The 72,089-nt window shown below is 32.8% G+C and overlaps 4 protein-coding genes across 5 annotated transcripts; 2 read left to right on the top strand and 2 right to left on the bottom strand.

Moving 5' to 3' along the window:
* The first annotated feature begins 25,681 nt into the window (after positions 1-25,681).
* LOC108338564 (transcription repressor KAN1) lies at positions 25,682-31,509 on the top strand. The gene is made up of 6 exons (XM_017575513.2): positions 25,682-27,257; positions 27,539-27,615; positions 28,141-28,186; positions 28,577-28,739; positions 30,816-30,915; positions 31,009-31,509. The coding sequence occupies exons 1-6, from the start codon at positions 26,366-26,368 to the stop codon at positions 31,123-31,125; spliced, it is 1,395 nt and encodes a 464-aa protein (XP_017431002.1). The 5' UTR covers positions 25,682-26,365; the 3' UTR covers positions 31,126-31,509.
* A 5,713-nt stretch (positions 31,510-37,222) lies between these two features.
* Positions 37,223-39,728, bottom strand: LOC108337583 (uncharacterized). The gene is made up of 3 exons (XM_017574140.2): positions 39,443-39,728; positions 38,589-38,826; positions 37,223-37,621 (listed from the first exon to the last, which is right to left on the bottom strand). Exons 1-3 carry the CDS (start codon positions 39,653-39,655, stop codon positions 37,473-37,475), a joined length of 600 nt encoding a protein of 199 aa, XP_017429629.1. The 5' UTR covers positions 39,656-39,728; the 3' UTR covers positions 37,223-37,472.
* A 6,470-nt stretch (positions 39,729-46,198) lies between these two features.
* LOC128197872 (uncharacterized mitochondrial protein AtMg00810-like) lies at positions 46,199-49,382 on the top strand. The gene is made up of 3 exons (XM_052880711.1): positions 46,199-46,325; positions 48,749-48,978; positions 49,077-49,382. Exons 1-3 carry the CDS (start codon positions 46,199-46,201, stop codon positions 49,380-49,382), a joined length of 663 nt encoding a protein of 220 aa, XP_052736671.1.
* Positions 49,383-57,756: 8,374 nt separating this feature from the next.
* On the bottom strand, positions 57,757-60,681 carry LOC108336347 (zinc finger protein 4). 2 transcript variants are annotated; one of them, XM_017572767.2, is made up of 3 exons: positions 60,309-60,681; positions 60,083-60,207; positions 57,757-58,939 (listed from the first exon to the last, which is right to left on the bottom strand). In XM_017572767.2, the coding sequence occupies exon 3, from the start codon at positions 58,823-58,825 to the stop codon at positions 58,052-58,054; it is 774 nt and encodes a 257-aa protein (XP_017428256.1). In that variant the 5' UTR covers positions 58,826-58,939; positions 60,083-60,207; positions 60,309-60,681; the 3' UTR covers positions 57,757-58,051. The 2 variants fall into 2 exon arrangements, with proteins under 2 accessions (XP_017428256.1, XP_017428255.1); XM_017572766.2 differs by lacking the exon at positions 60,083-60,207.
* Between the last annotated feature and the right edge of the window lie 11,408 nt (positions 60,682-72,089).

Below are 72,089 nucleotides of genomic sequence, written 5' to 3'. Positions count from 1 at the left end.
TGTATTTAATGTGTTTTAGGAAGTTGTTTTCCGAACACATTTCATATAAGGGTGTTGCTCCTTCCATTACCACATCTTTCTCGCTCGACCTCCCCTTTATTATTTTATCCCTCAGTCAAATTTTATTTTTAGGGTTATTATTTTTTAATTTTACCCATTCACAACCTATGTCACTAATAACCTTCTAGTCCCGTACATGAGTAAAATACTTTTCTTTCATTTTAACATTATATTTCTTCCTCTCTTTCTTTCATCGTTGTGAGATACTACAAGTTGCAAAGGTTGGCGGTGGTGGAAAGAATTATCAAGCAGTCTCCCTCTCGTGGTGCAGTGTCGCTCTCGTGGTGCAGTGCGTGTCGTGCTTCCTCGTATTCGAATAAACCTTAAAATAAAACCCTAAAATAAAAAACGTAACCTTTAAATGGAGGTGACATCCGTTGAAGATGTCACCTCCGTTTAAAAGTTACATTTTTTATTTTAGGGTTTGTTTTATTAGGGGACATCCATTGAAGGATGTCACCTCCGTTGATGTATATTTCCTCATGCTGGTTGATGCTCTGGACGCTCCTCGATGTTCCTCCACACCACGACGACAATGGAAGCTTTTAAACAAAAAAAAACTAGGAAGAAAAAAGAATGGAAGTGCGGGAGGTGGAGAGGTGAAACGGAAATGGAGAAAGGGAAAGAGAGTTCCGTAGGTGGGTGTTGGGAAAGTAAAATTAAGGTTTCAAATTATTTAAAATAGGATAAAAGTAAAAATCTTTTTAACTTAAGGATATAATTGTATTTAAAATAATGTGGGGAAGTGAAGGAAGTATAGGATGGTGGTGGAGGAAGCAACACCCTTCATATACAATGATGAGATGTTTCACAAAATTCATTATGAAAAACATCATATGCGATATGGAAATCTTATTCCGAAAAACTAATTCTGAAATTCCTTTCATGCATTCCAGAAATCACTTTTTGGAAATTTCATTCCAAAAATCATGTTCTGAAAATTTCGAAAACTTTATTTTGGAAAACTTTCAAAATATGTATTTCGGAAGTCAATTTTACACAAGGCAAAATCATCATTTTGAGAATTTGAGGGGGTGCATGAAGAAGTTGCAGGGGTGGAGGATGCAAAAGCGTATGTTTTTCTTTGTATGGTTAATCTAGTTTAAAGAAACTTATACACTCACTGAAGAGTTAGTTGATTTTTATTAAGTTCTATAAGTTACCCTGTCACTGTTGTACTTGCACTATCCATCATTAAGAAAATGTGAAAGACATTAGTTTGGAAAATACCACTACGTAACAATGATGACCACATATAAAAAAAATTATTATTTTTATTTAAAAATAACAAAATACTTTACAAACGATTATTAATTTCTTTCAAGTGACACCTCTTGGTTGACAAAAAAAATTCTTATTAATAAGAAAACATACTTTAAACTTAGGAATATTTCAATAATTTTTATTTTTAGTTTAAAACAAAAAAAGTAAAAAAAAATAAAAAGTTATTCAAATATTCTTAACCTCAAAACTTAAAATTTATAATATATGAAGAAAATTTAGATTCTTTAAGTTTTAAGGTTAATAATATTTAAATAATATTTTATTTTTTTTAATTTTTAATTTTAAATTAAAAATAAAAATTATTATAATATCTCCAAGTTTAAAATATGTCCTTTTAATAAATAGAAATTTTCTTGTCAACTAAAATTTATTAAACTTGAAGAGGTTACGTAAATAAGTCAGGAAACTCCATATATATATATATATATATATATATAATTAGTTAAAATTTACTAAAATCACCAATACCGGTATTAAACATGTATTTAAATAAATGAAAAGCAAAGTGAACCAAAGTTAATAGTTTTTAAGAAAGTTACATCATAAGAAGTGTTAAAAAATGTATCACTGTCGTTATCTTAATTGTTTTATTCATAAACTCATTCAATTATATAAAAAAATTGTACCATGCTCCTTTAATTTATTTTTTTAAAAGTCCGTACAGTGTATACAAAACTGCAACAACTGATTTGTTCTAGATTACCCATGATGAGAATGTGAACCAATCGTGCGTAAGAGGGGTTTTTGAATGATGAAAATGCACAGCACACGTTGGAAGTAAACATATATAAATGGTAAATTTGCGATAAGCAAATTGATTAAATTATGAAAGTTGGAAGTAGCAGAGAAGTTGATTCCTTTTGAGGCTAGTTGGTTGCTATAATAGTAGCTAGGGTTGCAAGAAGGGCCATTTAATATTTTAAAAGAAAAATGTTTGATGAGGCAAAATGAATTGTGTTATTTATTCTTATCCCATTCTCTTTTGTTCAATAATATTGTCCCTTGTTTTACCTCATCATGTGGTAGAGATTAATCATTATTCACATTCAATTTTTCAACAACCCAATAGTAAAGACACTAGCAAAGCATGCAGGTATTTAGTCCTTAATTACTACATACCATTATCATCACCAAAATTCATTTCACTTATTAAGAACACCATGCAATGCAATATAATTAGAAAATTAATACACGACTAAACTCTTTGGTTCAAGTACTTTTGCTATTCTTCTAATTATTGCTTCCTCTAGGCCCATCTATCACATACACCACCCCATGTGTTATCTACATTATAATTATCACTCACACTTGCTTCAGAAAATGTAACAACTCTTATTATTATTTTCAGAGTTTAGGTTAAGATCATGAAAACAAAGGAGCCATCTATGATACCAAAAGTTCCAACATATGGAGTAAAATGAATTATGAAAATAATTACTAACAAAGTGAAGTACAAATTACTAATTAACATCCAAGTTAATGAGAAATATCATATGAGAAAAAATATAATTTGAAGAACAAAATGACTCCTAATAAAGATACGTACCCGACCTTTTTAAACTATGTAAAGATAATTTTAACTTGTTTGTGAACAGGAAAAAAAAGCTAAAAATTAAAAGACCTCTAGTTTAGATACTATACAAGAATTAGTCAAGTTTCGTGAATCTCTTACCTATTTCTAATAATTATTAATTAAATGGAAGTAAAGTTGTCAAGAAACATATAACTTTTTTTTAGTAAGAGGTAATAATAATTATGATCGTTATTGCATGGTTAACTAAAATTTTTACACAACTTTTAATCTTCTTATCTATTTATTATTAAATAATGTGTATATACTTGGCTATAATCTTATTCAGATTTTTTTTAATTTGATATAAGATCAATTTGCATTATATAAATAAGAGTAATTATTATCATACAAGCTTAATTGAATAATTCTTAATATAATATTAAGACAATTATATTACCTGTATAAATTGAGTTAAATTTAAATTTATATTATAAATTTAAGATATGAAACAAGCTTTTAAATGTATGTATGTTTTTTTTTAAAGTTGAATTCCATTTTGAAAGAAACAAGTTGTGTGTAATGAGAAAGCATGTCCGGTTTTAAGAAAATCACGTTTAGATAGATTATTAGAGGTTGGTTTGAAGATGTGAAACGCGATTTGAAAGATGGTTGTTTGGGTGGGAAGGAAGAGAAGAGAAAAGAAGAGAAAGAGAAAGAGAAAGAGAAAGAGAAAGGAAGGGTTGGAGAGTAGGGAAACAGAGCGCGCTTTAAATGCGGGGCAGACAACAGAGTCAGCGACTTTCGTGAAAGACACTGTCAGGGCCCTTAAGAACCCATGATGTGATACCTCACTCTTTTACACACATCCATGCATTCATTTAAATCTTCATTAATTAATGCCCTAATCTTTTTTTTTCTCCCTTATAAATGCAAAAATTGAAAGAATGAAGCTGTAGTCATCATCATGAACCGTTTAGTTACTTTTTGTTAGAGCGTGTAGGGTTTTTCGTTGTTAATTAGTGCCTAAAATTTGTCGGAATGATGTTATGATAAGTAAAAGTATATTCAGTAGCTCATAATTTATGAGAAGAAATTTGGTTCTAACATTCTATGTTCCATTTCTCGTGAAGGAAAAGATTTAGACATTCTCTTTTGACATCTGAAAATCAAAGTAGGCGAAAAGAGCTTGAAAATCTGTTAACGTGAATTGAGAAATCACATGTGCATGTTTATTGATCTACCTGCACAGAGTTCAAAGTTAATTAAGTCGGTAAAAGAGCATTAAATATGTAAAGAATGAGATTATTAATTAGGTTTTGAGAGTGTGGTTTGGATGAAAAGTGGTTGATATGTAGGTGTTGTCTGCATAGGGGAAAAGCAAATGAGAAAGTTGAGTGGCACCAATTTATCTTTTCCCTTTTATCAACAGAGGACAAAGTGTACTGCACATGTTAATCCAGTCAAGAGGAAGAAGAAGCTATATGTATCTATCTATCTATGCATGCGCTGCAATGTTGATGATATAGTCATCATAACCTCATAATTAATACTTGTTCTCTTTCTTCTCTGAACAGTTTTCTTGATTTGTCAGTATAAAAGTAAAAGTTAAAATAAAGAAACTTTTCAAAAGGGCTTTTTAGCAGTAACCTTTTTCTCTCTCACTGTCAACTGCATACTTTTTGAATGCTCATCAATCATAAAGCAATCGATTACAAAATCATTTTCTCACCTCTCACATCATGACCCTCTTTTCTGTTCTGCCAAAAAAGTACTGTTTTCTCTCTGACCCTTTGCATTTATTATTCTTCTTTCGAAGAACGGGCCATGATAGGGTTACAAGTCATCACACTCCATACATACTCATCACCACCGCCATTACCACCTATTCTGCTAAACCTTCTTTTTTCTCTCTCTCTCTCTCTCTCTCTCTCTCTCTCTCTCTTGCACACGCACAAATACATATACCATATGTCAACTTCAAAGCATACAACTTTCTTCCACGTATCACCTGTAACAATTTATGATGCCAAAGACCATGCTTTTCTCTTACCAATTACTGTCTTTCCCATTCTCTTTAACAATCTTTTAATCACTTCACAAAAGATTAAGAAAAAATTGGCCTTTTTAACCAACCTCAGTAATGCCTTTGACTTTTCAGTATGATTTTCAGATATTTATTTATACAAACACCAGTCTTGTAAATATCCGTCAAGACATTAACTTTTGATCCACAACATTACTAAAATTAAAGTTTCAGTCACCCTTTTCAGTAATTGACACGGCAAGTTTAAAGTTGATAAATATATAGAAAATTGATGAAAGTGAAAATTGAAAAAGGATATATTATATAGTGTTATTAATAGAGGAGTTTTTGATCTAGAAAAGTTGCAGAGTTGATGGAATTTTGTTTGGAGAAATAAGAGGTAGAATTATGGAGATGAAAAAGAAGGAAAGGACGAGTATATGCTATATAGGGGTTAGAATTTGGACGCGTTATGAGTGTACTGTAGAGGAGCAAAGAGGTAGTGGATGAAGTTGTGTGATTGATGGGAGAGTGGGTGGTTGAGTTGGGTATGTAAGAGGTGGACACTACAAGGTACAATCTCTGGGTGGTGCTCTTTCACCTTCAATATATTCGCTTGCAATGGGGTTTCAAATTTGGACCCCATTTCCCTTTTTCTTCAGTTCCAAACATCTCACAACAAAAGTGGACTTTGACATGTCTTTCTCATGCTTTCTTTTCTCCTTCTCTCTATATTCATAAATTATTAAATGACCCTATTGCTGTTAGATGTACAACTTGTGTAGCACCTATGCTCCTAGGGTAAGACTAAATTTGTTCAGTGTTCAATGAGGCTGTCAATGCTTTGGGAATTATATACAACAGTTACCAATTTCAAACCATGAAAGGAATCTACTTCACTGTTCTACCAGCATGTGTAACATTGCTCACTGGCATAAATTCTAGCTACCTCATCTACTTCTGATGAACAACTTAGGGAAAATCGCAGTTTATGAGCAAAAAAGGTTGTCATTAGGACTGAGGTTGGGTGGAATGATTACTTTTGTTCTCTTATTTTATTTCTTTTGTGTTACAGAAGGGATAAAGGTCCGTTTGTTGCACATTTACATCCAATGACATGACACTACTTATCACAGGTTCATGGAATATTGTTGGATTTGACCCTGATTCAAGCCTTATGAACAAACATTTTCTAGGAGACTGGTTTTTCAACCCCGACACTTAGCCACTTGAGGAAACTTACAATGCTTCCTTATACTACACGCATTCCGATTAATATTCAATTTATTAATTTAATAATGACTTCAGAGTCTTATATTAAGCATAAATGTCAGAAGATTGATTAGTATATAAAAGAAAAATAAGAGTACAATATTAAGTGTTAAGGTTTTACATTATAAGTAATGTTAGCCTTTTATATAAATAACTCGTATCTAAGAGATGATTAATTTCTCATCTCTATTTTCGAAAATAAATTCCAATCAAATGTTTTATTGCATATACCCAGTCATATGTGATACTTAACCAAAAAAAAATATTATCACTCCACGTTTATTTATTTATTTTTGACAAAAACTACAAACAAACTCATAAATTTTTGAAAAAAATTTCAAATTTTATCAGACAATACACCTCTATTAAGTTAAGGTAATTACTCTTAAACCAATTTTTCATTTTTATTCTAATTTTATTCTGTTTGTTTCTTTACAGTATCCCTGCTGGACTTTAGTAAATTCCCGTTAAAGAACTAATATAGATTTATATATATATGAAAATTTTAATTAAAAGTTACATGATTTTTACTTGACTATTTTAAACATAAGAAGAATTAACAAGGAACGACACATTATCTAAATAGAAGGGAAACCACTCAATAAAATATTTCAATTGAAAGTTAGAGTTCAAATCGTTCTTTGTATTCGTTTATCCATTTAGAAGTTTGAGATAAAATTGGATTACTCTTTTTTAAACTATGCTGTCATGTCTACTTAATTTAAACGTTTTACAAGCATGTGATTTAATGAGAAAGATATAAATGTGAAGATAAATATATTTAAATATAGGTAAGCTTATCAGTTGCTTTTCCTAATCTGTTTTTATCTTTCTATAGGGAATACGAACAAAAATAAATAAATAATTTCCTAAATTATTAGTGTGCTAAAATGAAATCGATGTTTACAAGTTATTGGCTCGAGAAGAATTGTATTTACCTATCTTAACCGATTTCATGTTTGAACTTTATGAATAAAAAGTATTTTAAAAAATGGACCTGTTTTAAATTGTCAAACTTCAAACAATGTTAATAAAAGTATGTTAAGACATCTTTTTAGTTGAAACTGAATAACTCCAAATTTTCTTCCAACATCTTTATGCCACTAATGTATTTACTCATAAATAATAAAAAACTTAAATGATATTATATTCTTAAGATGTTAAATCTACATATTATTCATAAAATATGAGAGAATTGATAAAGGAAACTACTTTAATAAGTAGATTATGTAATTACTACTAAACAACAAAGTTTGAAAGAACTAGAATTAAATAACACATTAAATCAGCTTTATTAGATGCTTCTAATTATTTAAAAAAATATTAGACATCTTTCATAATTATAATATAGTAATCACCTTCATTTTCTTCACATGTAAATACTAAGTTAGTGTCGAGTTTTCTTCGTGTGAGTGAGAGAAAGCAAGACATGCGCATGCTAAAGCATGCCTAGTAGGCCACAAATTATATAGGTTTGCTCCAAATAATATTAAGGGACAAAATTTTACAATTATCAAGATATTTGACTTTGCAAATTCATTGTTTGTACGACCATGATAATGCATACATTATCTTCATTTTCACTTTAAGAAATGTTCATTATTGAACCTTGGATCTGTGCTATTGTTCAAAATGCATACTATGCAAGAAAATAGGATTACAACATTGCAAATAAAGAACTAAAGAAACAATTTTAAAATGTAAAAATGTTTCGTATCTTTCATATTTCTTTAAACATTAATTTCGTTGTTATATATTGTCTTTCTTAGTTAGAATTAAATTCTAATTAATATATATTTTTGTTAGGAATCACAAAATAACTTTGAAGCCAAAAACATCTATACACAATAGTAGAAATGAAAACATATGATAAAATTGTGCAATTTATCTAACAAAAATGCAAAATTCTCGTACAATTTTTTGGATAAAAGATGCAAAATTTCTCATACCATTTTGTTGACAAAACGAAAAATCTTACTGTATAACAAAATTATAAATCCTTCAATAACATACTACCAAATCTCATACAAGTTTATTAAACTAAGGTGACAACCTTTAAATTAATTCACTCTTCATTCCTTTTTTTCATATTATTTGAGGAACTTTGGTAAATATTTATTTCAGAACCAAAATTTTGAAACATACACCAATAAGATATTATATATTTTATTAACATTTGATGTATTTTTTTCCAATAAATTTGCATATATATTTCACGAGAAAACTATAAGTAAGTCTCAAAGATATATATGTTTCACGTTTATACTTATGGAAGCTAATGTTATATAATAATAGTTATTTTTCTTTTGTAGAGATAGTTTTGGTTTGATGTGCATGATTTTTGGCTATTATATACAAAAGGAAAACTTTGTCTAAATTAAAACTTGAACAAAGATTTCAATTAATTTAGATAGTATTTTTTTTTTGTGGTGACTTGAAGTTTTTGAAACAATACTTGGATTGAAGTGGAATATAGATTACTTTAGTCGTGTAAGTAGATTTGGTATAGGTTAAACCAATCCAACTTTTTTTCTTCCTCTTTTAGAAAGATACATTTTGAAAAATTACTCGAATTCACTAGAGTCTAATAACTTTCTTAATTACTTTATCTTTAAAAAAAACTACAAAACAACATTACATCCAACAATTTTTCTTTGATATAGATTTTGTCTAATAAAAATTCGACTACCTAATAACTTAATTTCCTTCGGACAAAAACATATTATGAAGACATCCCAACACTTGCCTTATTTTCATTGGTAAGTGAATATTACAATTTTATTTTTTGAAGTTAAATCTTGCCAAAACGTTACTTTAATGTTAAAGGTGGTCGGAAGTGTTAGAATTAGCAAATTGGTTTCTTAATTTTAGTAAATTTTTAATTTGAATTTAAAAAACATAGGTCCAATGCATGTTCCTCTTCTCCAGAAACTTCAAATATGTCACGTGATGAAGTCAATGGTTTTCGTAATTTTCAATTTGCTAATTTAATTAGCAGAATTAAAGGCTATAAAATTATTTAGCTGTCAATTTGTGTGTAAATGGGTAATTTGGAATTTGATGTAGATTCTTATAGCTTTCCTCCAGCTTATGTAGTACATAAATTTCTAATTACAGTGGATTGTACTGAGACATAGACAGTTAATTCTGGAGAGTTAGCAATAGAGGAGATTATCTTTGTATTTGAATTGATCAGATTGAAAAGGAAAAGAAAAAAGAAAAAAATGTGTGAAAGTTTGAATTGCGTTATATGATAGATGAGTTATGTTATGAGATAGGCGTGTTTGAGTAGTTTGCTTCACTAACCAGAATGGAAGAAAAGACAGATTGGAAATATTCCCAGAAATATGCAAAAGGATTAAAAAGGAGAAGTGAAATGAATGTGCATGTAAGTTTAGGAAAAGGAATTACCATAGTTTTGGTGAAGGTGATGCTGAGCTGAGTTTTTCCACTTTCGTGAAAACGTGACATTTTTGCAACTCACGAGCACCAAAACAACAAGCACCTTCCCATTTTACCTTCTTTGCTTTTCGGAATCACCAAACAACTTTTCTTCTCACACTACTTTTCTCTTTCAAACTCAATATCACAATCATAAATTATTTTCCATTTTCTTTTTTCTATTCCACAACCACATACTAAGACCCAACGCAGAACCGCTTTAGGAAGTAAATGTTGTGTTTGCCTCAATTCATCAATTTCTTCGAAAGCTATTATTCATCTTCTCAACACAGTATAAATATTCCTATTTTCTTATCTCCACAGTGAAAGATCAATATTTTCTATTTTACTTTTTATTTTAAAGAATTATAGAGTCAAATAATTTCCGAAGTTTATGGCTGGATACGGGCCACGGGTGGGCCCAATTGAAAAGTTAATATAAATCACGTAGCGACGGAAATCGGGACAGCTGTGTGTTGGAGACCGTATACATGATACATGTGCGCGTTTAGATCTACGAGAGGCATGTTTATGTTTAAAAAAATTGATTTTTTTTTAAAATTTTACACATATTAAAGTTAAATTAAAATACGGAACCTTTATGAATTTGGTTAAAATGGAATTTCAAAATTTGCTTCATTCAAAACACAATAATTTGGTTTGGTTGGATGTTGAATACTTGAATGGAACATGTCTTTGTTGTTTATTATATATGTTAGTTTGGAATTGAAAGAGTCAAAAGGTAGGGTCCAGCAGAATCATAGGAGACTTTCATTCCCCAATATATTCTTTACTCAATAGCTTTGAGAAGGAAGGTACACACACATGACACTACACATCAAAATATTCTCAGAGTGATATCATTTACTAAAAAAATTCAATGCCCGAAATTCAAAAACAATATCAAAACTCTAATAAATAATGTAAGCTTAAAAAAATTCATTCAACAAAAACTATTTTTTTTTCATGGGACATGTCTTATTTTGTTAATGAAACCGACGTTAATATATAAAAAAAGGAGATTGGAATACATTAATAATGTTTTTGTTTTCCTGTGCAATGAGGTTTGGATTTGGACACGATGAGAACTAGTCAAATGCCCCACTACCATAAAGATAAACTAAATCATTAAGCAGTGAATGGTTTAGTATAATCCATTTTTTTAATGCATGTAAACACTCTGAGTATTACGTTAATCATTGTACATGTCAATCTTTTTCTACTCTTTCTTCTTTCCGGGAATCTAGCTTTTGATGAGTTTTAAAAAGAAATCTATCTAAATCCTTCTTTTTTCTTCCATTCCAATTCCTTGCTTATTTTTATAATATAATATAATACAACCTAAAAAGCACTAAGAAGTTTGTGTTCTTAATTATTATCTTTATCTTGGCCTCACATAATTCCTATTCTCCCGACACACATCTTTATTCCTCCCTCTCTACCAAATCACATCACAATTCTGGTTTTGATGAATATTATTTTTAGTCTTATTTTCTTTCATCACTCCAATAATTGGTGTAAAGCTCTAAATACCTCGAGCAAGGGACAAGTTGGCAGGTAGACATATAATGTCGTTGATTTGGATCTCTCCCTATTAAACACAGAGAGTTATCGGTGATTCATGTTATCTTTGTGGTTCGTTTTTGTTCCATTTAGTACCCTTTATTTCCTTTTACATAATGTTTCCATATGCACTTTCATGTGGCAGTTATTTTGCTTCTGTGGGTTGAAACAATTCACAGCAAAAGGAAGTTCTCCTTTCTCTTATTTGGACAATTGTGTTTGTCACACATTTCTTTCTTTCAACATCATGAGTGCCTGGTATGAGGGGACCGATATTAATATGGGGTTACTTCCATTTCTATTTTGTTCATGTTCCTCAGACTCTGTTTTCTCTGTGTGATCTGCGTGACAGAGAAAGTCAATATCTTGTACAATCAACATGTATGGCTTCATTCACTCAACAATACCTTTCCACCAGTACCTTCTTCATAAATGAGAAAATATGTTGTCCCTGTAGCATTGCCAATTACAAGTAACAATCACTTAGATTGTAGTGGTACTATTCAAGTTACTGCAACCAAGAGATTTAATTGCTAAAGATGTAACCAAAGTGCTTAGGATTCCATAGGATTCTAGGGGATGACAAGAATAGAGAGTGCTTATGTCGGCTTTCTTACTTCACCACACCTACTAATTAATTACTACCAAATTCATATCGTTTCATGAAAAAAAAAACTCATCAAGAAGCACAAGTAAAGTTAATTAATTTAACATACAGTGATAATTAATTAATTCTTTTTCACAAGTATCGAATAAGTTTTTCATGTCCCACTGTTCAACAGTAAAATAGAAAAAAGTCAAGATTAAAATTTTTTAGTAACTAAATAAATATTCAAGTTAGATGTCGAAAATGTCAACTTTTCAACAATAAATAGGCATAAGATATCAGAAAACTCAAATTCCAACATCAATTGACTTGTAAATTTACTTTTTCGACATTATATAGTTGCATGAATCATTACAACCTGAATAGAAAAGACCTTTGAACTTTCAAAATACAAATTATACGTTGAAAACCCCAAATTCTGACGTCAATTTACGTTCTCTTTTCGACGTTATATGTCTTGTAAATTTGGTGAATTCATTAAACTGTTTGACACGTAGGTGTAAAATTTACTCATATAAGAGATAAAGTAGAGACGTCAAATATAAGACGTTGGATTCCATGTTTTTCAATGTCATATGTCTTGCAAAAATTTTGTAAAAACAAAACCTACGCACATTGTTTCTTCGTGCTTTCACTTTTGCTTCAACCAACATCTTCGTTGACGAGTGGGAGGAAAAACAAATGTTAGTTTTGTGTCACTTACCTCTAGAAAAAGTGTTTTTGTTGCCTTGGTTGGGATATTTCATTAGTTTTGATCAATTTATATCATTTTTTCCCTTAACATTGACATCTTGTACGTGAGTTGAAAGTCCACCACTTCCAACTGAACCAACTACATCGTTCACGAGTGCAAGGAAGAACAAATGTCAACTTTGGGTTATTTACCATAAATATATGTGTTTTTGCTACATTGGTTATGATTTTGTTTGTGTTTTGATGGATTCATTTTGTGTTTTCGTGCTCCATTGAAGGTCCACCATAACAAACAACAACGTCGAGAAGGTATCCACTCTCCATTACTACCAACAACCCCATTCTATTAAGGTTAGTTTATTGGTTTTGATATACAATGCAATGTACTAGTATATTATTCGATATGTAATTTTTAGTTCCCCTTATTGTACTCTGTCTGTTATTTATTGTATGTGTCATTGATTTTTATATATTTTTTAGTGTGATTTTTGGCATTTTATTTTTTATTTACTTTTGAAAAATATTATGAATCAAAGATGGATGAATGAATATCGTATTAGTCAAGAGTATGAAAAAAGAGTTTTCAAGTTCTTACAATATGTTCAACAAGGATACACAAACTCTATGAACATGACATATTTTTGTTTGTGTTTAGTGTCTTAATCAATTATGTCAAGACTTGGGTAACATGCGTGGTCATTTATTCATCTATGATATAACGAGGAGCTAAATAATTTTGACTTGACATGGAGAAGTATTACAAAGGCATACAACGTCAAGAGGAACAAATTATATGGACGAATGGATTAATGACCTTTTAAAGGACATGGTATGTGATGTTGGTGATGAAAATTTTGTAAAAGGTCATTTATATGATTTTCTTAAAGAACAATATAGAGGAAGAGTTGCGGCCATAGGATGATAGGTTGTGGGAGAAATCTTAGCAAGGTTGCTAAGTACCAAGAGTGGTTCAAATACTGAAGGAAATCTTGGCTAAGGTTACTGAGTATCAAGAGTGGTGCGAATACTCAAAGGAAATCTCGGCTAGGATTGCTGAGTACTAGGAATGCTGCGAATACTCAAAAGAAATCTCAACTAGGGTTGCTGAGTATCAAGAGTGGTGGTAATGGCATCTCATGCGTAGGATTATACATTAACAAGTGGTCCGATAGTGGTCGATAGCGAATTGGATGATATGCCCAAAAAGTATAAATCTTGATAGGATAGACTCTAATTCATGAGTCTGATACCAAGTTAATAAGTGAAATTTAAGTCTAACTCAACCTCTCAAAATTGTCTTGTAAAGTGAGGTTTGCACCTACATATATATTCTAAATTGGCTTTATCTATAGTTAATGTGAGACCTCCAACATAAACAAAACAATCCTAAAGTTATGACAATGGTGTAAGTTACTATAAAGCTTTTGTAACGAGGGAGTTGTAAGTTGGCTTATAACTAAAGTTGGAAGGGAGGGTGGAAAAATGGTGCTGGGTTCAACTTACCACCCACTAAAACCTGAAATTATAAGGTTGATTTGGTAGGTTATGAAGTGAGGGTGCAATATGTTGTGGGTTCAACTCCCCACTAAGACAATATTAACAACTAACGTTTATTGATAAAAAAAAACTTGTGTAATTATACTTCAAAGAATCATACACATGAGCTTTTCATATCATGTCCTCAAAAGATTAGATATTCCTTCTTCAAGATTTTTTGTTCATCCTGACATAGTAGAAATGTATTTTGAACATAACAATAAATTGTCACTTGACCAAAAGAATAATAAAGGATCGATATGTTCTGTTTGTCTCTTTTTCTCTTTTACTCTTGAGTAAAAATATCAAACTTGAGTGAAAATGTATTTGAAATGAAATCTTATACATTAATTCTACTATCCCCTAAATTTTTTACTTTTAAACAAAACATTCTTAAAGTTCATGACAATTGTGTAAAGTTAATGTAACTTGTTTAATCATGGAGTTGTAGGGTGGCTTAATAGTAAAGTTGGAAGAGGGGTGGCAAAGGTTGTGGATTCAACTCCATCCACTAACACCTCAGACTTATAAGGTTGGTTTGGTGAGTTCATAAGGAAGGGTGAGAGAGGTTAAGGGTTCAACTTCCTTCACTAACAAAATACTAAAAACTTAGATTTATCGATAAAAATTTCTTACGTAATTAGACTTCAAAGAATCATACACATGAGTTCTTCATTTCATTGTCCTCAAATGATTACAAATTCCCTTTTCAAGATTTTTTATTGATCTTGACATAATAGAATTGTCTAATATTTTGCCACACAATATTCATATCGTATAACTCTTCACTATACCAAAGGTAAGCAAATATTGTGCATCTGCCTTAAATTCTGATGTATTTGATTCAAACAGTGAATGCAAAGCCAATATTATGTCTTATTCATAGGTTTTTCATTTCGGCTAGCAAATTGCAAGAATTCATTCACTCCTTTTTCATATTCTTCACTAGATTAGTATGCATGTATCCAACTTAGATTCGTAGTTATGTATCTTCAAACTCTATCATCATTTACTTTCCAATATGTGATTATCGCTTGCGTAATTGAAGGTTAGAAACAACCCATTACAAAAAAATGTTTTTTTCATAAGTCGCTAAAATATACAAACAAAGTCTATTATCCTAAATTCGATTAAATTTTGGTGCCATTTTTCTTTGGTCTTCATATTACACGAAATGAAAAATAACAAATCACCACACTCATATATACACCTCAAGAATAACACAAAATAATTTCAATCAAAATTTCATCAAATTTATGGTTAGACTTACATTATAGACATAATAACAAATTATGATGAATAATTTTATCAAATTGTCCAATCGAACAATTAAAAATTAATACAAATGATTAATCTTTAACCTTTGGACTAAATCTCAAATGTGAACAAAAGTTCTCTTACTACATTCATGAATAGGGTGTTGCTCCCTCCACCTCCACAGCCTTCTCCCTCCACCTCCCCTTTACTATTTTGCCTCTTCCTCCATCTTTTCTTTACTATTTTGCCCCTCAGTAAAATTTTATTTTTAAAATTATTGTTTTTTAATTTTACTCATTTATAACATATTTCACTGGTAACCTACGTAGTTCCTTGTATGAGTAAAATATTTTTCTGCAAAACTTGGTGATCGTGAAAAGAATTATCAAGCAATCTTCCTCTTGTTCTCGGTGCAGTACGTGGTGCAGTGCGTTTGTGGTGTAGTGTCCTTGTCGTGGTTCCTCTCCAGGTACGTAGTCATAATCCTTCCAATAATCCTAAACCCTAAACCCTTCCCATAATGCTTCCAATAATCCTTTTAATATGCAAGCCTATAATCCTTCCCATGAGCCACCAATAGTAAAATAAAAACGAAACGTAAAGGAACACTGCCTGGACGGATGACATCCGTTGAATGATGTCATCCGTCCAGGCAGAGGATATAATTGGCATTTTAGAAAATTGGGGAGGTGGAGGAAGAGACGTGTGGGGGTGGAGGGAGTAACACCCTCATGAATAAGATACTTAATCTAAATCAAATTAATACAATAAAATCAAACAATATCACCTAAATATATTCAATACATCTTACTTCTACGGCTAATCCACTAGTACAGGAAATGAATTTGGGATCGATTATTTTTGGGGTTCTACTTCGATTCTACAACCGAAGCATATCAAGGTAAGGTTAAAAAAGAGGACTTTAGGCTTCAATTCTTAACTGAAGCATATTTTTCAAAAATAGGTTTCAATTCTTTCATATTCGAAGCCTACATGTAACATAAAAAAAATAAAATTATTTAAATGCAAAAATGGGTGCATGCTTCAAACAATGGAATATATAATGAACAATTCCTGAAAAAGTGGAAGGAAAAGGTGTGAGTAATGGACCAAGACCGCAACCTTAACAAACAAACATTAAACAAACCAAAACAGATGCGAGAAAGAGGAAAATGAACCTCCAAGCAATAATAGATTGTTAATGGCGGCCAAAAACGAAAATGGAGAGAAGAGGAGAATAAGATGTTTCACGAGAAGAAGATACGATAACAAAATGATTCACAATGGAAAAGAGTTTCGTGTAGAAAAGAGACAATAATAGAGAAAAAAGTATGAACTTTTGCAATTACAATAAAATTGTTGTAGCACAATGATGTGACTGAGAAATAATTTTTATAAAAATTTAACCTAAAAAAATAGATTTTAGTTCTTTAAAGAATCAAAATATATATTAGTATATGATTCTATTATTTTATAATTAAAGCTTATAATTGTACAAATAATTTTTGAAATATCATCACGTTGAAAAACTTCGTTTTTCTTACAGTAGAGTTAAATAATTTTTTGCACTAATAATTTAAATTACATTTTAAAAATTTTCCATAATTTAATATAACCATTTTAAGCAAAGTAATGACTATAAGATGAAGTCACTTCTAAGACTAAAAAAATTGTCTCTAAATTCTAATTTTAAACATCTATAATAGCATTCACTCGTAAAAAGTTAATTGCAATATTCATATTTATTGATCACAACATCATAATTTAAATTAAAAAAATTACACTAATAAACAAATTCAATGAAAATATTCATATCGTGCTTGAAATTCAAAAAAAAAACTGCAATTTCAATTTTAATAGTATAATGAAGATATAAAACACTTAACTCAGCGAACAATTTAATCGAATACAAATTTTAATCCAATTGAAGGAAAATGTCCTTCACCACAAAACATCCATAAAATGAAAAATCGCACACCATTAAAAATGTGAAGAAGAAACATATACTCTTATGTAAGCAATTTTAAGTCAGATCCCAGAATCTCTGACATGAAAAAGTTACATTTATTTTAAAAAAAATCACTATTTATTTTAGTCAGACATAAAATGAGTGATGTAACAAATCCTTCACACTAATGAATATTTAATATATGTTTTCAATCAACCTAAATTATTTTTCATACACTTTGAATTGAAATAATTTGCTTTGTTAGATATTTTAAGGTTGAAATACACAATTTATTTATTATAATATTTTGTTGTTCAAATTTTTTGATTAAAAGTTGTTTATTACATTACAACTTTTGAATTAGTACTAAAATAAATTATTCTGTTTCTATAAAAAAACATTGTTTACTATAAATTTTATCTTTATATAAAAAAATATAGTTCGTTATGATATAACTTTTTTTACTTAAAAATTAGTAATTCAAACGTCATAATTTAATTGTATTTGATTTCAATTACGAACATTTTATGCTATTTGTAATATACTTTTTAAATTTATTTTTAATAAAATTGACATTAAAAGTCTTATTTTTTGTTTTCATTTATTTTATTTTGGCTACAAAATAAATTAATCTAAAATAGGTTTAACAACAAAAACATAATTTCCTCGTCTAAAAAAACACATGTAATGTAATTAATTTTAATATGTTACATATTTGAAAATGTATACAGTAAAAATTTAACAGTGATACACATTTGAAATATATAGATGCAAATGGAGAGTTAAAAAGAAAAGGTTTTAGAGACTAACATACCTCTCTATTTTCTTTAAAGAAAAAGTAAAAACAAATGCAATGTTAATAGTTAATATGATTGAAATATTCAGTAAAACTATTTTGAAGTGCATGTTTACATTAGAATTGATATGTTTTAAAAGTAAATGTGATAATGAATATGATAATAAGTTAAGGAGAAAAAAGTGCACAGAGATTTGTGTTATTTAGAAGATGTGGGGAAAATGTTTGATATGATGGGACCCTTATGATGAATGGTTGGTGATGATGGAAGAGAGGAATGAGCATTGTTTGCACGGTACAGCTCTGTACCAAATATTAAGTATGATAATACACGCCATTCCATATTCTCTACCATACATTCTTCTCTCAATCTGACATCTAATAAATGTCATCATGTGGGAGAGAAATATCTAACTCTATTTTCCAATCATCACTCCTTTTTTCTTCATCCCACTTTTTCTAACACTTATGCTTTCCCCTTTTTTCCATTTATTTTATTCTCCTAACTACACTTACCTACCTCCTTAATCTCTTCACCCCCCAACAATATATTACTTTCCTACATACAAACTCAAACATTATTATTAACATGTAAAACACATTTAAATCTATTTTAATTTCACTTCATTTTCTATCTTAATCTACTTAATTACTTGTTAACATATCTCTTGTATATTTGTTCAACTAGTATACATAATGCATAAATACATTAATTATATTTTATTATTATATGTGTAATTAATCACACCAATTATATATCCAAATTTATTATTGATTGAGTGACTTCATTCCCTATAATTGAGTCAAAAGCTTCTCACATTATGATATTTCACACCTTATTAACATTATACATTCTCTAAATTATAGTCAAATAAAGAAAATAAAAAAACAAAAACAGACAAAAAAAAGGAAAAGAGTCTAACACAAAACCAAAGCAACAGCAAGAAAAGAAAAGAAAAACATTTACATTATTCTTGATAACATAGTGAAAAACAAACCCTATGAAAAAAATAAAATTAATTGGAACAAGAGAAGTACATAATAATGAAATACCCTATTATAAAAGGTTTTCTATGTATAAGATAGAATGAAAACAAAATTGACTAATCAAATTAACTAAACTAACCAGATTGAAATGAACAAAAACGAACGAAATACAATAAATATACATATAGCATCTTTCGTATACGTATATCTTGCAGTTCTACCATCTTACATTTCATATATCTAGCAATTATACAGTCTTACATTTCATATATTTAACAATTCTACCGTCTTACATTTCATATATCCAAACATCAAATTCATTAAATAGATTTAACCATCAACCCCTTTACTTAGATTAACGTGATTTTGTAAGGTTAAACTTTCATTAACCCTTAAAAAATCAAGTAATAATACAAGTAATCTATCAACCATCACTCTATCAATATTTCACTTAATAAATTCCTTATCTAGTTTGTATCTCAACACTACTTAAAATACCAGCAGTCATATTTTTTTCTTTAAAGTTAGAGAGACTTTATTTTTAAGAAAATAAAATTATAAATTAAATAAAAAATATATGCTTATTCTATGTTTACACATTTTCTATAATGTGTTCATTTAAAATTTAATTTTAATTAAAAAAAGCTCAGATATTACACATTAATTAACATAGCTTAAATTTATATTTTTCTCACTCAATTAAAATTATTAATTTTTTTAAAGATATTTGAGTCAAATAATGGAAATACCCATGTGATGAAAGAAATTATAAAAATTTAATATTTACAAAGCATAGAGAATAAAAGAAAATTGAAACTTAAAAAAAAAAATCAAGTGACAAAATCCCTCAAAAACACTAATAGCTATGTCAATAATTCCATAAATTCACTATAATAACTAAAGGTAAATTTGATACTACAGTATGCTTCAAGTTTGAATTTAATTACTCGTACTTTATACAAGATTTCTAATACAAAAAATTGTTTAGGCTGTGTTCACATTTATGGATGGAACTGTTTACGCAGATTAGGACGGACGGATTTGGAATTAAAATTGTGTTCACATTAACGAATTTGAGAGGATGGAAGAGCAACAATTTGCAGGATGGAGCATTTTCTTCATCTGCGACGATGGCATGCGATTTGAGGGAGATTGGAGTGAAATTCTATTTTTACCCCTTTAAACATTTTCATCAAAAAACAATTGAAAAAACATGCAGTTTCGGGATGTGAGAACATATACTTGAGAGAGGTGTGATATTGGAGAGGGATTTGATTGTGTGAATATAGTAATAAACATATAATAATAATACTAAATAATAGTAATAATAATAAACAAATAATAATAATAATATAATTTATAATGTTGTGTTCACTTGGGGATATTTTACTAAATTATAATTGAATTAATTTTTATAAATTATTTTTAATAATTATTTTAATTTTTTTCCTCTTAATAAATATTTTTACAAATAAATATAACATAAACAAATATCATTTTATATCACCTTAATATCTAGGAGTATTTTGATAATCTTTAATTTCTACCAATTAAACAAAAATTTTAAAACTGTTACATCAATCAAATCCTACACTAATTCTCACAAATTTTACCCCTAAATCCACTTTTAATCACCTTCAAATCCACTTAAATAAAAAAAAAAATTATCCTTAAATTTTCTCAAATCCATTCAATCACTCTTCCTCAAATCATCTCCTCCAATCAACCCCAAGTGAACACACCCTTAGAATTATGTAAAAGGTGATGACAGAATTACTAAACAAATTTTAGAACACTTTTTTCTTTTTTTTTTTCTTCTTTTCTTGTATGTTATATACTGGAACTGGTCTTAGTATTATTGACCTTATATCTTCCATGTGGATCTTATCAAGAAACAGAGTAAAATATATTTTATTTTAACATTTGAATATGACATTCAATGTGTCGGCTACTTCACATTACATTACATTATGTTAACTGATTGATTTGAAATGTTTTGACTGACCTAATTTCACGAGCAAAGTTGTACTGTGACAGATAATTGACCCAAAAAACTAGTTGCAGAGTTGTGTGATTATATTTCTGAGTATTAGATGAAATTATGATATACAAGTACAAAATAAAAAACCTTTATCTAAGTTGTGCCTAATATGAGTGTCAAAACAGAAGAGCAGAGTATTTTTATGGATGTTATGACAGTCTTCTGACCAATACATTAAGAAACATTTTTTCTTTTTCTGCTACTTTTAAAAGCTGCTTTGAAAATGGCAAGAATTTTAACAAAACTATACATCTACTTTTTTAAGCCTTTCATAATGCATGTACGGATGAAAGGTTCACCCCATTCCTGTTCAAATTTCAAACATTGACCTTTTTTAAGTTCAAAATTTCAATTTTGACTATAAGAGATAAAGTGTTATGTTTATGAATTCTGATTATGACATTATACTTGTTCATAAAAAAAAAAGTTATTGCAAACTCTTGTTTGACTTAGTTACCACGGAGTTTGATATTTGATTTATGGGATAGTGTTGGCTAATTCAGAAAATAGTCAATTAGCAGTCGTAGTAATTCTTTTATCAACAAAAATAAGTATATTACATACAAACAATTAGGTTATTTCAAAAAATTGTGCATTCAAGAAAAAGAAACTTCTTTACTAGTAATTCCTTCAAGGAAGACTAAAATAGACAATGTATCAATTTGTGTCTAAATTAAATTCTAATTTTTAATTAAAAATTAATATAAAATTAATAATGATAAATAGTTAAAACTTTGGTAATTAATATTAAATATCAATTTAGATTTTAATTTTCAAACTAATTATCAATTTTTCTTTATAATAGAGACAATTTTAGATATCAATAATTTTTAGTTTATAATAAAATGATATCTAACTTTCTAGAAATTGGTTGCTTTTTAATGTTTTTTATAGTCTTTCTCATTAGGTAAAAACTAATAATCACAAAATTTCTCAATTTAATTAATATATTAGCAATAAATTTAACAAGATTAATCACTGAAGACAGTATGAATATTCAACTTCATCTCTTGTGATATTATGATAATTTGTAACATTTATTTTTTTTTAAAAAATTCATGTTAAATAAGTTTTACTAGATATTCATACTTAACGCATCAAAATTAATATTAAGTCCTACCTTACCCTATGTTAAGGTGATGCATTGGACAAACTCTACTTCACTTGAATAACCACTTTTTCTTTAAAAAAAAATACATCACTCAATAATTCTACACGGTAAACAAATACCATAATTCTACTATGATTTAACTCACCAAACCTCCAAAGACAATAAATATACCTTCCAACAATATTTTCCTTAACAAAATAACTCAATTAAGAATTAAACACGTGACCTTAGCTCAGATACATTTATTTGATCAAATATGTGCTATTATGTCAAAAACTATAACTAATAGTTAGAGCACACCTCTTTATACTAAATAATGTTATTAGATCAAATGCTTAGTATTTGACCGACTTGATCTTAGAACTTTGATTTTTTATAGTTTCAAGCAATAAGCATTTTTTTAGAGAAAAAATTATTTCGACATCTCTCTCACCTAAACTTTAAGCCATAATTTGAACAATAAACCTTATCAATTAACTCATCATAACAATATTTAAACAATAATACTTAATGTAAATAATAGTTATTCATCGATCGCTTGAGTGTTGAACATTTGATAATACTCAAGTAAAATTTGCAAAACAACGACTTATATATATTAAACAAAATTATCACGAATATCCTATAATATATTAAAACAACCAAAATATATCGTATATGCATCAACATTAATTATGGATCAATTGAAACCAAATTTCACTATTCCAAATTACAATATAACATAAATCAGTCTAAATAGTTCAAACCATAATTCCACACAATTCCAATTCAAAGTAGTCTCAACATCAATCCAGAACAACATACATATATAATTCAAAACTTAAATAAACAGTGTACTTAATTAGTTTTTTTACCTAAATTGTAATGAAATAAAAATGTCTCTAGCAACCAAACCTTTTGAATAGGCTAAAAGAACTTTCAAAACTTTATACCATCATCGTTTCCTTTGTTTATTTACCATTAGATCCCCTTTCATACTTGAATAAACAACCAAAGTCTAACTCTTTCTAAAAGAACAAGGAAAAATAAATAGAATTAGTTATGGGAAGAACGACAACTTACCTTGATCAATGTTATAATGAACCTATCCACAGTTGTCACCGGTGAATCAGCTGACTAGTTAGTTAAGAAATTTAGAGAGAAAATTTGGAATATTTAATAACTTAGAGAATGGAATTTTAGTTGAAATGGAAAATGAATCATTTAAAACCTATATATACATTTTTTCAAAACATTTTCTCTTTTATTTTTTAAAATCATATTTCTTATACAATCAAACAAGGTAGAGCGTTTAAATTTAAATAATTATATATATATATATATATATTCTTTGAAAGATTTTTTTATATTTCTTTACAGCCATATCTCGAGTATAAACGAGAAGGTCTTTCATATAATACATGAAAAAGAAAAAAGAAAAATAATAATATGTACTAAATGAATGTAGGTAGATATGGCCCTGCATAGTTAAACCCATATACAATCTAAAATAGTAAATTACTTATTTAAAAATTATTTTTTAAGACTCTTGATTTGTATATATATATATATATATATATATATATATATATATATATATATATATATATATTTTAAATTTTACTTTTGCACAAAGAGCTTAAATAATAAAAATATTTAAAAAATGAAATGAGCAATGCACTTACAAGCAGTCCTGGAAAACTCTTTCTCTAAACTAAATAACCATTTATTTTAGTTATGAGAAGCTGAAACATAATTAAATTGAAGTAAATTTTTTTAGAAAAAAAAGAAAAGAAAATCATTACTAAAGAATGTTGCTGAAAATTCCTGGGCATGCACGGAGAAGATAGAAAAATGGATTGAAGGTGTGTTTGTAATGATGATGGTGTGTAGAAGGAGTTTTATTTATTTAATATTTGGTATTATTGGATGAACAATACGAATGAAATATTTAACTACTTCTCTGTGCATGTTGGGTAAAGACCATTATATCACCATAACGCGTCAAAAGAAGATGACAGAAATTGTAGGAGAATGGTTGGAGGGTTGTCTGAGAAGAGAACAAGGTCATGAATTATGATGGTGAGTTTTTGGACAGGGAAGCAAAAACAGTGTTTTAAATAAAAAATAATACATTATTGCACGAGCACTTATATTAATAAAATAAAAAATGAATTTAGTGTAGTTAAATAATTAAAAATAGTGTATGTGAAAGCTGAAGAAATTAATGAAGTTCACTGTACCCAATTTGAGCATTAAATGGATCCCGCAAACAGTGCCTCTGAATTAGTGTTTTCCTTTGGTAACATTGGAGTTGGTGGCAGTGGGACAATACACTAACTATAAACCTTCATTAATTAACTGCTTGATTAAAAAAGCTGAGACTCCAAGACCAAGCTTAGAGCATTGTTTGTCATCTACGGTGTCAGCATTTAAAGATAGGGGTTACTTCCCAATATCATACTTATGGATTCCTTTTCTTTTTTATCATAAAATTACTTTTTTCTTCGATTTAGCCTAGGGTTTTGGAAACCCTAACCCACTGGTCAATGCTAAAGGATTTTCAATCATTCCAATATAGTGTCAAACCCTCATTCAATTTTCATTTTTTAAACAAAACAAATGTATTTCCATTTTGCTCAATAATATATAATTATTCAAAATAGTTAACAAAACCTTTATGTTTTAAAACATTAAATATGTGTACTTTTATTTATTTAATGACAAGAGAATTATTAAGAAAATATAAATACGTAACGAAACTCTTTATTTGTAAGAGAATGTATTTGGAATAAGAATTATTATCGTTTAGAATGATTATAAATAGGTTGTTTATGGATGAGAATGTAGGTGTTAAGTAAAAGTGAAAGGTATAGGATGAGCAGTAAAAGTTTTAAAATGGCCGAAATATTGAAATTTGTAAGACGATAACTTGATTAGCTAAATGTAATGAATGCTAATTTAATTTGATTGATTACCATGTGACCTGGTTAGAAAAATGAAAATTAAAAGTGACCATTATTTCTAATAATTTCCCAACTAATGAATGAAGAAAATCTCGAAATGCACACCATTAAAAATGAATAAAATATTGAGAGAAACAGAAGAAAGAGAGAGAGAGAGTTTGTATGGGAATTAAATTGAGAGTGAAAGTCTTTGTATGGTTTTCAAAAACAGGAATAAAGGGTAATGAAGAAAGGAAGAAAAAAGAGGGTGGGTTTTTTGTCACTGTTTGATAAGTCAATCAGCTGTTTTTGTGTGTGTGTGGTTGTTTTTTATTTTGGTGCAGAGAAGATTACAAAATCTGAATCCAAAAACGAAATAATTTTGTAGGAAAGAAGAGTATTGTCCTATAGCTAAGCATTCCTATTTAAGGAAGAAAATGAGACAGCAGTGGTTAATTTACTTAAAAGAATAATAATAAGAATATTATATTTAATATTGTGATGAAGAAAGAGATGATGATGATGATGATGGTGATGATGGTAGCGAAGGGAGTGGGGGAAAAGGAATCACAGTGACTAAGAGTTTTTATCCCGTCCACTCCGCGGAAGCCAAATCTAAAGTCATCTTATTTTTTGGTACAATTTTTGTGGGTTTTGACTAAAGAGAGAGAGAAAGAGAAAGAGAAAAACAGAAACATCTTGTGCTCTATCTTCTTCCTTCATCTTCTTCTACTGTCATTTTCCGATATATACTCTCGAGGAAAACAAAACCCAAATCCACCTCTTTTCCTTCCCATCCCTCTCTCCATTTTCTTTCTCTTTTTATTAATTCAATTCCCTTTTAAAATTCCATTCCTTCTACCTCACTCACTGCTATAGCTTAACAACAACAATCTCTCTCTCTCTCTCTCTCTCTCTCTCTTACTCTCACCACATTCACAACAACCTCTTCAGCATGTCTGTTTTTTGTTTCTCAAAAATTTCCAACACTCACTTCTTCTAGCTCGCTACCTCCTTTTCTTCATCTTAGTTTTTTTTTTCTCTTTTTTCACAACTTCTTCCTGGTAAGCTTTCCAGATTCTTTTCTTGGGAAAGACTGAAAATACAAAAGTGAAAAAGGGATTATATCACACACACTGTTGCAGGGTCTAGCTACCTTATATATCCTCCTCCTCACCTTGTGAATATTGCACTTTTAATTGCCGAGGAGTGTCAAAATCTGATGCCATTTTAATAAAGGAAAAGGAAAGGTGTTTGATATATACATACATATATATTTTGTGAGCATCAAGCCATCCAAATAAAGAAGATGACCTTGGAGGGGATTTTCATTGAGCCTACTTCAACCACTGCTCCTGATCTTTCTCTTCACATAAGCCCCCCAAGCATCTCCTCTTCCTTAATTTCCAATACCAACAACATCATCAATTATGAACCCCAACCTAGTTTCCTTTCAAGGACTGTGTCTCAAGCCCACACAGAACTCTCTCTTGGAAGAAATTTCACTTCGGCAAGGGAAACACCACCACCACCACCAACTCCAACACCACACAACCCTTATTATCCAACCCAAACCCAAACCCATTTCCATCATCTTCTCCACAGCAGCAGCAGCAGCAGCACTACTACTACTAGTAATATTCCAACAAGTGTTCCTACAAGTGCCAACACTCCCTTGAATCACATAAACTATGGAGTTTCATTGCTTGATGTATCATCATCAGACGGTTTGAGGCCAATCAAGGGGATTCCGGTGTATCACAACCGTTCGTTCCCTTTTGTGGCCATGGACCATGCTAGAGACAACAAGGATCCTCATACCAAGATGTGCTTATATCATCACATGCCTTCTTACCCATCTCTCTCTTCCTCGTGTTCCTCTCTGTGCTCCACAACCGCTCCTTCTTCTTCGCCTTCGCCTTACTTCGTGGATCCCATGTCCTTCTTGAACAACGCTTCCACCGTGGGGTGTAGGACAGCCACTGCCACAAGGTTTAATGGATTTTCCGGCGATGCTTTCAAATCTCATCCATTGCACCAATATGGGGTAGGCTCTTCAGAAGCCTCTTCGGGGTTCATGAGATCAAGGTTTTTGTCTAAGCTTCCCAACAAGAGGAGCATGAGAGCACCCAGAATGAGGTGGACAAGCACCCTCCATGCTCGATTTGTCCATGCGGTAGAGCTTCTCGGAGGCCATGAAAGTAAACAACGTTTCATTAATTTTCTTCCCTTTTAATTTTTCTTAATTTCTCTTAACCCCTCTATCTTTAATAGTATCCTGTGATTATTCAAGTAGCTGATTTCATCGAAAAGAAAGATTTTTTTGTTGTTTGTCCTCTCATTTTCTAAAGTTGACTATATTTTGATTTTCTACTTTGTCTGGTTCTTTATTTTTATAAATGAGTTAATGGTGTGTACTAGTTTCTGTGTATTAAATTATAGGTCTTTATTTATCTAATGCGTTTGGATATGGTGGAATCAGGAGCTACTCCAAAATCAGTTCTTGAGCTCATGGATGTGAAGGATCTAACATTAGCTCATGTGAAAAGCCATTTGCAGGTATAGTTTTGAATTTCTCTTTCTGTTCTCTCTCTATGTTCATGTGGGGCGGTGTTTGTTGTCTATCCTACTGGCACGGTAACCGATGAAGAAAGCAGTGAATGTGGGAGTGGATGAATGAATTTAAAGTCTGTAGTCAGCTGAGTAGTGAGCCTTTAACGTCTGAGAAGACCAGACAGAAAACAGTTTCTGCTTTGAAAGAGAGAGAACAGACAAAGATCATCATTTTCCAATAATACACCCTCTCATTACAACCTCATCAAACATCAACCTCGTGATTAATGAGGTAACCCACCCAGACAATCCCAGAAGCCAACATAGAAAGAGAGAGAGAGAGAGTGAAAAAAAGGATCTAAATGGGAAATGATTTTCTATTCTTTAATGAATTTTGCAATAAAAAATTTGGATTTTTATATACATATATACACATCTTGCGCAGTCACGCACACTAATTAATGGATTTTCTTCCAACCATGGAAAAGCCTTTTATATAATGCCTTGTTTTTGTTTATGACTTCTTCCCAGATGTATCGAACTGTTAAGACCACTGACAAACCTGCAGCATCTTCAGGTAATTCGTATTGCTTAATCTTCAACCCATTTTTTCTTTTTTTAGCAGCCTTATCTTTTTCTTATTAAGCATGCACCAACTAATTTTTTTGTCATAACATAATAGGGAAATAATATTGTCACACCTTGTTCTTTTTAGACCCTACATTTTTTTACTATTACCTTTAATTTTACCGCAAACTATTCCTTTCTTGTTCCTCCTCTCGTACTTTTACACAAACCACACACCCTTTAATAAAAAAAGGCCTCTCCACAGAGATATCAGATGTTGAACAAGACTCCACACTAGTACAAAATAAATTATACAAAGTACTAAGATGCATGCATGCGCATATGTCATAAACATGTGTATGCTATATATATGAAACGTTAAAAGCTTTTGACTTTGCAGGCCATTCAGATGGGTCTGGAGAGGATGACTTATCTCCTATTGGCAGCACCGCCGATCGGGGCAGTCTCCGGCAATTTCCCAGCCACAGAGGGCGGCCGGATTGGGTGGCGCAACAAGACATGGACTACTCTTCCACCACCACTCTTTGGAGTAATTCTTCAAGGTACAACACTTACCAATTTTCTCTTTTACAGTTTTTGAGACCATACATTATATATGTTTTACATATATATTTAATATCTCTGCGTAGTGTGCAGGCTGTTTTAACGTACATGTTTATGATTGTGCTTTTATTTGCTTTTGCCTTTGCATGGTATCTGATGGATATCAATGCATTGCAAACCCACGTCCACCGGATTCTTTATTTATGAAGAATAAAAAGGGTTCTTGTGTCAGCTTTTGCTTTGCTTGTGTTTGGTTGTTTTTCTTTCTTTTATATATCTTTTGTACCTCAGCGAATTTTTTCACCAGAGATGTATATTGAAGACATGATGGGTATATAATAAAGGAAAGCTTTCAAGACATAATGAAACGCTAATTATGATAAAAGAAAAACACAGCACCTATAGCTGCATGCCCTTTTTCTTTTCTCCTTTGGAAGAATTGTTAATATGATCTTATTAACAACTCCTGCTGCTACCCACCATTAATGCTGCTTCTTTTAGCATACCTATTTAGTGTTATATATGTATATATGGAGTCTTATTAACCCAAATAAGAAATTTCTTCTTATCGAGTATGAGTATCTTTAACTTCAAATATTCTTATTAACAATGTGTATACTGAAACCACATTATGTATTGTCCTTGGCGGGAGTGAGCATATTCTATATATTTCTGTTGTTTTAGCTTAAAATGGTGTACATTGTTTTATTTTTCTACCATGGTACTTAGCTTAGAGATTCCTAACAGAGGCTGTTGACAGTTGAAACCTCTTATATATACATAATGTATTAAGCAAGAGACTCTTTGTTTTTATTCTTAAAATATAAATTATATTCTTCTTAAAGAAGTAAAAGTGAATGCTCAAGATACATACATATACACATTACACCTCAAGGTGATAAGTAGACTCTCTTGCATGATAACGAAGCTTTGAAAAAAATAAGATCCAAAAATTCCTTCACCTGAGATATTTTATAGTTGGAGTATAAATATGTGATGTGAATTTTGACTTTTTCAAGTAACACTATTTAACATGAATAGCAAGTGAAACATATGACATGTACCTTTGTGCTGTGCCTGTTTTAACAAAACTGCTCAAAATAAGTAACAAAACCCATCTTCACAGTTCAAGAGCTGTAGCTTATTAGTGCCTAGATATCTCTAAATTTGTCCTGACTTTGGCCTAACAGTGCCTATTTTCACATAGATTTATTACGTATTTGAGTCAACAAAAAAAGCCAGAATTCCTTTTAAGGTAAAATAAATTAGTACTCAAAATGCCATCTCACTGTGCAACCTAACCTAGCTTTCACACAGAGCATGTACTTTTCAAAAGCTGGAAAACCTGAAAGGGTAGCCTCTATTATTGAAATATCGTGGAAACTACAGTGACTGAGTAATGCCAAGTCATGAACAATTTTTATTTAGAAAATCTAAACCGTCTTAGTACTACCACATATAAAAAACTTTATATATGTAGAAAATCAGCAGCAGATATAAAATAGAACTAACAAAACTATGCAGCTTCTCCTGGCCTTGTTATATCTCAAAGAAGGATAAGCTCATCTATTCAAACATAACACTATAAACTGAAAATGCCTATTGTAGTTGGCTCTTTGTTAAAAGTAAACATCTAATTAGTTGAAGTGATTTTTGTTCCAATGTAAGTTGTAAATGCTATAGTGGAAATATGCAATCATTAAAACAAAATTTGCTCCATTTGAATATCGTTTTGATTTGGAATGCTCACATCTACTAGTTAGTTATGAGCATTGCAGATTACAAGTGGAAAAAAAAACAGTAGAAAAAGCTTAAGCTCTTTGGATTAAACGGTGTGTACACAGTTACATAGCATTGATTGCTGGGGGGGGGGAGGGGGGGGAAATGAAGATGTAAAACTGGTAAAATATCAAGGTCAAAGATATGTGTAAAGAATATAATTAATGCCTATGCTCTTGATGTATATATATATATAATCTTCACATATATTTATTTCCACCATTTTCTAGCACATCAATCTTATTTTATGCATGTTGTTCTTGGTGACGTTCTGAATTTGATTGAACCGACAACAGTTGTGGAGAATCGCGACAAAGAACAACTTCTAACGACATAGATGGTCTGAGATCACCTATTATCCAGTCACAAACAATATCAGGAGCTCATCAAATTCAGGTAACCAGAGAGACATAGCATTTGTTTGCATAGTCAGAACTCAGAATGTTTCCCTCTACAATGATAGCACAGTAGTAACAAATGAGCTTACAGGAGTGTGATTCAACACAACAGAAGAACAACATGGGAGGTTCTAATTTGGAGTGCAAGAATCCAAGCTTGGAATTCACATTAGGAAGACCACATTGGGATGGCAAAGAGCAAGCGTAACTAAACTTGATTTGTTCCCTTCTTTTGGTTTTGTTTTGCAATTTTATTTATAAACCATGGTGACAACTTCATCATCTTTTATGAAATGTAGAGCTGATTATTTAGATAAATATAAATTGGTGTCTAGGAGATGAAGAAAAGACCCTTTCTAGTTCTGCTTCGGGAAGTGTTTTCAGTTCATGACAGTTTTGTTCACATTCTATATTTTGTTTCTATTTATCGGAGAGGATAAGGTAACAACGGGAAATTATGAGGTAGCAACAAGGCTTTGTGAACCAAGATGATGCATATGCAAATGTACAAGAGCAAAGGAGGGAGAGGGATTGAAAATTGAAAGTGTAGGGAAAGGAATAAAGAAGTTTAATCATATTTTTTGTTGTTGAAGTATAATCTTTTCATTTCTCTCCTTTTCTCTTTACTTCATTTTTTCAGCTTCACCTTCTTCTAATTACGTAAAGATAATAAGCTGCATTTAATTAAAAAAGTATATCGCAAGCCTTTGTATATGTATACTCATTAATATAATGAAGTATAAGCAAATAATACAAACCAAGATCTCCTAAGTTTTATGCCTGGGCTTTATATGTTTGGAAAATGATCTCTTTAAAATTTTAGTTACCTTGTCCAGATCCAATAGCTAGGATACTCAATGTATCTTTAATATGAATGAAAATATTATTTTGAGATAAGTTATTTCAAATTATATTGAAAATATTATTTGTATTGGTAAGGACTCAACTATACCATAAAGTTATATTAATATAAACTTTTATAAAGTCATCAAGTTGTTCTAACTTAACCATTGATTTCAATTTTGAAACACATATGTGTAGTTATGTTAAATACTTAAAGAAAAAGTTTTGTAATCTACATTTATCCTTTTAGATTGGAACAAAATAGATCAATAGTATCTTCCTTTAAAATACTTAATGTAGTTACATTTTTAATATAAAAAACTTAGTCACTTGACAAATCACTAAAATCTCATTCCAACCATATTTTTTATTACAAAAATTTAAACTCCAAATTTTAATTTAGAGTCTAAGTTCAATATTTGTGCTTTTTCTTCTCTTTCTAACTTTGAGTTTTTCTTGTTAATAAAGTAAGTAAGTAATGTTAACAATTAAAACATATATTCATAAATATTTAGACTTACTACTTAATTAGGGCATAATCCATACTCATGATGTATAAGAAAAAATGTTAATAAACGTTGACCTTTCTAAAAGTACAATTAAATAGCTTATTTCTATTTGTAACAGGATTTTAACTATCATGTGATAAAATCTCATGATAAATTATAGATTGAAATATTAGTGGTATGTTATGAAGATTAGGTCGTATAGTTTATTTTAATAATTTACATATAAAGATAAATTATTTTATCATTGTAAGTATTTATTTTATTACACTTTACGATTTTTAGTAATGTAATCTCAGTTAAACTGAAAAGCATATAATTTATATTTAATTCTATCATGCCATATAGGAGACATATGATGAAAATGGGCTGGAGCTGGGGCAAACATAAGTGGAAGGGGTGAGTTAATTTCTTTCTGCATCCCCAAATTTTCTTTCTACACCCGCATATATTCTTTTAAAATTCCCATTATACTCTTCTGAAACTATAGTTTCATCTTGTAGAATTGTAAGTATTTTGGAATATATAATTTAGAATTCAAAAATATTAATTTTAAACATTCATGATTATACAATGTGGAATGTATAATTCTTTGGCTCCAACTCCTATTAGAGATTCGAGGTTTGAAAGTGAATAAAAAGAAGCATAATTGAGTTTATTTGAATAAATAATACATTATAGATTTTATAATTCAAAATGTATTATTTAATAAAATATATTTCAGATGGTAAAATCTGGGAAAATTTCGTGTTATGTAGTCTGAAAAGTATTTCAAAAATTTTCATTAAGAATATAATGGTCATTTCATCACACTTATGGAGGTGCTAGAAGAAAAATTGGGGTGCACCAAGGGTTGATTGCAATGTCCCAGGAGCCACGATGAGCCTAAAATAGTCAAACAACTTTAAATAAGATGAAAAATCAACCAATTAATTATTTTATCACTTCTTTTGTTGACTTCACTATATATACATAATTATATATATTCATGATTAGAACTTAAGACATAATTAAAGAAACAAATCCCTTGACCAGACACGTATAGCAATAAAAAGAATATTTAAATTAACTAAAAAGTATTTATTGATTCATTAATTACTACTTTCTTCATAATCGTAACTATATATTTTTTCCAGAAGTGTTACTCTCCATCAAATTGTTTGGTTCAATACACCTCCCATCATATTTCATCATAAGTATTTTAATTTTTCATTTGTAATTTGTTTTTATCACAGTTAAATAATTTCGTATATTTAAAAGTCGAAGTGACCTGAATTCGACCAATGATGTGTCACTTTGTTGTAGATTTTAAATAATTAGTTTGTTTAAATAATAGTCAAATTATTTGTAAAATTAGTTGATGAAATTATGTTTTGGGTTAATCAATTAAATGGACCTTATTTTTTGTTTTTATTTCAAGTTGTAATAAAGGTCTAGTTGGCCACTTAGTCATCACCCTAAAAAGATGCAAAGTTGAATGTTTTTGGGTGACTTTTGATTACGGCAGTTACATTTACAATGAACCATTAATTTATTGGGATCATTATTAGCTTAAGTGGAATATAATTGCAATTAATGATTTTTTATAATTTTGATGGTTTAAGCTTTTATATAAGTTGAACCATTTTGATCAAATGAATATGAATTGAGTTTTATTAAAAAATATTAGAGTTTTTATCTCTTTTTTCTTAGTGAGAGTGATTATCTTAAGTTCTTGAGTGATTCAAGAATTCTTGGCTATATCAAAAGATTTTCTCATCCTTTGCGTGCTGTCTCCCTTGGAAAGAAGGTTTAAACCCTTTAGTTGTCCCTATTTATGTGGGTTTTTCCCAGTTTGATCTCCGACTTATTAAAATCCCCAATTGAGTCCTTAAAAGTGTTAATTTGAGTCAATTGAGCTCCTGTCGTTAAATATAGTTAACAGAGTTAAGTTTTTGCACAAATGGGAGAGTGATGTGTCAATTTTTGAACACGTGGCATGGTGAGAGTTGAAACGTGGAATTTGACAACTTGTAAAATTATAATAATATGAATTTGTGAAAAAAAATTGTAAGACTAAAACTAAAGTTTTTAGAGAGGCCAAAAACATTTTTTCTGAACTTGAAAAAAAAATCAATTCTAATCTAAATGGTCTCTTCGTGCTCAATTCTTCATCTTCTCCAAAGAACCACGAGTGCTGCTCAGAGTAACTCCCGCTTATATCACAATGCAAAAAACTACAAATCTGCTGATTACAAGCCACTCGTGCTCGAAGTTGTGATTGGCACCGAGAAAACATGACTAGGCTCTTTTTCAAGTTGAGAAAAAAATATGGATTTCTCAAAAGGGATTTAGGGTTCAAGAAAACTGAATTTGGGATTAAAAATCTAAGAGGAATTTGGGATTTAAAGTATTGGGATTAAATTTGGGATTAAATTTGGAAGATGAGCGAAGTCGCGGGTTTCTGGTGCGAAGATATTTGGGGCTTTCTGTGTTTCTGGTTCGACTTCTTCGACCTGGTTCGTCGTCGGCGAAGGACGGAGCTTCTGGTTTATTCCTTCAGTGACAGTCTTTGGTCTTCGTCCTTCTTCCTCTTCCCTCGATCTGGTTCGACGATGGCGAGATGCGTAAAGCCGCGACTCTGTTTTGCGGTTTAGGTGGGTTGGCGGCTTGCTTGCGTTCGTCGATTACGATGGAGCCGCGTCGCTTTCTTCGTTCTGTCATGGACAAGCCTCTTTCGTTCTCTGGTGCGGTGGCTGATGGCGGCAGACCTGGTCACGGTAAGGGTTGTTCGCGGATGACAGCGACCCTAGCGCGGCTGACGATGAGGGTTTCTTCTGTTTGCGTTAATGGCTTCAGGGCAGTGACCCAGGCCCAATCGGTGGCGTGAGGGTTTTCGTTGGTGATGGGGGGACGAGCATCGCTGACACTACGAAGGAGGTGATGGAGCGTGATGAACTCTAGTGACTATATGAAAAATTGGAAAAAACAATTAGAGAGGTTCACAAGTACATTACTCTGACATCAGCATGCCACGTTTCAAAAAATTACACATCAACCTCCCACCTGTACAAAAACTTGACCCCGTTAACTAAATTTAACGGTAGGGGCTCAGTTGACTCAAATTAGCACTCTTAAGGACTCAATTGGGGATTCTAATAAGTCGGGGATCAAATTGGGAAAAACCCACATAAATAGGGACAACTAAAGGGTTTAAACCTGGAAAGAATGATTCTTTCCTTCCATCTTTCATATTAACCTCTTGCCTTTTCTTCACCAAAATTAAAAAAAAAAACTAATTTTGTTCAAATTTCTTACTTATTACCATTCCAATCTAGATAGATTTATAAACAAACGAATCCACCCCTTTGGATTCTCATTATTTGGTATCAGAGCTTTGACTCTAGGTTTTGAATGGCAATGGAAACTTTCTATACAAGGTGTTTAATTGATGGCCACCCCTATTTAGTTGCATATGATTATGGAAGCGTCAACAATGTTGCTAGTCAAAGATTGGTGGAGAAACACCACTTACCAACAAGCTCTTATCTGAATCAAGCATGGATCAGATTCACTACGAATCAGTGTGCAAGAAGTATTATGTGATATTGCTCTGATAGACTCTTGTCATCTTTTAGGATGGTCATGGCTTCGTTTTAAACACATTCAATATTGATGAATGCTAGCTTTATTTGAGGCATGAGGGAAACAAAATTAAGCTGAAATTTATGACACCAGAACAAGTCACTAAGGATCAACATAAGCTGAAGGAGAAATTAGAAAAAGAACGAATAAAAAAAGAAGCAAAAGAGAGTGAAGAAAGAATGAGAGAAAATAAAGTGAAAAGAAAAAGAACTTGAGAAATAGAACATGGATAGAGAGGGGTCGATTCGTTTGTTTACATATCTACCTTGGTTGGAATGGTAATAAGCAAGAAAGTTGGACAAAATTAGTTTTTTTGAATTCTAGTGAAAAAAATGCAAGAGGTGAATATTAAAGGTGAAAGGAAAGAATCACTCTTTTCAAGGAAGACAACACACAAAAGATGAAGATGGTTCAGCTTATATTATAGCTTAAACCATCAAAATCACAAAAAGTCATAATTGTAATTATATTCCATTTAAGCTAATAATGATCCAACTAAACTAATGATTGATGATAACTGCAAATTTGTGGTAACCAAAAGTCATATAAAAACATTCACCTTTGCATCCTTTTGGTATCCCCTTATGATTAAGTGGCCAAGTGTACCTTTATTACAACTTGAAATAAAAGCAAAAAATAAGGCTCATTTAATTGATTAACCAAAAACATAATTTGGTCAACCAATCTTACAAAGAATTGGACCGAACTAATTACTTAAAATATGCAACAAAGTGACACATCACCATCATGGATTCACATTACAAGGTCAAATTCAAATATTTCTTTCTCTTTTCATTTTCCAAAATCTTTTTTAAAGAGTCAGACTACATGTTCGAAAACGAACAATATCTCAAACGAGAAAGTATAGTTCTTTGTCATTTGATCTTATAACTTTAATAACCATAGACGGAGAAAAAACTTTAATAGTCGAATACAAGGAGTCATTCCCTTCTTTAAATTAAAAAAAAATGTTTTGTTAGTTTCAATTGTTGAAGATTCTAAGTTAATTAAAGATAAAATAAATTTATCTTATATAAGTAGTGCAAATTTGACTTTATAATTATTTAAAAATTTATCCTAAAAATTTATCCTAATAAATACATTTGGAAGGAATAGAGCATGTATCCTAATAAAAATTTATCCTAATAAATACTAAGACATTTCATATAACTTCATAAGAGTTTTGGGCCTGGAGTTGGTAGTTGCTCTAAACATAAACATTCTTGCTGGCAGAAATGCAGCAATAATAGTTTACAACTCATTAAAAATTAGATCATTTTACCATAGCAGTCCGATTTGGTGAAGCACAATACCAGGTACAACGTAGCTAAATAAAGAAAAAAGCCTCATGTTCTTCCATTTAAAAACTGAAGCAGAATACATTTCATCCTGGAGTTTATCAACATTAGTTTGGGCTAAAACGCACACAACCAAACCGTGGAATTTTTATTGACATAATACAAGCATGTTATTGACAGACACTTAAACCAAACCACGAGAGATGAAATATAAGATGCTTTCGCCATTCCAACAAACATTCATGTGTAAGATTTGTGTACATGGTTCTATAAGTAACCAGCACCTAAATTGATTTTTTGTGGTCCAGGTTGCGAGTACCCCAAGCAGCAGAATAAGTAGTAATTGCAGAGCCAGTCGCACTCAAAGATAGTTTTGCAAATTCAATGCTCTTTCTAGTTCCCAGCCACAAGGTATAAAGGAATCCAACCCATCCTGAATCACATTATTTTCATGTGCAGGCAATATATAGTGTCAGCTCACAAAAGTAGAGGACATAATGAAAGGCCAAAGTCATAAAATTCTCTATTTTGGAAAAGGTAAAACAAGGTTTGAGAGGAACCAAATCTATTAGCATCATAAAGTTAAAGATCCCATAGGCTCTGCAGTGGCTAGCATCTGTACATTACAAGTTCATAATTTAGTTTTATGCTTTACACCCTGCTTGGATAATTTTCTCTATATGCATTTCCTAAAAGGAAAATAAGAAGGTAAAATAATCAAGTTTCTCCAATAAGCTAAAATGAACTTGTATACTCAAGCTTTTGTATAAGATAAGAAAGTTTCTAAACCAGTGCGTATGTGGATTTAGCTTATTGGAGATATTCACTTCATTTCACCTTTTTAAGGAGAAGTTTATACAAAGTAGACATCAAATTGAGATAAAAAGGCGTTTATATAAGGCATTTCTTGTCTGAAGCGTCTATCTGGTTGCAAAGTGCACAACATTCAAATAATGGAGGCATGTACATTTCCACTAGGTTGTTCTGTAGGAGATCTTTGTCAAGAAAATATTGCTAGTATCAATACAATTTCATGAAATCTTCAAAATTCAATATATCATCTATACATGCATGCAGTGATTAGGGTAAAAACCTATTATCAGTAGATTTAAGTATCTTCTGTGTAGGATAACAGACTAACACAATCATTAATCTGAAATAGCGTCAGTCTTCCTATCTCAATTGAAATTCAGAATCTTGGCTTACAAGGAATCCTCTTTAGAGCTACATATTGTAAAAAAGCATAGATGCTGATAATCCACACAACCAATCAAAATCGCTTTAACAGTTTAGGTTTTGCTTGAATAAACTTCTCAATAAGAATTTGTAAAAGAAGAAAGGAAAAATAAAATAAAAGGAATTCAGTTTCTCTAAATTTAAAATTAGTAACAGGATGTTACCTGCAGTAATAACAATAGCCACAACAGCCCAAAAAACAACTGTGGAAATAGCAAAGATGGCTACTGATAGTGCTCCAATATATACAGCTGTCACAAAAGCAAAGGATAGAGCCAAGAACCCTCCAGCTACTGCCAAACAAATTAGAAGAGAGACAAAAATGGCATTTATAGTTGCAGCCAGAAAGAAGAGCATAAAAGCAACAAGTCCTGAGAGAGCAACAAGAGCAACCGTCGCAACCTGCATCAATTAGAACCACAAACCAAAATCATTTAATACTTTTGTTTTTATATGATAAAAATGTATTTTCATAGATTATCTTCAATTACATTTATTCATAATTCCGCTTAAATTTAAGAAACAATATTTTGAAATCATGACATAAAATAAGGTTTAAGAAATTAAAATTTGTTTATATATATAAGTCCTTTAAACATAATAATTTTGTTCTCATATTTAAATTCAGAGAAAGTAACAAACTAAAGCAGAAGTTTTGAAAGCAACTTTTGTTTTTCACAATATTTTTTATTACAAATATGTCACATTGAAAGCAATATATAAACCAACCTAAATTATATTTTAACGATAACATACTGAAATTAAATTACATTTTAATAATAAACTAAATAAACCTACACCTATTCGCCATAAAGTGAAAGATGAAGCTTGTTTAAGATACTACTTTATTTTTCTTAATTAGAAATCAGGAACGTGAAATCTTCATAACAAGTAATAATTCGTATTTTGTACACATACATTCTGTTAGTCTTTGCTTAGGAACTTCAAATTAGATAATCAATTAGACATTATAAGAAAATCAATAATAATATTCAATTAGAGATAAAGAGAGACTGACGGAGATGAAGAGGAGGCGTCGGAGGGGAGAGGCTTGACGGAAGCAGAGAAGGAGATGGCGAGAGTAGTTTCTAGAAGCTTCGGGGAAGAGAGGGACGAGGGTGGCCTTGATCTTAGAAGGTTCGAAGATGAGACCCTGAACGACATCGTATAAGTTCTCCTTTCTCTCCTCTTTCGCTTCTTCTCCTACTCCTTTTGGCTTCTCCTCCGCCATCTTTCACCTTCATGTGGTAGTTGCAATTGAAATGGAACCAATCAAAGCAAAATTTCAGAGTAGAGTCAGAGTGTACTATTTTCTCTCAATAAAAAATAAAAAAACCGTTCCTCGTTTTAGTCATGGTTTATTATTTTATTAATTTTTCTGATTAATTATGTGGCGACACATAAGACGCTTATTTTTTTTTAATATTTTTTAACCATTTTAATCCTTTGACTATTTTTAATTACTAAATCAAATATCATCCATTAAACATCATCAAACCTTTTATGTAGAATATTAGTACTGTCAATGAAAAATGTTATTAGTTTAAAATACTTTGTAATGGATCTAAAAGTCTATACATTTGTGTTGTAAAATTGTCTATTCAAAATCACCACAAAAATTAAAACTTTGAAGAAAATAGAAACGAAGAAGGAAATCCATTGAGTAAGAATTTTGTGTCTTGTCTTTTTTTTTTTTTTTTTTTTTTATGAATAGTTCTAATTTGCAGCTCAGGTAATCATTGACTATTTTTATTAATTTGTTAATTGTGTTGATTATTATGTTAGTTTTTTTATTTAAAATCAATGACTTGAATAAGATCACGCTCCAGATTTAATCTATAATTAATATACTAAGTAATGGTGACTTTTAGTAATACTAGAAAGGTTAAAATTACCGCCACTAAATAAGATCGACATTTTAAAATTCAGTTTGGATAGGAAAAAAAAAGACAAATTGGAGCTGTTTTTATCAATAGAAAGAAATTGAAAATATTTAAATAAATCATATGGCAAAAACATTACTTAAACCTTTCAAAAACGGAGAGCAAAACGTATAATATAATCATAAAACAGTAATAGTAATATTTTGAAATAAATGATTATCATATTGAATGATATGGAAAATGGAAATTCAATATTGGTTAACAAGCAAATATATATTCTAATTAAATTTTATTTTAGTATGTTTTATAATTTGTTGAATATAATTATGATAAGATACGGGAATTAATATAAATAATGAGATACTATTGAAATTTATGGAGGCAAAATGGATAGTTAGTATGTTAAAATGAAACGAGTTAGGTTGAAATTTTCCATCCGGTAATTTATTTTAGTCTTATTTACTTAACTCTGTTAAATTAATGGATCGGTTCGTTTCTCTGTTTTATTTTTTATTTTTTAGTTAAAAATTAAAATTAAAATAATTTAAAAGATAAATTTTTCTATTCTATATTTTTTATAAAAATATTAATTTGTATAAATATATGTTATTGTAATTTAAATCATTAATACTTATAAATTATATTTCAATTATTAATTATTATAATTATTAGTTTTTATAAGGTAATTTAATATGTACATGTAATATTTATTTTAATTTATTTAATTAAAAATATTATTTAATCAATTAAAACATTAAAAGTATTTATGTAATCAAATATAATTTTTAATATTTATTTATTAATATATATATATATATATATTGAAATATTAAAATAAATGGCAAGTCAACCTATTATGTGTCGGGACAAGTTGCACTTATCCATTTTTTAGTGATGGGTTAATTGATCGCATTTGTTTATGACAAGATAGGAATCAAAAACAAGTTGAGATGAATTTTTTTGCCACTCCTATTAAATTTAGTGATAATTGATATTTTAAATAAACATGTTCTCGTAGAAATAAGATGAAATTTATCTTAGTGATATTTGTTGTTTGGTTGACTTATTATCAAGTCCTTATCACCATATATTAATGTATAATTTTATGCTCGAGATATATATAACTTAGTATTCATGCTTGAGATATATATATAACTTAGTGTGAGAGTGTGTTGGAGATTTCATATCAATTAGAGATAAAATGAATTTATATCAATGATGTGAATGCAAATCTCATTTTATAAGTGAGTTTCGTAAAATTAAGTTAGATTTAAAGTTCTTTACTTAAGAGCATGAGTTATTTGTATAAGGGTATATAAAAAACATGTTGTACAAAAGACATGTTGTACAAAGCAATTGGTAACTATCGCCTTTACATTCTCTTTATTCTATACAATTCAATATGGCATCAAAAGGAGTTGGCAAGATTTTTCAACAATGGAAGATCCTTGATAAGTGTGGTAATGGTCTATTATTCACACTTATTTGAACCTCTTATTTGTCTTTATATCATATGTTTTGTATTAATTTCATTAAAAGATGTGTGATTTGTATATATTCTTCAAAGATAGATTTAATTTTCTTTGTGTGGATTATTTTGTAGGAAAATAAAAATTTGGAGAAAAATTGGAAGTAGCTACTTAGAGTCTCTCACCTAACCAGTAAAGGCTCTCACCCAACAAGAAAGTTGTGATTGCTCTCAACAAGAGTGAGAAATCACACATGACATAAAGCTATTTTTCGCCTAACGAGAAATCACTTTTTGGAATACTATTAAAATGTCGAGAGTTGAAGAAAAAGAGAAAATTTTCAATGTGGGAACATTGTTGTGACTCAAGATACGGGTTCAGGCACTATTAAGGCTCAAAGACTTCATCTTTCTTCATTCGTTCCACTATTTCAATCTCCTTTTGTGTTCTAGATGTATAGGAGTAACTAACTCCATTTCATTGGGGGTTAGATGTAAACTCTTTGTATCTTTTTCTATACAATAGAAAATCTTTCATTGCTCTTGTGTTTTCTTTATTATTCATGTGCATGATGGAATATCTATGTTTTTTGGTGGTGTCTAATAATTGAAAAAAATGTTTTGGAACCTAGAAATGGATAGAACAACCAAAAGGTTTGGTTCTAGACATGGACTAACATTCTTGGTCATTCTAGACATCTTTTCTTAATGCAAATATTGTATTTAAATATCAAAGGGATTAATATTTTCACATAAAGATTTAGAACTTACCTCAAATGGATTAAGACTTGTATTCTTATGGTGTAAATTCTTGAGTATGTTAGAGATATATTGTGTAGATGATTGCACAAAGTTTAGGTTATGAAATCCAATCCCGATGAGTCTTTTCCCTGATAATTTTATAACTTTAACAATTAGTAATCTTATTTGCTGTCAACTTGTCTTGAATCAACCAATGTTCATATTCATCACTTAAATTAGTAAATAATCATAGTTAGCTAAATAAACACAAATCTCCTAGGAAAATGATACATGGACTTATCATTTTTACTACTTGTACGATTTTGTAAACTTGCCAACAAGTTAACAATCCTTCAAATCCTTTTTTCCTCTTCTTAGAGGCAAATAAATTGTTTAAGAGATCAAGAGTTATTATGAGACTAAAGGTTAACAAGATCAATTACTCGTGGATAATTGAGGGTCAAACTTCAGGACATTTGATCGATCAAAAGTTAACATTAGGAGGATCAAGGATCAAGAGCTCATAGCTTATAGAAGCACGAGAACGATGTTAGTGAAGGACAACATTGCTTTTGAAAGTTAATTGAATATCGCCCAACATCTCTCCTAAGTCTTATTGGTCGTAAACTGGACATAATTATATTCTATAAAGGCATTCGACCAAATGTTTCTTTATGAGATGGATACCATAAAACGGGCATGCAGATCTTGGGAAGCCACAACATTTGATTTTCATCAAGATGACCGTGGAGACATAAAGATTGAAGATATTGATAAATGAAAAAAAAGAGGCATGTGAAAGCAAACATATCAACAATCGACTTGGAGGTTGGTGGAGGGCAATTGCCCAAGCCATGTGGATCTTAAAACCGTTGAAGAGTTCCAAATGGTGATTTAAGGTTAGTTTATAATTTGAATTCAAATATTGCAATTGTTTGGGGAAGGGTTACAAAGTATAAGTAGGTTTATTTTGTATTTTGTAGGGGTTGCAAATTGTGAAACAAATCATACATTCCAAAATAGGAAAAATGGTTAGATTAATGTTGATTGTTCCAATTTGGGTCACCGTTTTCATTTATTTATGTTACAAGTTTCTTTACTTTCCTGCACAAGTTACTTTGACTTAGTGATGATAACATTTCCATCTACCATTGTGTCCCTGTTTGAATTCAACCACATTTACTTTCCACTTCATCCATTCATTATTACGCTAATCCAAAAAATAAACAAAAAGACTGATTGGAGATCCTTGTGGAAGTTCACGCGAGTAACCAATCAAGTTTTTTAAGTGCGTGTGTAAACTTAGTGCATCAAATCAATATTTTTCTTCTAAAATAGATGTTATACATCGATACCCGAGACGTGAACAACACCTAAGTTAGGATTGAAAAACCAAGTGTTTGCTAGCTTTATTATGAAGAACTCTTATAAGAGAGATTTAGTTGTCAAAATCATATTGGAAATCAATCGACCTAAATCATCGAGAAAAACCTCCATAATTCTTATGACCATGGTCTTTTGGTTTCTTAGCCTCTCACCAGTTCAAATTACAATTATGGAATTTGATATGGTGTCAATACCTCACTCAAATCTTTGTTAATAATCTAAAGGCAAAGTGTCTAAAAAAAATATGGTCCTTACTTTGGTTGCAAGTCTATGATCACACTATTGATCCTTGGTTGGAATTTAAGTGAATGTAAATAAATATTGAGTAAAAAATGAAAACGTTGAGCATCATATGAATGACTTGTTTTGTTGACTTGCGTAGACGAATCCCTATATTGAAAGTTGTCAATCTCTTATATGAGTGAAACTAGTGTTGTATATCTATGGTTAACCCTCTCTCAAAAAAAACCCCTTGTTTTAAGCTATATGGATTCTCTCCCATGCCCAATTCCCAATTGATTTTAAGTCAAAATCTTCTCAGACATAGTCTGATACCATTCAAGTTTCTAATGCTGATGTAACTCTAAATCTTGACCACTTCAGGTATATTCTTGTTTACTTCTATTTCAAATTCATTTCACTTTTTGGGACAACTTCCTATATGTTCCATTTAGGCATTTCTTTCTCACTCTTAAGAGACAATAAACAATTCTTATGTTCCTTCCCGATCACGATTTTAAAAAACACTACTCAACCATAATTTTAGCCATAACATTAATGTTTTTTTTAAGTTAAAGAGATAGTAATTATGACCACGTACAACCACATTCATCCATGATTTCCTACAATATTAAGAAATAAAACAAAGTAGCAAGAGGAGTATCAAATTATTACAAGGGTTACCAAATAATTAATCATGTTTATTATACTTTGTTATGTTTTTTTGTCTTTTTCCTCCCTGAACAATTATGCACAGTTTGTTATTACAAGTGTCTAGTTTGTTACAGATGGATTATTTTCCTTACATATACAAGCCTTTCCTTTCTTGTAATGATATCATGGAATCAATGAAACATTTATTCTGAGATTGTATTAGAGCTCTTTGGTTCTCGCTCTTCAGAGACGATAAACAATTCTTATGTTCCTTCCCACTCACGGTTTTTAAAAACACTACTCAACCATAATTTTAGCCATAACATGAGTGTTTTTTTTAAGTTAAAGAGATACTAATTATGACCACGTACAACCACATTCATCCATTTTCCTGCAATATTAAGAAGCAAAACAAAGTACTAAGAGGAATATCAAAATATTACAAGGGCCAAATAATTAATCATGTTTAGTATAATTTGTTTTGTGTTTTTGTCTTTTTCCTCCTTAAACAGTTTTGCACAGTTTGTTATTACAGGTGTCTAGTTTATTACAAATGGATTATTTTCCTTACATATACAAGCCTTTCCTTTCTTATAATGATATCATGGAATCAATGAAACATTTATTTTGAGATTATGTTAGAGCTCTTTCGAGAGTTCTTGTAGCCAAAAACCTATCATACAAATTTGTTCTTTTCTTTTTTCTATCTCTGTTTCTTCTTTTCTACATGGCTAACCAGAGCCCATATACGGTGATTATCTCACTAATCCCTCAAATCCTATATATCTTCATGCCAACGAATCATCATCATAAGCATTAGTTTCACAACCCCTAAATGGACGAACTATCATTCATGGGAAAGAGCTATGAAGCTCGCTCTTCTTTCAAAGAACAAGCTCAAGCTTGTAAATGGTAGTATTTCTTCTCCGTCACCAGCAGATTCGTACTATGGAGTGTGGAAGCGATGCAACAATATGGTTCTTGCTTGGATTCATAGATCCATTGATGATTCCATTCTACAATCCATTATCATGATTGATCAAGCATAAGAGGTTTGGCAAGATCTTCAGGATCAATTTTCTTGAGCCGATATGTTTAGGGTTTCTGATCTTCAGGAAGATATTTTTCCCCTCTAACAAGGCACTCTCATTGTTAGTTAATATTTCACTCAGTTAAAAGGCCTATGCAATGAATTTGAAAATTGCATACATGTTCTCCATTGCAAGTGTTCGATACCCTACACATGTGAAACCATCCAAGCTTATAAAAGATACAAAGATCAAGACTATGTTATTCGTTTCGTCAAAGGGTTAAACGAGCAATTTCCACATGTTAGATCCCAAATTATGCTTCTAGATCCCTTTCCTCCAATAAACAAGGTTTTCTATTTGTCCAACAAGAAAAGAAAATGGATACTACGAAAATGACTGAGTTATCATTTGATGTGAAAACTTTTGTTGTCAACACTGATCAATATACTAGTCTTGGAAGAGGTCTTGTTGTTAATCCAAACCAATATTTTGGATATGGTAGAGGTCGTAGAAATAGAGGTAGGGGTCGTACCATAATCGAAAGAGGCCAAATATCTTCCAACAAACTATGCACTTACTTTTAAAAACCAATCACATAGTTGACACTTGCTATTTTAAGCATGGTTTTCCTTATGGCTACAAGCCTAGACAAAGCAATGCCAATATGTGATGGTTTTCCTCCTAGCTACAACCAAGTTGGGAAATACTATCCTAGGTGATGGTTTTACTCAAGAGCAATATCAAGGTCTTCTCAATTTGCTTTAACAATCCAATTTAGGTAGCTCCAACTCTTCCCATGTTTCCAACCTGACTCATACCACAACTTTGCATACTCATTCCTCTCCTTTAGCAGGTATACCCTGTGATCAATGGCTCATTAATTCTGATCACATGACTTTTAATCTCATAAACTTTCTCATTTTTTCTGAAATTTCACCTATTCTCATTATTTTACCTGATGGATCCAAAATTCATGTAAAAATTTATGGTACTGTGTAACTTTATCCTCTTTTAACCTTAAGAAATGTCTTATACATACTTGACTTCAAGGTCAATTTAATATCTGCTACAAAACTTATTACTGAATCTAATTTTTACCTTATTTTTAACTCTGATTTTTGCTATATTAAACAGACTTTCAATCGGAAGACGATTGATACAGCTAAGCAGCTACAAGGATCATATGTGTTAATGTCTCAAGTAGTGACTTCACCAACCATTAAATCAACTCATTCTCTTTGTTCCTGTAACGTTGTTTCTACCCCTAGACTTTGTTCCCTAGGACTTGGTCATGTGTCAGACTCAAAATTAAAATTATTGTCTACACAATTTCCTTTGGTAACCTTCCGAAATACCTACCCTTATAATGTATGCCAATTTGCTAGAAAAAAGAAGCTTCCTTTTGTTTCTAGTACTACTAAATCAATACAAAATTTTGATCTTTTACATATTGATATTCGAGGACCATGTTCTACAACCTCCATTTCAGGTTATAAATATTTTTTAACCATCATTGATGATTTTTCTCGGTTTACATGGGTCAAATTAATGAAATATAAAGGTGAAACTAGGGATCACTTAAAGAATCTTGTCAATTACATCCCATCAAACTACATGTGTTGAAATGCCTCAACAAAATGGTGTAGTTGAGTGAAAGCATCAGCATATCATGAATTTTGTTTGGGCATTGATGTTTCAAACTAATTTACTAGCATCTCTTTGGTCTTATGCTATCATACACTCGGTTCATCTTATTAATCGATTACCTACACCTTTGTTACAAAATTAGTGTCCTTATACTATTTTTAATAAATAACAACCTGACTTAGGTCATTTAAGAGTTTTTGGTTGTTTAGCCTACTTTACTACTTTGGAACATGGTCGAACCAAATTATCTCTAAGGGTTAGGAAAACTGTTTTTATTGGGTATAAAAAAGGAACTAAAGAATAATTGTTGTATGGTATTCAATCCAGACAAATTTTTGTTTCAAGAAATATGGTCTTTTATGAAAATTCTTTTCCTTTTCAATCAGTGATAAATCTTACATTACTAGTTCAACTCTGCCAAAACCAATTTGTGATAATATTGCATCCTTGGATATAGATGATCTCACCACTTTTTCAAATCAAGAGAGTGTAAATAATTCCAATTCAGTTACTGCTACAACACCACATCCCACAGTTTCACAACCTTCTAGACACTCCATGAGACAAAGAAAACATCCACACTACTTGAGAGATTATCACTACTATCTATCTGTTGCTTCCTATACCAGTCTGTCATATGGTAATCATTCTTCCTATGTACATTATCCTTTATCTACTTTTATTTCTTATAATAAATGCTTCCCTAGTTACATAAATATTTGCTACTATATGTATCTTCCTTAATTGAACAAAAAACATTCACTCAAGCTTCTAAAATGGATTGTTGGGTGCAAGCCATGAATTCTGAAATTAATGCTCTTGAATAAAACCACACTTGAAGGATAATTGATCTTCCTTCCAATAAAAGGCCTGTGGATTGTAAATGAGTTTATAAGATAAAATTCCATGTCAATGGTACCATAAAGAGGCATAAAGCCTGCTTGGTTGCCAAGGGATTCACACAACTTGCAGGAGTAGATTATTTTGATAGTTTTTCTCCTATTGCCAAACTCACAACAATGAGGGTCATTCTTGCCGTAACTGCTGCCAAAAACTGGTTCCTTGACATGCATTTGTCCTTGGCATGACAACTTCTCATCCTAATAAAGTTTGTAAATTAAAAAACTCATTATATAAGTTGAAACAAGCTAGCCAACAATGGTATGCCAAGCTCACCACAACTTTATTAACTTTTAAATTCACACTATCTTCAACTGATAATTCTCTCTTCATAAAGAAAATAAGGGCATCTTTTACTGTATTATTAATCTACGTTGATGACATAGTTCTTGTAGGAAATGATTCTAATGAAATTGAATCTATTAAGGCACACTTAGACCATGAATTCAACATTAAGAATCTTGGGAAACTTCGTTACTTTTTAGGTCTTGAAATATCTCGCTTTTCTATTGGGATTGTGGTTAATCAAATAAAATATGCTCTTGAGTTGCTGAAAGAGAATTATATGCTTGCTGCCAAACCTATATCTATTCTTATGGATCAACCAAATTCAATAGCTCTTCAGGCAATCCTTTATCTGATCCATAACCTTATCACATATTAGTTGGTTAGTTGATGTACCTTACAACCACCAAACCAGACTTAGCTTTTCTTACTCAACAGCTGAGTCAATATGTTTCTCAACCCATGGATACTCATCATAGTGCTGCCATGAGAGGTCTTCGCTACATCAAAGGTTCTCCTACTAAAGGTCTTTATTTTCGTGCCAACTCATCTCTAATTCCTTCAAGTTTTGCTCATTTTGATTGGGGTAGTTGTATTGAAACCCGAAAATCTGTCATTAGGTATTACGTCTTTCTTGGCTCTTCCTTAATTTCTTGGAAAACAAAGAAACAAACAATTGTATCTCGTTTTTCCTCTGAAGTTGAATATAGGGCTCTTGCAGCTTTGAGTTGTGAACTGCAATGACTCCATTTCTTGCTCACTGATTTGCAAGTTCCTCCCACTGCTCCTATTTCAGTGTTTGGTGATAATCAGTCTACTATATACCGGGCTCACAATCCAACTTTTCATGAACAAACAATGCATATAAAGATTGACTGTCATGTCATCCGCGAAAAAAATTCAAAGTGGTATTCTTCGTTTGTTGCCCATTTCTTCTTCTGCACAATTGGCTGATATGTTTACTAAGGCTCTTCATCCCAAAGTTTTCACACAATGCATATCCAAGCTTGGACTTCGATGTTCATAGTCACGCTCGAGGGAAGGTAGTACCAAATAATTAATCATGTTTATTACAATTTGTTGTTTTTGTCTTTTTTCTTTCTAAACAATTTTGCATAGTTTGTTATTACACGTGTCTAGTTTGTTATATATGGATGATTTTCTTCATCCTTACACATAGAGGCTTTGCCTTTTCTGTAATGATATCATGGAATTAATGAAACATTTATTATGCACTCAAAATCTTTGTTATCACCTTTCCATTTCTTTTAATTTAATGGTTATGGTGAGTTACTCTTACTGTAATTTAAAACCTTGTTCCCATAACTACAAAAGCAAGTATTGTAAGAATTGGCTGAATTCAAGTTTTGTGAGTAATACATAATGTTCGTACCTTGTTTTAAATTAAATGTTGTTTTCACTTCTGCGTCCTTTTAACTTCAAGACCTGAAGTTTTTTAATAAGATTGAGAAAGGTAACATTCAAGATGCTCTTCTGAGTGGTTCCACCATATTAGCACTCAAGATTTGTCCATTTAAGTCATCAATAATAAACAATAAATACATTATAATATCGTAAGAGAATCCTGCATTTACATTCCATTGTCAACTTTGCGCTATTGCTAAATAGAATAGTATGCTTGATTTAATCTATACTAGTAGTAGGTGATTGTAGCAGGATTTACCTTGATATTTTTAAGAAACATAAATCAGCATCACATACTATAATATCATTATTTCTTGCTAATGTAGAGAATCAGTTTGTTGTTTTTGGTTTGATGATGTTTGAGAACTAGTTATAACTGACTTTTTGTCACGAGTGCAGAAGAAATACTGGCAAATGAAATGTATGGGAATACCGTTACAGGGGTAGGACACGTGGATGGTAATGATGAAATCATGGTGAATCGCAAAAGTGAGAGGAAAAGAGTAACTAACTCTGCGCTCAAGGATTACGTCTGGGGGTTAAAGTAAATATAATAGGACAAAAATAAGAAAGGAGGGGTGAAATTTATGATCTGTATTCTTCTTCCTCTAGTCCTCTCTGGGATTTCTTCAGTGTCTGTTATGCTTATTCAATTTGTTTTTCCTATTCCGATAACACGGTCTTAGTGTTTTCATACTTCATTGTAAGAAACTCATACTTAATACATAATACGATACAGGGCATTGTTATTCGTTTAATTGTTGGGAGCGTGACTCTGACATTGGTGCTTTCATTGCCACCATGGCTGAGAATACTCGATTGAAGGAGTTGGATGCTAATGTCAAGAAGATTTTGAAGCTCATGGAAAAACGGGATCAAGATTATTCTGTCAGGTTTAAGAAGCTCGAATTAGCTCTCGAGCACGTGACCAGTACGTCATCCATCGATGGCTCGAACTCAAATGTGTTGCATCCCAACCCACAACCCTTTCAGGTGCGCAACATCAAGTTGGATTTCCCACACTTTGATGGATCAAATGTGTTACAATGGATTTTCAAGGCGGAACAATTTTTTGAGTATTACTCTACTCCAGATTTACACCGTTTGACGATTGCCGCTGTGCATATGAACAAGGATGTGGTTCCTTGGTTCCAGATGATGAGTAAGAATAATCCATTTAAATCCTGGGCTGCTTTTACTCGAGTATTGGAGTTGGAATTTGGTCCCTCCCCATTTGAATGTCCCCGCTCTACTTTGTTTAAGCTCTCGCAATTAGGTTCGGTTAACGATTATTACATCGAATTTACTACTTTGGCTAACAGAGTTACGGGGATTACGGTAGATGCACTATTAGATTGTTTCATCAGTGGCTTGAAAACTGATATCTGCCGTGATGTCATTGCCTAGAGTCCTCATTCCCTCCTTAAAGCCGTATCCCTTGCTAAGCTCTACGAGGAAAAATATACCACATCCACCAAACCAGCTTATACCACCACTTATTCCAGACACCTTAACACAAAATCATCCACCTACCTAAACACCAATCAGAAATCAATATCCCTACTTGCAATTCTGCCTAACCCTTCCCAGAAACCTTTTAACCAACTCCCTAAATCATCCAATATCAAAAAGATATCTCCATTAGAAATGCAAATCAGACGTGAGAAGGGCCTTTGTTATACATGTGACGATAAATTTTCCCTTACACATCGTTGTCCTAACAAACAATACATATTACTTCATATAGAGGAAGATGACGATCCACCTCCAGATTTAGAACCGCCAGACCCAATATCAGTTCCTTATCCTGATGTTACCCCCGAGCATCATGTTTCTTTTAATGTCTTCAACGGCTCCTCCAGTTTGGGCACTATGCGATTTCATGGATCGATTAACGGTGTCACTGTCCAAATCTTGCTTGATAGTGGGAGTTCCGACAATTTTTTACAACCATGCTTGGCTCATTATTTGAAATTATCTATTGAGCCCATTCCTAGTTTTCAGGTTCTGGTTGGTAATGGAAATTCCCTCACAGTGGAAGGATTGGTCAAAGATGTGAAGGTCATAATCCAGGGACATACTATCAAATTGCCAGTTTATTTTCTTCCTGTCTCAGGTGCAGATGTTGTTTTAGGGGCTGCTTGGCTTTCTACATTGGGACCCCATGTCTCAGATTATAGTGCTTTGACCTTGAAATTCTATTTGGAGGGTGAATTTGTTACACTACATGGTGATCAGTCTAACTTACCACGTCCAGCTCAGTTTCACCATATCAGACAAATGTGCAACACTCATGCCATTGCAGAATTTTATACACTGCAATTTCAGTCCTAGGAGGTTCCTTCTGATCAATGGCTTGACTTACCTGCTGACATTCATCCGGATTTGGCTCGGTTGCTTCATACCTACAAAAGGGTGTTTGACAAACCCCTCCGGACCGGTCCCACAACCATGCTATTCCCTTAATTCCAGATAGTCAGCCTATTAAGGTCCGTCCTTATCGATACCCTCACAGCCAAAAGGAACAGATCGAGAAAATGGTTGCGGAAATGATACATGAGGGAATCATAGCCCCGAGCACCAATCCTTTTTCTTCACCGATTCTCTTGGTTAAAAAAAAGGATGGGGCATGACGTTTTTGCACTGATTATAGAGCATTAAATGCCATAACAATCAAAGATTCTTTCCCTATTCCTACTGTTGATGAATTGCTTGATGAACTCTTTGGAGCTAAATACTTTTCTAAGTTAGATCTTCATTCGGGATACCATCAAATACTTGTATCTCCAGAGGATAGATTTAAAACAACTTTTAGGACACACCAAGGCCATTATGAATGGCTTGTCATGCCATTTGGCCTCACCAACGCACCAGCCACCTTTCAAAGTTTAATGAATTCGGTGTTCCAAGGGCTGCTTCGCAAATCAGTATTGGTGTTCTTTGACGAAATACTGGTTTATAGCCCATCGTGGTCTTCACACTTGCAACACTTAGAAGCTGTCTTACAACTCCTTCAGCATCACCACCTTTTTGCCAAGTTGTCAAAATGCCATTTTGGCTTGGAGGAGGTTGATTATCTGGGTCATACATTATCAAGCAATGGCGTTACCATGGATCAGCATAAAATCCAAGCTGTTTTGGATTGGCCACTTCCCCAGTCCATTAAACAACTACGAGGCTTCCTTGGACTCACGGGGTATTATTGGCAATTTATTAAAGGGTATGCTGTTATAGCTTCCCCATTAACTAATCTCTTAAAGAAAGACCAATTTCATTGGGCATCTGCTGCTACTGAAGCTTTTCACAATCTCAAGCGAGCTATTACTGAGGCTCCCGTCTTGGCCCTTCCTGATTTTACTAAGCCGTTTATATTGGAAACTGGCACCTCTAGTACAGGTATTGGTGCGATTCTGAGTCAAGCCCATCACCCCATTGCATTTTTTTCAAAAAAATTATCTCCACAAATGCAGAAACAATCAGCTTACGTGTGAGAGTTTTATGCCATTACCGAAGCTATAGCTAAATTTCGTCATTATTTGTTGGGACATAAATTTATTATCCGCACTAATCAGCAAAGTTTGCGCAACCTAACTGATCAAACCATCCAGACCGCGGAGCAACAGGCATGGCTTCCTAAATTCCTCGGATATGATTTCACCATAGAGTACAAGCCTGGTTGTGACAATCTTGCTGTCGATGCCTTATCTCGGTCTTTCTTTCTGGCTATTTCTCAACCTCAGTGGGATATCATTCCTAAGGTGCGGGCCGCTATTATTGCTGATCCCAAATTGTCAGAAATACTTTACTTATGTATTCAGGGAAATCCTCCTCACCCGAATTATTCTACGCACGACCAGTTACTATTTTGGAAGAACAGGTTGGTTCTTCTTCCCAACCATCCTCTGATACAACAAGTTCTGAATGAATTTCATAATTCCCCTATTGGAGGCCATTCGGGCAGAGCTAGGACATTGGCTAGAGTTTCTTCGCAGTTTTATTGGCATGGTATGCAAAAGGATATTAAATTTTTTGTCCAACATTGTTTGCTTTGTCAACAAGCTAAGACTGCTAATTCTTTACCTGCTGGAATGCTCTAACCCTTGCCAATTCCAGTACAGATTTGGGAAGATTTAGCTATGGATTTTATTGTTGGCTTACCTCCTTCACACGGTTTTACTGTAATTTTGGTGGTCGTTGACCGTTTATCTAAATATGGTCATTTTGCTTCACTCAAAGCCGATTATTCGAGCACGATAGCCGACATCTTCATGCATTCCATTGTTAAATTACATGGTATGCCAAAGTCCATTGTTTCGGATCGTGATTGAGTATTCACTAGCAAATTTTGGCAGCAACTGTTTAAGTTGACTGGGACCACTTTGGCTATGAGCACCGCATATCACCCGCAATCCGATGGTCAATCCGAGGCACTTAACAGATGTTTGGAAATGTACTTAAGATGTTTCACAGTTGACAATCCCAAAAGCTGGAGTAAGTTACTCTCATGAGCTGAGTTTTGGTACAATACCTCATTTCACTCCAGCATTGGTATGACTCCTTTCAAAGCAGTTTATGGTCGACATCCTCCCACAATTACCAAGTATACTCTAGACCATAAAGACCCTCCTTCTTTACAGGATTTATTGTTGCACCGTGACTTAGTTATCAGCCAGTTGAAGAATAATTTGCAAAAAGCTAAGCATTATATGAAGAAATATGCAGATAGGAAACGCTTACAGTTGGAGTTTAACATTGGTGATTTGGTTTTAGTTAAGCTTCAACCTTATAGGCAACACTCAGTTGCTTTGCGCAAAAATCAGAAATTGGGACTTAGATATTTTGGTCCTTTTCCAGTTTTGTAGAAAATTGGTTCTGTGGCTTACAAACTCCTTCTTCCAGCTTCTGCCAAGATTCATCCTGTGTTTCATGTTTCTTTGTTGAAGCCTTGCAAAGGTGAACATCAAAAAACGTATGTTCCTCTTCCACTATTGACGGGTGAATTTGGTCCTATTGTTCAACCATCTAAGATATTGCAGTCCAGAATTATTTTACGTGGCCATGATCAGATTCCGTAGGTTTTGGTACAATGGGAAGGATTGGATATGACTAAAGCTACTTGGGAAGATCTATCATTCGTCCAGGATGTTTATCCTAACTTCAACCTTGGGGACAAGGTTGATTTTTATGGGGGAGGAAATGTCACGAGTGCAGAAGAAATACTGGCAAATGAAATGCATGGGAATACCGTTACAGGGGTGGGACACGTGGATGGTAATGATGAAATCATGGTGAATCGCAAAAGTGAGAGTAAAAGAGTAACTAACTCTGCGCTCAAGGATTACGTATGGGGGTTAAAGTAAATATAATAGGACAAAAATAAGAAAGGAGGGGTGGAATTTATGATCTGTATTCTTCTTCCTCTGACCCTCTCTGGGATTTCTTTAGTGTCTGTTATGCTTATTCAATTTGTTTTTCCTATTCCGATAACACGGTCGTAGTGTTTTCATACTTCATTGTAAGAAACTCATACTTAATACATAATACGATACAGGGCATTGTTATTCGTTTAATTGTTGGGAGCGTGACTCTGACACTTTTTTACACCAAAAGATGTCAATCATCTGTTCTCCAGATAGAAAGGCTTCGGAAAAAGTTTGTAGCTGAATAAAAACATCAGCATCTCCTTAAAGTGGCCATAGCTTGGTCTTTGAAAGAAAACTTTCAATCATATGTTCCAATCTCATTTTGTAGATTTCGAGCCTACACTGTTGCCTTCACCAAATGGCTTCAACAGTTTGAACAAGTTTCCATTTGAGTTTCTTTATTAAAAAGAGCTAGAGTACAATGCCTTTATGCTATTCATCACACTTGCATTTAGAAGAATTTCTTGAACACATAGATCCCTCACCCGTTTAATATATTTCCTCTTCTATCAGCTACAACAGCTACCTAAGACCCAATATCGTAATTCCGATTACCTTGATTATGGCAAACTAACTGTTTCATATATATCCTTCTTCTGTCAAGTTTCCACAGAATTTGAACCTCAATTTTATGCTCAAACAGTCAACTTTGCACATTACAGAGGAATTGCAACAAGTATTATTCCACTTCCACTCGATAAACACACAATTGGTTGTAGATGCCTTAACAAAATTAAGCACAAGGCAGATGGGTCTAAGGACTGATGCATGGCCATTTGATAAAAAACGAATTCACACAAGCTGGTTTGGATTTTACAGAAACATTTTCCTCTAGTGGCAAAAATTACAACACTACTGTCCTTTCATTGGTTGCGGTAAATGGCGCATTTAGCTATATATCAACAATGCATTTCTAAATGGAGATTTAGTATATAAGATTTATACGGAAATTCCTCAAGGATACCATCCTTCACATGATTCTCCAAATTAGGGGGAGAACTTACAGGGGGAGTTTATGGCTTGAGGGAAGCCTCAAGACAATGGTTAACCAAACACCAAGTTTACAACAACTTTTCTGCAGCATTGTTCTGAAAGTTGGAATGAGAAAAACCTCTCAAAAAGCAAATAAGCCCTCTTTTTACTTGAGATACTGATTAATTGGATGAAGACCTCTGCCACCACCAACAAACCCCAATCTAAAATTAACACAGCTTTTGTTGGATGCATAAACATCTTATTGGCAGCTTTAACTGACAATATCAAGACCACACATTAGCTATGTTGTGCATAAACTGAGTCCACTTGTCTCTCAACCTCGCACTACTCGCTTTGATGTGGCTCATCAGCTGCTGCAATACATCAAAAAGCACCCGTCCCCTGGTCAAGGAAATCTATTTTCTGCTATGTCCAGTCTTCATTTACAGTCTTCTGCTAATTTTGACTGGGAAATTTGTCCTTATCTTATACAAGGAAATCTGCAACTGGGTTTTGGTGTCTTCATTGAGGATTCTCTAGTTTCTTGGAAGCCCAAAAGCATACCACCATATGTAGATGCTCTGCTGAAGCTGAGTATAGTCACTGGCTGAAGTTGCTTTGCTAGTGAACTAACATGGTTCTCACAAAACTTCTACCAAAATCCTCACTCTAACTGTTATTAGAACATCTTCCTCCCGTATTGAGGGGAGTATTACAGTTAAGATACTTAGTTGAAATCCGTTAGAACTGTTAATTTAGTAGTTCCTTTTATACATCTGTTATTTGCATCTATAAGCCTATTGTTTATATCATTTATATCAGTCAGTCAGTCAATCAATGAGAATAATTTTCTTTCACCCTTTTCATTCTTTTGGATTCAATAACTTGCGGCCACAATCTGCCCTAGCCAAACCAGAAAATGGGACAGAAAATCTAAGTTATTGTGTATCAGAGTTAGCTGTGAGAAACGAACCAAGAATTGGAAACATTTGTGGTTATTAAGCATTTTTTATTTTATTTCCAATTTGGTATGATTCATCTTAACTATCGTAATACAAACATACCATGTCTGTGTTGGCCACAAAGGCACAACCACGTCGAAGAGTGGTTCAAGTATCCTTGATCAGTTCCAAGATGATAGCAGGAAGATATCCGTCATTATTAGAACCCATATCAAATTTATCCACCACAATAAAATATAGCAACTTTCATGACTTTTATTCCTAAGTAAAGGAGATAAATAGTACTACTAATTTAGATCGGTTTAGTTGTCAATATGAATCCAGAATAAAAACTGAAGACTAAAACACATAGAAGCTCAATAATTACAGTGAAGGAAAGACATGATTTATATAACAAGCACAGAAGCTCCAAAATTGTCCTCCCGGAGCCCTTATACAACTAGAAACATACAAAGCAAAATACCAAAGCAAGATTCCTAAGAGAAAACTGAAAATGAAACTAAAAGGAAACCCAACAAGTCTAGTAACGAATCTGGCAATCTTGGCCCCTTGCATGCATGTCTTACTGTACAACAACATAACAATAAAGCAGACAACTCAAGGCCGGAACTGTACCAAATTACGTCCTTCAAAGTTTCAAAGTCAAATCTGGTGTTGAGTTCTCTATTTCTACAGGTGGATTAACCCCAGTAAAACTCAAATCTGAACTTCCAGTCAGTATGAAATTCTGATGACTATCACCAGCCTCGACAACCTGACGAAAACTACCCGGCCACAACAAATCTGACTCATCATCTTCCAAGAATATTGGGATGCCAACATACCCTTGATCAAATCTTGCGTTGCTTTTTATCTCAGGAGTCCTCATTGTTGGTGAGAAGCCATGGTGCAGTGAAGAGTGTGCCTTTACTCCTAAGGACCTAAAGGAACCATGCAGAGGGAGAGATGCTAGATTGGCATACCTTTCAGAGAAAAATCCCATTCTCAAAGCCCTTTTTGCTAATGTTCTTTCTCTCTTGTGGGCATTCTGGTGTCCACCAAGAGCCTGAGAGCTGAAAAATTTGCGCTTACAGTAATTGCAAGAGAAGACTCGTGATATGGTCGCTGCTGTGGTTTGAGAAGCAGGTTCATTGCTGCTCTCGCTAGTGCTTGAGAATGAGAATCCTATTGAATCTCTTCCCCCTGGCTCACTGTTCTTGAAGTTGAGAGTTAAGTCAAGTGAAATAGCATCTGAATTAGGATGACTCCCAATTGGATTTGTGGTGTGGGAAATGTTAGTGAGGCTGTCACTACAAGGACCTATAGAGGTTTCTTGAATAGAAACATTGGAAGCAACCTGGCTGCTAACTTCAGATTCATATTCTGCATGTGCCTCAACTTCAAGATCAAAGTTTGGTTTCATGATGTAGCTGTGCTCAAGTTAGAAGCTAATTTAACAAATAGGAGTGGGAGTTAACCACCAGATTATCCAGAATGAAATCTATTTCTGAGCTTGCTCTGGGATATTTACTTTATCCTGCAATTAGTTAAGCCAAGAAAATCAATCAGCTCATTAAGCAATCATAACAAAAATCTTGAATCAATACTGATACTGTGAAAGATGACTAGATACTCATCCAAGTACCGTGTTTTATGAATCCTATGGCTTAAAAATGAACTTTCCCTGCTGGAAAAGCATTTCTAGTTGGTGCTTGTTTGTTTCATTATATGTTTGGCCAGCCAAATGGGATATTGGATTGGTAACTACAAATGGGTTTCGTAGCAGTGATCGTAACTCTACTCAAATCTGCTAACAAAACCATGATTTAATTGCCTTTTCGGAATTTGTTATGACATATTCGGTTGAAAAATGTAATGTTTAAAAACTACTACTATTTTCAACACAAAAATTCAACCATCCTATATTCTAGCTTTTTCAGACTTGCCGACTAAAAATTCATATAAACAAGAATGCCGAGTGCTTAATAGGAAACATTCAAAGCCATCCGATTTACGAAAGTATGATCGAATATTTGAAATTAGGGTGAAATCAGATTGTAGAATACAATTCTAAAATCTTTAGCAAGGAACTCATACTGTCTGAATCTTCTTCACATATGCTTGTTGTAAGTGATTAGCAAGGACATGCCATGAAGTTCATGAATAATTAATTAGCCAATATCAGTGTTTTCACATTTCATCATGGCCAAAAGTATCATCAAAATCCTGTAATTGTTAACTATATTTAGTAATATACTATATCTATTTTGAAATCAATGTTGAATCTGGTATGGAGATTCTTTCTTATTATATATTTCCAAGGACTCATTGACCAAGGAGATTGAACGTCATGAGTGTCTCCTGATGAAAGAGAGAGAGAGAGAGAGAGGACGAAGCACCCAGAAAAAACTTGAACACCATCAGTTTGTAAGAGCAAGTCAAAGCTTGGAGACAGTAAGACCATCATTCAGCACACAAAACAGAGACAAAGAAGAACATTAATATGGAGATCCAACAACATCAACATATCGAAAACAAAGAACTGCATGAAGATGGTTGTTTCATCTTAGTCCCTCTCAATTTTAGAATTAAATCTACCTGGACTTCCATTCTGTATAAACAAACACCCAGTATAGCAACAAAGAAAGCCTACTTATGACAGTTTAGAGAGGAAAATTACTCTGGAGGCTTGGCTAGAGAGGCAGATTTTGGTGGAGGCAAAACGGGGCAGGCACTGATGCGATGACACAAAGTTTGAAGGTAAAATCCACATACCATTTCCTTTATTCAGTGATTCAGAGTCATCTAAACCCAAGAAAGAGTTGAGAGAAGCAAAAGTGAAAACCAAAGTAAGACAAACAGTACTTACTTAAGTACATAGATGAGAGTGCAAGAAGGTTGCATACCTTCTCAAATTTCAAGATCAACTGAAAGTGGCCTGCTTCTGAAATCACCTAAAAACTGCTTTGAAATCGGAGACATCTGTTTCCAGTGTAGCTTTCCTAGCTATGACTGTTTATGAGAAGACAAAATTGGTCATTGAGTTTTCTATGTTTCTGAAACACTAATAGAGGGTAAGGTGTGGGCTTAGATATTTTTTTCTTTTTTATTTAACAAGTTTAACTGAAAAGGAATAAAAAGCAAAGAAGGAGTAAATGGGGAGAGAGAGACATAGAGATGGTGGGTATTGCTGTTTAATTATGGGAAAGAACAGGTAAGAAAGAAGTGGAGAGTTAGGGAACAGAGAAGTCAGAGGAAGAAAAGGAGGTTTTGGGATATATAAAAAGAGAGTGGGAGATATGATCAAATTAATAATGTGCTACAGTATTTTCAGTGTCTCTTAGTTAGTGTACTCTAATCTTTTTTTTTTCATTAAGTAAATAGTCTATAAAACGGTGCTTTTAAATTGTTATCTCATTACAACTTGCCATAAATGAAAATTTTGTCCATGACTGTGCAAAAAAGTTTATGCTAAGAACAACATATAAAAATCTAAACTTTTTTGTTTTCCTTCTGCAAAAATTTAGACTTTTCTGAGAAAGCTAACAAGTGAGAAGCAGTTACAAAGTTGAAAGTAGAAGTAGGTTGATGAGGAAGAACCGAAAAACAGGCCAACAACAGTGTAGTCATTATTCCCACCAAAGATTCTGAAGCCTCTAGCTTTCTTTCTCTCTCCATCTTCACCACTTCAAAAGTGTTTCAGATAACACCAATGCATGGGGTCAGATTTCAAAGTTTCATGTTTGGTTCCATCTAGCACGTCTAGCATAACTACTCTTCCCATCCTATTCGGACCATCCATATATTATTCATGATTCATGTACTATGATATGACATCATTTGTTTCTTAACAACTCCACTCACAATAAATAATGCAACTCCTGTCCTTCACTTCCCAACAACCCTTTTTTACATAGTATTTATGAATTATGTGAACCCCCTCGCTGTTTTTTTCTTTCTAAATTCCATTTCTGCTCCTTCAACTTGCTTTCGGGTTTTAGATAGAATTATAAAGAGACACCAATTAAAGCATCTTGTTATTAATTTATTCACTTAGAAGACGGTTTGGGTTTGTTTTTCACGAGCATCTTAGAACATACATAACTTGTGTGTACCGTTTTCATTTATATCAGAATTCAAATTTCATTTAATAATTTACATAGAATTTGTATTAAAAGATTGACAAATGCTGCTATCTATTGCTTTTGAGTATTGCTTCATCATATTTGGGAAAGAAATAAAGTTCTTCCATATCTCAAGATTCCTAAAATTTATGGGATTTAATTGTATAATCATGACATGGATGTCATGATATGAATGTTTGATATTGTTGTATTCAAGAGTTTAGTAAATCATTTGAGTATGGAAGAATTTAGGAAAACCTTAAAGTCAGAGTATTCATTGTCAATATATTATCTTTCTGAAGTGTAGTCTTTATTTATATTAACGGTTTCTTCTTTAGAGTTGCAATTATGTGTCTATAATAGCAATTTTCTTACTATTATTTTCTTTTCTTAGTACGACATTCTTTTTTTTATAAGATGAATATTGATCCTTATGTTTTGGATCAACATCTTTTTATTATTCCTGCACCTTTTTTATTATAATGTAATTAATCCTCTTCATCTTTATATTCATCTGTCATTGACCAACATCCTTTGAATTTTTGTGATTGGTGAGTGTATCGTATGAAATATGAACCAAGCGGTTACTGAATAAAGCCGATCGGTCTATCTGCTATTGGTCAACCTGGTCAAATGGTTTGGGCCGTAATTGGGTCAGCGCTTAAGTTGTTACTGGGTCAACAGTCCAGCAGATGACAAAAATAATCAAAGAATATCTAATTATAGATATTGATAAGCAGATTATAAACAACCAACCGGATTTTCAAGTAATCTGTTTATATCTTATTCTGTTTATATTTTATTGGGCTTGTATCAGCTCAGGATCCATGAGGTAAATTATAAATACAAAGTCAGGTAGGTTTTCACTTATGCTCAATTCACACTCTAAAACGTTCCATTCACATTCTACTCACGCTCTATTGAGTTCATAATACTCAATTATCATAATATCAAGGCAACCGCGCGGTCCCCACTGAAGGCCGAGCAGTCGAAGAGGAGCGAGCGGCTCAGATTGAAGGAAAGCGAGCGACTTCGACAATTCAGGCCTTCAGAGGCAAGGAGAATACGTCAGAAAGGTTGGTGTCTCGGTCCCACAAAATATCTACCGAATCAGTGAGTGTAGTTAACACCACATAATTTAGTTAATAACATAGCATTCAAGTCTATTTTTTTGGCTCATTTAATACTATATCATCCAAGTCAAATTTTTCATGAGTTTAATTAACAATACATCAACACAATAATTTCATTTACTAGTGAGCTCACTGTACACATTAGTATTCAAATTAATTTTTTTTATAGGTGAGCTTAATTAACACCACATTTTCCCATAAATTTTTTTCTTTTATAATTGAGCTCAATTAACACCATACCATAGAAGTTGATTTGTTGGACAAGTGAACTCAAAAAACATATATGATTTGACCTTTTTTTTATTGGAACCCACTTAACATTATATCATCCTATTTAACTTTTTCTTATAGGTGAGCTTACTTATAATTCGAGTTGATTTTTTTGATAGTTGAGTTTAGTTAACACTATATCATTTAAGTCAATGTTTTGGTAAATAAGTTCAATTAACATCATATTATTTGAGTTGATTTGTTTATAGATGAACTCAATTAACACCATATTATCACAATAGATTTTTCATGGAAATGGATTAAGTAAAATTTTCAAAAGAAAAGTTAAAAATTGAGCAAAATTAACCAAAGTTACGCAACATTTTCCAAGAAAAAGTCACTAAATCTATTCCATTTTTGATAGGTTAACTTAATTAAGACACGATCATAGCACTATATAACACTAGTAGAATATTTGCTTTTAAAATCGCACCTTATACTTCGTTTTATAACAAACCGGTGCCTAATAAAACGCGATGGCAAAATTGAAAATAAGTTCAATTTATACGCCTCGGTTTCATGATCACCCGAAGCATAATGGTGATATCACCTCGCTGCTCTCAAAACCGGTGCCTAAAACCACGTCTACTATTTCGGTTACTCCGAAAACCGAAGCATAAACCCTCTACTCTCCCACTGACCACGCCTGACACGCCTGAACACACAACTGACAGCTATACGAAATAGGTATACTGCTTCGGTCTCTCTCAGAACCGAAGCATAAACACACTGCCACCTCTACACCTCTACCACAAAATAGGTAAACCCTCTACTCTCGCCCTCTGCCATCTCGCACTCTCGCCCTCTGCCCTCTGCCCTCTCGCCCTCTCGCCCTCTCGCCTCCAATTTCTCTTCTCCACCAAACCCCAACATCAGGGCACGCCGCAAGCCGCCGTTCAACCACGCCGTCGGCCGCTGCCGTTCCACGGTGCTCGAGAGAGGGATCTCCTCATTGCAAGCCTTTCATCGTCACGGTAAGCCTTTTACACTCACATAATCATCTCCATTTCTTCTATCCTTCATTTTCCACCGAAACATTGATAGATCTAAACCCTCCATTAGGGTTTCTTCTCCTTTTCACCATTTCCCTTCGATTCCACCGATTAAAAGCTTGTTTTCACCCTTAGAAACTTTTTCCACCGATTAAACTTTGATTTACACTGATCAATCGGTCCATAATAAGTTTCCTTTTTCTTCTAGGGTTTCTAGGGCGGAAGAGGGCTTTAAGGGCGGCGACGGCGGCAGTGGATGGAGGTTTGCGAGCAGTGGCGAGGCTGTTGTTGTTGTTGGGGTCGAGGAGGACGAGGCGTTTGCAGAGGCATGCGGGACAGAAGCCGTTTGCAGAGGTGGAGGGATGGCGGGCCTGCGGCGGTTGGGGTTTGGAGGAGCAAAAGCTCACACGGTAAATCTCAGGCTTTTGTATTTTACAAACCTTTGGACCTTTGACCACGCCGTTGGGAAGAATAGAGAAACTTGACTTTCTGTTTCACCATGTGCGAAGAGGAAGAAATTTGGCTTCTCTGGCTTTCCTGTTTCATCTCTGAGTTTCTTCTGTTGTTGTAATATTGCTTTTGAGTATGTAATTTTGTTGCTTCTGTAGAGAGAATTTTGACATTGGATGTTGTAATATTGTGTCTTGTAATATTGTTGTTTCATCTGAGTATGTAATATTGTTGTTTCATCTGAGTATGTAATTTGTTGTTTCATCTGAGTATGTAATTTGTTGTTTCATCTCTGAGTTTCATCTTTGGCTTTCTGTTTCATTTTTAACGTTTTTCAGTTTGGGGTTCTGGAGTTTGAAATTAGAATCTGAAAAAAAAAAATCTTACTACCTCGGTTTAGGTTCTAAACGAAGCTGTAGAATCAGAAAACAAACACGTTACTGCCTCGGTTATTCAAAAACCGAGACATAAATCTTATCTTTTTTAACCCAGTTCACAACCGAAGCATAAAACCTACCCCTTTTTACCTCGTTGGTATATACTTCGGTTGTAGAACCGGTGCCTATAACCAAAAGTAATCGGTGTCATATCCTCTTAATGTACTAGTGTAAGGATAAAGACCTATAAACTTATTATCTTAATATAAACTTATTATCTCAATATTTTTTATTAAAGGTGGTGTTAATATCGGTATTCAACTTAGGTCTCATTAGTGTTGAATGTCTACTCAAAAGTTGAGTATTTAATATTAGTATTTTTGTCTATTTAATGTATTGTATTTATTTATGAGTTTCTCTTCTATTAAAATTGTAATTAACGTCCACCACTCCTTTCTTTCTTATTTTCTCAATTATAATATTTTTTATTATGTTGGTATCTTCTTTCTTTATTTGATTATGGTATATATCAATATTTACAATTAGATCCCATAATCTTAATTTTGAGACATGAAAAAGTTTATATAAAAGATCGAGATACCACTTTTAATCTAAAATTTTAAAATAATGAGTTTGTAGGTCCTTCTATTTTTATATTATTCATTTTATTATTTTTATTCCATATATGACTTCCACCTAATCTTGAATTTCTAACATGATATTGTGATCATATATGATTATATCCAATCAGGTTAATTTTATATAATTCGGAAAATACACATTTAAAAATGTAATTCCAAGAGAGTAGAAATAGAGGATAAAGGATTTGTTAACTTAGTTATTGTACCCAAATGATTACTAATATTATCCAAGAAAAATAAAGTACAAATTTTCTCTTCTTAGAAACTATATTGGAGTCGGAATGAAGTCATTGGACATGAAAATATAGCTAAACCAAGTGGCAAATGGAAGTGGAACATATATTGTTGTTTGTTCGGGTAAAAGGATAACAATTTGGACCATTACGTAGGATATAGGAAACCAAGTGGATATAATCGAGCCAAGAAAGGAATGAGATTGGAGGGTTTGCATTCCATGGCCTTCAATCTCCATCATTAACATGACAGTTTTTAAAAGATAATGGTATGGTCCATTATTCCACGCACGAAATTATAGAAACATAATGGCCATAGATCCAACATTTGCTCTTTTTCAACTAGCAACCGCCCTTTTTCTTTCCTTAATTTGATCTTTAATATCAACCACGCGACTTCTCATCCCTTGCTTGTGATGAGTATATGGGTCACACAAATCCATCATGCTACACTATCTAACACTATCATCACTCACAATCCTATATATCTTTCACAAAAGGGAAAGCTACCACCTTCACTTCTTTAATATCACCCATGCCCTTAATATCATCATTTCAAATAATTAACATTTTTTACCCACACATGCAATTGTCTCACCACAACTTCTCTTCAATTATTACGTCGACACCCACAACACTGCTTCAACTGATAGCAAAAACCTTTTATTTCAACCGTTACTAACTTCTTATACTTTTCGGTTCACTCAAAATCACATATATCAAGCTTTTAGAAATCTAAGTGAGTTCAAGTTTGATATTGAATAGAAATGAGAAAATAAAGTACGGTATAAATGTGAAAGATTCGTTAACACATTATCTTAAAATTTTGAGTAAAGAGCAATGTTAAATCCTTATGTAGTTGGGTTTATGTAAGACAACAATATAACAGTAATAGAATTTGGGAAGGAGAATGAAATGAAGTTATAATGGTTTTCGTAATATCCTCTGTAAAAAAACGTCCTCCCAATATTCTGAGTATAAAAGTTCATATAACAGAAAAGGAAATGGCAGCAGTGAAGAAATGCACAGGACAAAAAGAAGAAGTCAGAGAATACGTAAATGACAGAACACCCTCCCTCCTCTAACAAACTTCTATTTAATGAATCCCCGTCCAATCATAATCATTGAGTCTAATATTCTTTTTCCTCACGCGCCTGCTTCCACGTGTTTCTTCCACCCTCATGTTTTCATGGTCTTCCCTCGTTACAATTCCTCCTCCTTTAAAATCAACCTTGTCCTCAAGGTTGAATGTTGGATAGGCTTTACGTAAGGCACTTTCATCTTCCCATGTAGGAGATGATTCTTCTAACCCTTCCCATTGGATCAAGAACTGTTTTACTATCTTATTCCCTTGCATAATTTGACGATCTTGAACCACAACAGCAGGTTGAATAACAGGTGGAGTCTCAGAATCAATAGTGATTGCTGGAACATATTGCTGAGTATGATCTCCCCTACAAGGTTTTAGTTGAGAACAGTGGAAGACAGGGTGAATTTTTGCTGTTGGGGGCAACAATAGCTTATAAGCAACAGAGCCAATTCGTTCAATGATAGGAAATGGGCCAAAGTATTTCATGCTTAATTTCTGATTCTTTCTCAGGGCCACTGAATTTTGTCTGTATGGTTGTAACTTTACCAGCATCATATCACCAATCTGAAAGTCCATGTGCTTCCGTTTGACATCAGCATATTTTTTCATGTGGTGCTGTGATCGTAATAAATTCTGTTTCAGTTTGCTGATAATTTCCTGTCGCGTCGTAAGGTCATCTTGAACTGCTGGAGGATCAGAAGCATGAGGAGTGTATTTAGTCAATTGTGGAGGATCTCTCCCATAAACTACCTTAAATGGAGTCATACCACTGCTGTGATGATAAGCAGTATTGTACCAGAACTCAGCCCAAGGTAAAAATTTGACCCATTCTTTAGGAGACTCATACGTATAGCACCTTAAATACATCTCCAAGCATTTATTAAGAGCTTCTAACTGTCCATCGGACTGAGGGTGGTAAGCTGTGCTCATGTGCAAGGTAGTTCCACTTAATTTGAATAAATGTTGCCATAATTGACTTAAAAACACCTTATCCCGATCTGAAACAATGGTCTTTGGAAACCCATGTAATTTGATGACAGTTTTGACAAACGCTTCAGCTACCTGTTTACTGTTGTAATCCGCTTTCAAAGGGCAGAAGTGAGCATATTTGGAGAGTCGGTCAATCACTACCATTATCACAGTATAGCCTTGAGAATTTGGAAGGCTGGTGATAAAGTCCATTGCCACATCCTCCCAGATCTGAGTTGGCACCGGTAAAGGTTGTAGTAACCCCAAGTGAAGAGAATTAACTGATTTTGCCTGCTGACAGATCAGGCAATTCTGAACAAAATGTTTTACATCCTGCTGCATTCCAGGCCAATAGAATTGCTGAGCAAGTATGCTAAATGTTCTCGTGATTCCTGCATGCCCACCGATAGGAGAATTATGAAATTCTTTAAGCAACTTTTGAACTAATTCAGGAGATGCAGGTATGACTATCCTGTCCTTCCAGTAAAGTAAGCCATCATGGACTGCATAATGTGGAACAACTTGCTTGTTGGCTACACAATCCGTAATGATTTTTTTTGCTTTTTCATCTGTATTTAGAGCCTTTCGTAATTCTGGTAGGAAATCTAGTTGGGGCTGTGACCATGCCATAAGAAATGATCTGGATAAGGAATCAGCAACCACATTGTCCTTGCCCGATTTATATTCTATCGTAAAATCGTACCCCAGCAATTTATGTAACCATTTTTGCTGTTCCGGTGTTTGAATGGCCTGTTCAGTGAGACTTCTTAAACTTCTTTGGTCTGTTCGAATCACAAATTTATGCCCTAAGAGGTAATGTCGAAACTTGGCTACAGCTTCAGTAATGGCAAAAAACTCCCTTACGTAAGCAGATTGGCGTTGAAGTCGGGGGTTTAATTTCTTGGAAAAATATGCTATGAGATGTTTGTTTTGAATCAGCACTGCTCCAATAGCTAACCCTGAAGCATTAGTTTCCAGCACAAAAGGAATGGAAAAATCTGGAAGAATTAGCACAAGGGGCTTGAGTAACAGCAGCTTTTAAAGCATCAAAAGCTTGAGTGGCTTCGTCATTCCATATAAAACAGTCCTTCTTTAGAAGATTAGTTAGAGGTTCAGCAATAGAGGCATATTGCCTAATAAATCTTCTATAATAACCTGTGAGTCCCAAAAACCCTCTCAGTTGCTTGAGATTGGTGGGAACTGGCCATTGCATCACAGCTTCAATTTTGTCCTTGTTCATGGTCACACCTTTTCCAGATACTGTATGACCCAGATAATCAACTTCTTGTAGGCCAAAAGCACACTTTGATAATTTTGCATATAATTGATGATGCTGTAAAATCTGTAGGACTGTCTCAAGATGTTGGAGGTGCTCTTCCCAAGTGGGACTGTATACTAATATATCATCAAAGAAGACTAAGACAAATTTTCTTAGAATACCTTGAAAAATGTCATTCATGAGGGCTTGAAAGGTGGCAGGGGCATTGGTTAAACCAAATGGCATGACCAACCATTCATAATTCCCTTGATGAGTTCTAAAAGCTGTTTTGTGCCTATCCTCCTCTTTAATCAATATTTGATGATACCCAGACCTTAAATGTAGTTTAGAGAAAAATGGTGCCCCATACAACTCATCAAGTAATTCATCCACAGTGGGAATAGGGAAACTATCTTTAACTGTTATAGCATTCAAAGCTCTATAATCTGTGCAAAATCTCCAAGTATCATCCTTTTTCCTAACCAATATGATTGGTGACGAAAACGGACTGGTGGATGGAATAATAATTCCTTCCTGCAGCATCTCTGAAAACATTTTCTCAATTTGCAACTTTTGACTGTAAGGGTATCTGTATGGACGTACCTTCACAGGGTTAGCACCTTCAACTAAGGGAATAAAATGATTTTGTTGCCTATCAGGGGGTAGTCCTATTGGAAGGTCAAAAACTGTTTTGTATTGATGGAGCAACAATACAATTTCCGGCTCCATATTCTTTGGAAGATCCAGCCATTGATCTTGTATGGTGGGAGAGGTTTGAACCTGCAAGGAGAATAACTCAGCAATTCCTTTGGTATGGCACATTCTTTTGAAGTGGTTGAATTGAACTGGCTGTGGCAGGGATGAATGATCTCCATGCAGAGTCACAAATTTATTCCCAACATAAAATTTGATAGATAAGCTGCTATAATCAGAGACATGAGGTCCTAAAGTTGCCAACCAAGCGGCTCCTAACACCAAATCAGCTCCTGAAATGGGAAGTAAGTATACTGGCAATTGCAGCAAGTGACCTTGAATCTAACTTGTAAGTCCTTGATGAATCCTTCAGCTACCAAGGCATTACCGTTGCCCACTAACACTTGAAAATTGGGAATAGGCTCGACTGGAAGTTTCAAACAGTGAGCAATTCTGGGTTGCAGGAAATTATTTGAGCTTCCACTATCTAATAAAACCTGGACCATCATGCCATTGATAGACCCTTTAAATTTCATCGTGCCAAGTCCTGAAGACCCTTTTAATGCATTGTATGAAAGGTGCTGTTCCACGATTGATGGAGGTTCAGCCTCCACAATGTCCTCCGGAGGGTCATGTTGGACATCAATAGGAACCTCTTCATCCACTTGTAAAACAAAATACTGCTTATTGGGACACCTATGATTCATGGTGAATTTCTCATCACATGTAAAACAGAGGCCCTTCTCCCTGCGTAATTGCATTTCTGCAGCAGTAAGTTTTTTTATGAAATTGGGTTTGGGGTGGGAACTGGATGTAGATGACTACGGTAAGGATAATAAGGGAGGTAAGGGGGTTGATCATATGGATTGTGAGGTTGTGGGGATGGTGTTTGTGGCTTGTGTTTTGGGATAATAGGAAGTGTTTGGTAACCTGGTTCTGGGAATGTACTTCTCCTCATATAATTTGGCTAAGGACACACAACGCAGCAGAGAAGTGGGGTTTTGGGCAATAACATCACGTTTGAGATCTGGTTTTAAGCGTCCTACAAAGCAATCTAGGAGAGCCTCCGTCGTGATGCCTTGGACACGGTTGGCCAGAGATGTGAATTGCGTATAATAGTCATGAACAGATGATGTTTGGCTGAGTTTAAACAAGGTGGCCCTGGGGCATTCATATGGTGAAGGACCAAATTCAGTTTCCAAAGCACGAGTAAAAGCAACCCAAGTTGGAAAGGCATTGGCACAATTTTGCATCTGAAACCAAGGGATTACCTCTTTCTCCAAATGAATGGAAGCTATGATCAAGCGTTGATCATCGGGTGTGCGGTAGTAATTGAAAAACTGTTCTGCTTTGAAGATCCATTGAAGAACGTCAGTACCGTCAAAGCGAGGAAAATCAATTTTAACATTACGCACTTGGAACGGTGGTGGCTCCGTGGAGGGTGGTGGTTTCGTTTGGAGCAAGGACCCCAACGTAGATTCAAGTGTTTGGAATCTGTTTTCTGCATCTTGTTCCCGTAGTGTCAAATGTTCCATCCACTTTTGTAACTCTCGCTCACGTCTTTCCATGGCCTCCGCAATGCGACAAACTTCCGCCGGAAGGTCCTTGAGACGAGCTATTTCAGTATCTAGTTCTTTCAGTCTCGTGTTTTTGGCCATAGTTCAGAGAATGAAAGCACCAGTGTAAGACAACAATATAACAGTAATAGAATTTGGGAAGGAGAATGAAATGAAGTTATAATAGTTTTCGTAATATCCTCTGTAAAAAAACGTCCTCCCAATATTCTGAGTATAAAAGTTCATATAACAGAAAAGGAAATGGCAGCAGTGAAGAAATGCACAGGACAAAAAGAAGAAGTCAGAGAATACGTAAATGACAGCACACCCTCCCTCCTCTAACAAACTTCTATTTAATGAATCATCGTCCAATCATAATCATTGAGTCTAATATTCTTTTTCCTCACGCGCCTGCTTCCACGTGTTTCTTCCACTCTCATGTTTTCATGGTCTTCCCTCGTTAAACCTCTTCTTCAATAGATCCAACCGTAGTATGCCTTTTATGGGTTTATTCCCTCTAATAAGTATTGCTATGAATTTAAACATTTTTTTTGTCAATTATTAAAATGGGGTTGGTGGTAGCATCAATTATCACGCGATGGACAAAGTAGAATAATACATAAAAGCTAGTTTTGTAATATATTTTTGGGGAGGCACTGTACATACATATACATAGGGCATTGCTATTGGAGCATCATATGGATAATGGATCCAACATGGGATCTATTGTACGGGTACAATCACAACGGTACTCCGATGCAACAAAAAAGAATCGATTGAGTTTTGGAAGAATATGCTTCCAACACATCGATATATGGTTTCAGAAATAATAATACCAAAGAATTTTAGTGTGTCTTGTCGGTGTTCCATTATTTCTTCTTTTTTCTCTAACTTGGTAAAA

This window comes from Vigna angularis, chromosome 7 (genome assembly GCF_016808095.1).
Source record: "Vigna angularis cultivar LongXiaoDou No.4 chromosome 7, ASM1680809v1, whole genome shotgun sequence".
Classification (NCBI taxonomy): Eukaryota; Viridiplantae; Streptophyta; class Magnoliopsida; order Fabales; family Fabaceae; genus Vigna; species Vigna angularis.
This window is presented reverse-complemented; position numbering and strand designations above follow the sequence as displayed.

Coding starts and splice junctions, on each gene's coding strand:
- LOC108337583 (XM_017574140.2), bottom strand. CDS start 39,655: ATGGCGGAGGAGAAGCCAAAAGGAGTAGGAGAAGAAGCGAAAGAGGAG. Junction 38,827..39,442: donor GACGCCTCCTCTTCATCTCC/GTCAGTCTCTCT, acceptor TAATTGATGCAG/GTTGCGACGGTTGCTCTTGT. Junction 37,622..38,588: donor GGCTATTGTTATTACTGCAG/GTAACATCCTGT, acceptor AATGTGATTCAG/GATGGGTTGGATTCCTTTAT.
- LOC128197872 (XM_052880711.1), top strand. CDS start 46,199: ATGACTGAGTTATCATTTGATGTGAAAACTTTTGTTGTCAACACTGAT. Junction 46,326..48,748: donor TAGAGGTCGTAGAAATAGAG/GTAGGGGTCGTA, acceptor TAGTTCTTGTAG/GAAATGATTCTAATGAAATT. Junction 48,979..49,076: donor CAAATTCAATAGCTCTTCAG/GCAATCCTTTAT, acceptor CTTACTCAACAG/CTGAGTCAATATGTTTCTCA.
- LOC108336347 (XM_017572767.2), bottom strand. CDS start 58,825: ATGAAACCAAACTTTGATCTTGAAGTTGAGGCACATGCAGAATATGAA.
- LOC108338564 (XM_017575513.2), top strand. CDS start 26,366: ATGACCTTGGAGGGGATTTTCATTGAGCCTACTTCAACCACTGCTCCT. Junction 27,616..28,140: donor ATGTGAAAAGCCATTTGCAG/GTATAGTTTTGA, acceptor ACTTCTTCCCAG/ATGTATCGAACTGTTAAGAC. Junction 30,916..31,008: donor CAGGAGCTCATCAAATTCAG/GTAACCAGAGAG, acceptor ATGAGCTTACAG/GAGTGTGATTCAACACAACA.